Here is a 71787-nt window from a genome sequence, read left to right as displayed (position 1 = left end):
CTTATAGATCCAGTCACTGACATGAGAAGACCCACCTTAATTGTGGACGACGCTAGCCCCTGGGCTGCAGCCCTGTTCTGAAAAGAATTGGCGGGGGCAGGGAGCACCAGCATATTCCTAGCTCCCTGCAGATGTTGATGTGGTTGGTGGCCTTCTGCACCACGGTGGACAGCACCTTCAAACTGCCAGCTGGAACAAACCCCTCCTGAAGCTGCTTTTGTCAAGAATTTGGTCTGTGAATGGAGACCAACAAGGGCATTCCTACGGATCAGCAATGTCGGAATAGACAGTGAGATTACATGTGGGGAATATTGTCTGAGTGAAAAGCTGGCATCTACATGCATTGGCACATGCCTGTAATCCCTGCATTTAAGAGGTCATGATAGGAAAGCTGAGAGTTCAAGGCCAACCTGGACCATACAGTTTGTCTCTAAACAAACAACAGTAAAAGAGAAAAGATGGAAGCAGACAGGTTTAGAGGTAAATGATGACAACTACCCTTTATAGACACACATACTTGTATGTATACACATAAACACATGTGTATGAATGTATACAATGAGAACCCATGTATGCATACATGTAAGGTCTGTGAGGTTTGTATGATGATGGAAGAAAGAAAGTGTGAACAGAAATGCTCTAGGAGTATAGCACGGGTCACGTGGGAGTGAGACGAGATCACTGAGCGGCAGCAATAGAAGGAGAAATGGAGGATAAATGATATCATGAGTGTCAGTCCATTCATGAGAATCCCCATACATTCCTGCCCATGGATGTGAATGGTTCCTGTGAGCTATGCAGCCCATTCATAAGAATTTCCACCCAGGGAGCTGGAGAGATGGCTCAGTGGTTAAGAGTACTTGCTGTTCTTGCAAACGACCCAAGTTCAGTTTCCAGTGCCGACAAGATGGCTCACAGCTATTCAGGCAGGCACACGGTGTACACACCTACACGTAGGCAAACAACTCATTTACATAAAATAAAACAAATCTTAAAAAATTAAAAACCCCTCCATACATGCCTCCCTGAGATGAATCCCCCTGTGCCTGTCTGTGGCTGTGCTCCCTCCAGCAAAGGCTAGTCAGTATGCTAACGACGGCTGTCGGGGGTGGGGGAGCTCTAGCACTAGAGTTAATACTCAGAAATGGAGCCTTTCCCACTGCAAGCCGAGATGCTGCTTGGTGACTGTGTTAGGTCAGGTGCAGCATCCACAGCAGAGCAGAGAGGGCTCTGCGGCCCTGACCTCCTTTCTGTCCTGTCTCTCACAGTCCTGGACTGCATTGCTGATCCTTCCAGACCCCGGGCCTCTCCAACTCATGGCCACTGAGAGAAACTGAAAACCTCGCCTCTCACCTGCTGTGGTGTGCAAGCGCGCACTCCTCACACGTACAGGTGAAGGTGCACACTTACTCTGCCCTCCTGGGCACACACATCACGCATGTCTGCACCCTCACAGAGCGCACGTATAATTGTGCACGCAGATAGTGCTGCTTGTGACTGCCTTCCACCCTCTGCACCCTCTCCCCAAAGTCACCTCTGCAAAGTCCCCTCTGGCTTGCTTCTCTAGAAGGAGAAGGTCTACTTTCTGGTGACACCTGGTTCCCAGGTCATACCACTGTCACAGTTTCGGCCTGTGGCCATACGGGGGACAGGAGGGCTTCTGCAGAAAACCACGTTACTCTTACACCCGGAAGCTGGTGCCCCAGCGTCCACACTGTGGAGTTAATGGCTAAAGCAATGATGGAAAAAGGTAAAGGAAAGGTTGATTGCCCAATGTCCCTCAGAAAGGCTGGCCACTGTAAACAGCACCCACATCTTTGACTCCCTGGCTCTTGCTAGCCATCCCACCATGGTTATGTTTACTTCCTCTCACAAGATAGGAAGAGAAGCAAAGCAGACTCAGCCCTGAGACAAAGAATCCAGAATCTCTGAGGTCAGCTGCTTAAGCCCCAAGTTCAGAAAAACTCATCTGCAAAATGAATTTATAATAGAACCTACTGAATGCCAACATCCTCCATGGATGCTAGCTATCATCATCATCATCATTATTATCATCATCATCATTGGCAGCAGCAGCATTTTGGTTATAGCATGAGCATCATCATCCTCAGCAGCAGCAGCAGCAGCAGCAGCAGCAGCAGCAGCAGCAGCAGCAGCAGCAGCAGCATCTACATTATCACATCAGCAACATCCTCATTCTCTGATCATCATCACACCAACAGTACCCTCATATTCATCTTCATTGTCATCAATACAGCAGCAGCTGTGACATTATTGTATCACACCAGCAGCTCTAGCAGAAGCATTTTCATCATTATCATCTTCATTATGTCATCATCATCAGCAACACTAGTTCCTTCATCATCATAACATCATTATCATATCATCTCTATTATCATAATGTTGTATTACCATCATCACCACCATCATCACCATGGTAAACAGCAATAGCAGCATTCTTGCCCAGTAAGGAATCCTTGGTGCATGGGCCTGCCATCATTGGAAGGTGGAGTAAGGTTGATCTTATAAGAGGACCAATCTATGCATGTGGCTCCCTGTTTCCTCCATTGTGCTGTTCATTCATCTCCGAGCCCCCACTCCACTGCTGAGCCAAGGCTCTGTCCCTCTCTGGGCCTGTCTTGTCACTGTGGGATATTCCAACGGCCACGCCTATTCTATCCCACTTCCTGAACTTCTCTATGCAGTTTACTTAGTCAGGATGGTCCCCAGCCCAGAATCTTGCTGGTAGAGAGGGTTCTGGGTAAGTGATGTTGAGTCCTGCCCTCCCTCTTCAGGGCTGTCAGGAAAGTTAGAGGGGCTCACCCAGAAGCGGGAGTACTGGGCACCAGAGCTCACACAGAAGTGGGAATATTGGGCACCAGGGCTCCTACCCAGTGCCCAGCATGGGGTTCTTCAGAGAGCACCTGGCTCAGGAATATGTGGGGGCTCTACTAGCAGGTACTCAATTAAAAGTTCAGTATGGAAAGGGTCACTGGGGGTGGTCTTGTGAAGCCTTATGATGACAGATGGTGAGAGTGGGTACATAGACAGGGTCTGTCCCCTGGGGCACTCTAGGGGCTTAGCACAGAAAGAGGCAGAGTAACCAGAAGAGAACACCTGTGTGTCATCCTCAACACTGGCAGCACTGGAAAAGCCCAGTGCTTCCTTACTGGGGAGCGATACACAGTCCTCAGGGGCTGTATCTGAGGGCATGACAGGAACTCAGGTGTTGCCTGGATGTGAAGGTGCATGCTGGGAAAGGACATAAAGAAGGGTAGGTGTGGAGGCTGTTGCTGAGTACTGTTTGGGTCATGGTGGCTCCTGATTAGTAGGCCATCATTCTGCCTCTCAGAGTTCCAGCAAGGTCCTGCTGACGGTGGCACTACTGGGTCCCAGATTGCAGGATGGGGAAGGACATTTGTCTGCTGTGTAAGCCAGTCTGGCATGTTGTCATTGTAGCCCAGTTGACTAGTTGTAGCGAGGCTTTTAGTTTCTTTAAAAACACAGAAATGTTATATGAATGTGTTTTTGTGTTAATCCCAGACATAGGGATATGAGGCTGCTTCAGATTGTCAACAGCAGCTGACTATGATTTGCCTCGTACTCTAGCAGAGGTATGGTTTTGCCAGCTGAAGGTAGTTTACATTTGGAATTTTGGGGACTCTTGAGAGGGTATAAATGCTAGAGCCCTGGCAGGGTTTGGGACAGCTGCTGCTGCTGCTGATGTTTGCCATTTGTTGCTCTTTGCTGATTTGCTGGTTGCTGGTTGGAGATATCCTGACATCGAGGATCAAATTCTCCCTAAGGAACTCAACACCCCTAATCAGCAGGAAGTAGTCTAATGATATCAATGCCCCCCTTTCCCTCTGTCCTTCTATTTCTCCACCTAGTTTTGGGGGGGTGGTGGTTGGAAGGGCTAGGGGTGGTGTAGGGAGGTAGGAAAAAGAATTCAACAAAGCAACCAAAAGTCTGGCTACAACTAGTACAGGCTCTTCAAATTACTCCCTACCATTTGCAAATGTACTGGACAATTGTCCTCACGCTACCCTCCTACAGCTCTTGTCATAGGAAAGGGGTCTGTCCTGCAATCTCCTTCTGGGTGTGTCTTGGAGCCTTTTGCTCAACATAGAAGGAAGTGATGTCTGCGGAAGTGAACAGCTGCTCACACCTGCATGAGTGAGAGACTGCCTGAGTCCTTTCTGGGACTCCAGCCAATTCTAGTTTATGTGGGCCACCCAGAGGCCAGCCCTGGAGACAGGGAACCAATAAGCCAAATAGTCCTGTTACAAATCAGTCTGCTTCCTAGAGAGCAGAGGGTCAAGATGTACATGATGCTGGGGACCACCAATGACCAATCACTGCTCAGCAAGGATGGCATCTTCCCTTCTCTGACCTGCTCTGTGTGTGGGTGGAGGAGGAATGTCCACTTACTCCAAGGGCTGGTACTCTGCTCTTAGGTGGCCGAGTCAAAGTGTATAAATGTTGCTCTCGTGCACACACCAGCAGCAGAGCCCTGCCCACCACGGAGTGCAGAACCTGTCTTTGTGCTGGGTCCATTTGTTTTACGTTTGGTCCTAGTGAGTCAGTGTTGTTGAATAATCTACAACACAATGGCCTTGGTGAGAGGAATGCTAGCAAAAGCCAAGCTTTTGTTTCCTTAAGGGGCTGTAATTTCACCTTGAGCATGGCTGCCTGGTACAGTCTTCGCTCCTGGGAAAGGCTGTGTCTGCTGGCCCAGTTGGCGGCCCCTGAGCATGAGGTGAGAAGTTAGACACCTTATCCTCATTCCTGGTGCTCAGAGATGTAACCAACAAGCCTGGAGCCTGCCCTTTCCTCTCCTTCCACTCACTGCAGAAGATGGCAGCTGCAGCAGGCACAGGCTCCTCTCTTCCCCATGCCAGACCAACAGGTGCACCAACTTTCCAGCCTCTCTCACAGGTCTGGGCCCCAAGGACAGTAGTCTTCTCAGGCCATTTTATGAGGCATCACTAGGAATATGATGCTTCCTCCATTCTCATTTGGTACCCAAAGCTTTGTGCCCTCAACTCCTGAGCCCAAGAGGGGTTCCAAGGCTTTCACCTGCCCCAGGAGACTGAGGTCCATTTCTCTGCCTGTCTGCATTCAGCCTTGGTACTTCAGTCCCTAGAGAGTCCCTTTTCATCCTGTGCCAACCTGGCCGTGTCCTGACCCTTCCTGCACTCTACATCCTCATTCCCAGGCTCCCTACACCATCTGTATAGCTGAGGTTCTCATTTGCATGGATGTGCAGCTTTCACTCCTGGGTCTACACCCTGGGTGATCATTTGTAGACGTCCTAAGAAAGCAGGAGAGATGGTCTGGGAAGGCAGAGGAGCCCAGTGGAGGTGGCAAGAGGGAATGACACAGACATAGAGTGGTCAGCAGAATGCTCTCTTCCATCCATTCCATATCTGTGGTGTACTTTGCTGCTAGGCTACTCCAGACTGTTAGCAGGTCAGCAATCCTAAATGGTCATAAACCTCCCTGCCTTGCCTAATTTACATAAGAGGATTTTATACCTCACTTCTGTCTTTATTGTCACTTATGACATTGGAAATCGATATGGGAGGTGGCCCACAGTAAGCCTGGGGCAGACATCCCCTGTCCAACCTCAAAGGACCTCATCTCCTGTTCCTAGGGTATCGGCTTTGCTGTTTTCCATGCTCTCTCGGCACCATGAGGGTCCAATACACCTACTGATCACTACCTCAGCCTAAAAGGGATGGGAGAGAAAGCAGCTCAGATCTGAAGCAGACTCAGCTTTGCAGAAGAAAAGATCCTCACTGACTGCCAGCACCTTGTCTCCACAGGAACACTTGCAAAATAGGGAACACAAGGGGAGTCCTTGTCTGCTCCTTCAAGTGTCCTCCCTATGGGGTTGGTTTTCTGTTCACACTTTCTTCTACTTCGAAGAGTCTTGAGAGAGAGCCTCTGTGACCTTGGCACGGCCGTTTCAGCGGCGTTCAGCATCTTCCAAAGGCACGACAGGCATGGCAGCTCCACAGTAATTTCTTTTCTTGCTTTCTAACCACAAATGTTCCTAAAGGAACCTAGGCTGCTGGTGACTTCTGATGTACAGCTGAGAGCAGTGAGGGAAAGACTGCGGGGCTGTCCTAAGGCAGACGTACTGGACTGAGCTGTGCTGCCTTTCTGCTCTTCAAGGCTTTCACAGCATGAATCGGCCCAGATACCAGAGTGGCACCCCCCACCCCTGGGACCTCAGGAGAAGGCACTGGGTGAGGAATCTGCTCCCAATCTTCAAATGAAGCACAGATGCACTCCCCATTGCCTCTCCTTGGCTGTGCCCTCCAGCTGTGCCCCCTCAGGAGCAGAAGCACTGTTTCTTCTGCCAGTTTCCTTTGACAGTGAGGGGGCTGTGTGGCATCTACTAGGCCATCCTCGGGGACACAGGCAGGTATATGCCTTCAGGCCTTCATGCTGGCCTCCACATGTGATGGTCACAGTGTGCAGATCTGCCAGCTCACGGCTACTGTCTTTTCAGATTGGTCCCCACCACTGAGTAATCTGGTTCTGGGTCACCTGGAAATGGTACCCACTTTCTAAAACCTCTCATCGGTAAATGGAGCCCCTGGCTGGCAGTCCCCAGACCAGCCCTGAGTCACTGACGTGAAGATTCCTGTAGGCCCCTACATACCTCATACCTCACACTTGCCGCTGTTTCAGCCCACCCTGAGGGTGTTCGCTTCCTTCCTTTATCCTCACACCAAGACCAGCCCTGGGGAAAGCAGGTCACCCAGTCCCTCCTGCCCTTTATTCTCCGGAAGCACCAGCTTCTTGGCTATTTTGAGCCTCCGCACTCCAGTCGCTTGACCACCTCTCTCCTTTTCATTTCTGTTTTTTCCTTTGTCCCCTTCACCCTTTTCTTTTTGAGAGAAAAAAAATTACAGAAAATATACCGCCTTCCTCCCTACTGAAGTGGGAAGAAAAAAAGAACCCACACAAATAAGATGTTAGGAAGCTCAAGTGGGCAATTTGGGACCATTTAGTGTGAATGTTCCCATTTTTGGGCCCACACAGCCCACTCCGTTCCAGGGCTTCTTTATTTCAAGGTCCCTGCTGGGCCCCACGTGAAATGCAGATACAGGCTGAGTGACCCCAAGGCAGGATCAAACATCTTTTATTGATTCATCGCTTATTTCAGCCCACTGCTCACAATGACTAAAAAGAAAAGGAGCTTGAGAAGAGACATAAAGAAACAAGAAAGAAAATAAAGTACAGGGTGGGTCGTAGGTGGATATTTTTACCCGGGTCTTGTTTGTGTGGCTGGCTGGGGTTCTGCTTGTGGTTGAGAATTCTGGGTCTTCTATTTGGGCCCGGGGCTGGAAGGCTCCAACAGTCTTGTCTGGCCGTGAAGCCTTGGCACCCAGGGACGATTCAAACGTCACCTCACCTGGGTCCCCAAGAAGGGGTTCTCCAGCAGAAATATTGGGATTCATTTGTCTCAGGAGAGAACTGGCAATGCAGTCCTACAGCTGCCAGAGGCGGCCAGAGGCTGATGGCCACAAGGGGGCGGTGGCTGGCTTCTCAGATTTTCTCCCTTGGCGACTGTCTCTGGCTTCCTCCAGTTACAGTCGCCTTAACTTTCCACCTAACGCTTTCAGCAAAGCCTTACTGAATCTACCAATCATGTGAAAGACGCAGTAGAGCGTGTGCCTGAAGGATTCGACCAAGTGGGCGAAAGAACGATGAACCTGGGGCTTCTCAGCCTCAGACAAATCCTGCGTGTGCTGCAGACAGTAATGATTTGCCCTGGGTGAAGTGTGAGCTCCCAGGGTTCAGAACACCAGCACGGAGAGATAGGGGTCTTTTCTTCCTGGACTTTCAGTGTCAGTGTGTGTACAATCCAGAGCCAGGGTGAGAAGGCAGGGAGGCGTGGCGCCCCCAAACACAACACCGCCCCCCCAGGGATTGGGTACGTGTTCCCGCGATCATTTCCTTTACCGAGAACATTGATCTTTTTACACCCAAACTAGTTTTATTTTCTGTTCCCTTTTCTCCTGATAATTGCAAGAAGATGATGTTCCCAGGCAGGAGGAGAATAGGAACACAATAGGCAGATGAGTCAAGGCTCAGGAGCCTCTTTAGCGCGGAGTGGCAGGCTTGGGGCCATCAGCTGGACACTTGGCAAACATTTAATTACTTAGAGCAAACAAGATGGAGGAAAAGGCAATTATCAGAGAAAGATGCTCTTTAGGAGCTGGGAACTAACTCCCCAAAGAGCCAGCTGGTTTCCTAGTGAAATGCTGAGTGTGGGGTGCCTCAGACCAACTGGCAACATGGTTGTCCTGCTTGCTCTTCTCTCCCATCAACAAGTCACCCTGTTGCTGACGGGTTGACCATGCCTGTCTCTTCCGGGTCTGACGACTGGCCATGAGCTGTCCCAGAGGTTGCCTCCAGCACCCCACCTCTCCCACCATAGGCCTGCTTGGAGGATGGAGGTTCCTGGGTGCAGGTGGGAGGCTGGTGGAGCACTGAGAACTGACAGTGCTCTGGCCAGAGCGCATTCTGCACAGCTTAGAGCAGGGAAGGGAAGCCGGACGTAGATATGGGAACAAATTTCCCTGCCAACAACAGCAGCGCCTGGAGTGCTCTTGGGCTGAGGAAAGTGGAAAGGGAGGCTGTGTGAGGACTGAGGACGAGGCAGGTGTGGAAGCTAAGCAGACACAAGCCACTTGTTGCAATTTCACTTCTGTTGCTGTGAGAAAAGTCAACACAGGGAGGAAAGTGTTTATTTGCCTTCAATTCCAAGTTGCAGTCTGTTGTTGCAGGGAACTCAAGCAGCTAGTCACATCCCACCCACAACTGAGGACAAATGAGACCCAAAGAGGGAAAGAATGCATCCTCACTTGCTCTTAGCCAGATTTCTCTTCTATCTCTTATATTGATATAGAAGACTCAGTCCACTGTGGGCAGCACCCTTCCCTAAGTAGAGATCTAGGGAATGATGCTGCCCATAGTGGACTGAGTCTTCTATATCAATTAACAACCAAGACAGTTCCTCACAGACTAACCTGATCTAGATAATTCCTCTCAGCATGGGTGTCTACATCTGTTAATTCCCACCTTATTTTCTGAGGCAGGGTCTTTCCTTAAACCTGGAGGTCATCTTTTTGGTTGGACTGGCTGGTCAGCAAGCCTTCAGGGTCCCCCTCATTCCTCTACTCCAGAATTGAGTTTCGGGTGTACTGGCATAGCTGCTTATTTATGTAGGTGCTGGCTATCTGAACTCTTGTCCTTATACTATTGCAGCAGACGTTTTGCCTACTAAGCCACCTCCCCAGCCCCTAATATTTCTGGTTGCTTTAAAAAATTATTTTATTTTATTTTATTTTTTTAGAGGGGAGAGGTATGTTGAGGGTTCAACTCAGGACTTGTCTGTGCTAGGCAAAGTTTGTATTACTGAGCCATAAACCAATCCAGTTTCTGTTGTTTGAGATTACTCAGTGGTGTTTGCTACGGTGTCCTCAGAAAACTAGTGCAATACCAAAGGCACAGTGGTAACTAGGACAAGGGACTGTACAAGGATCCATATTTTCCCATTACTAATATTCATTTCCGGTAAGGCGGGTCCTTTGATAACCTCTGGTGGGTAGCACCCAGGGAACTGACATTATCTGATAAGATCCTGATGTGAGTGGCGCTTCAGAAGTAGTGAGTTTAAGTGGGGATTCCTCTGGGACAGAAGAAATTCTCTCCTCTTCCCTTCCTCTCCCCTCTCATTACCTTACCTCACCTCCCCTCCCCTTCCTTCCCTTCTCTCCTCTCCCCTGCCCTTTCTTTCTCCTTTTTTTCCTCCCTCTTCTCTCCTTCCCTTCCTCCCTTACTGAGGAAAGTGGCACTTTTCACTACATAAGGACTATGATAGCACATTAATACAGATTTTGTAGTTTAAAATAACGGAATTTGTTCCTTGTGTTCTCAGTGCCAGAAGTCTGAAGTTGGGATAGTGTTAGAGCCAGTCCCTCATGGATGTATCAAGGCAGTGGTCACTGACACATCTTTACCAGCCTCCAGTGGCTCATTCATCCTTGCAATCCTTGGCTTGTGGACCCATCTTTTCAGTGTCTTCTGGCTCCTAGAGCAATCTACTCTGTGTGTCCAGTTTTCAAGCCTCGCCCTAACTTTTTCTTGGAAAGACTCCAGTGGTCCAGCCTACGGTAAGCATAATCTCATCAAAAATAACTTGCTGTATCTGCGAAGGTGAATCAATTATTAGTTTACATGTTTTGGGAGTTAGGACTTGGCTATGTCTTCTATAGAACTTACATATTACACATATGACTATGTATGATACACTACACATGTGATCATGTATAACATATTGCACATGTAATTATGTATGATATATTATACATACAAATTTCCTTCATGTTTTAAGATCACACTTACCTTTTAGCTGCATCCTATGTATGTACTAAGATGGCATGACCAGAGTCAATAGGCCTCCATTTCTGCTCTCAGCTTTACACAGGACCATAGAGTCTGAATTTAACTATATGTGGTACACATGTCTCTGAAAGCAAGGCTTCAGCTTTACTTCCCTTGTCATAGAGCTTCCTTTCCCCAGTAGGAGATACTAGATTCAGCTTCTTTGAGAGTCTCCATGAGCCAGAATGGAGACGTGTATAAGCTGGCTGGGAGCTGAGAGCAGATGTAACAATCAGCGGCCAATGACCAGGTTCATCCCAAGTGGCCTCTGAGGCTCTTCCAAGTGCCTTCATTTAACACACAATTGGCAGGGAGATTAGAAGCCAAAGGCTTGCTTTGTTTCCTATGACAGAATGAATTTTGACAAACTCAGTATCTATTTCTGACATCTGGATATGGAGATGTCTGGTGTTTGGATGACAAATGCCCTGGGCTCAGGACACAAGTGGCAGAGGGCAGGAGATCCCCAGCAGGTGAGTTCCATGGTCCGCAGGAGACTCAATGCCACAGAAAAGGAGGATAAGGAACAGGAAGCAGCACAGGGAAGTGTGTGCTATGTTCTGTGGTATGTACAATGTTCTGTGGAAAAGCAACATTATATAACGCAGAAGCTAAAGCCAGAAGACAGCTTCTGGAATGGGGTAAGCCAGAGCAACAACATATGCGAATACACATTATTAAAAATGCCACACTGAACCCATCACGTTGTCTGATAACTGGAAATAGTAATGAAAACTGTATAAGCGACATGTGTACCATGTGTCACACAGAGTCTGGTCAGCGTAGGAACTACTTTGTGGCAAATTGCTGATCATTTGGAAGGGAGTATACCTTTGGAAAGTTAGCTTGACCCATCCCCTAAAGTCAGTGTCACATGTGGCTTTTGGATTGACACAACGTAATATTTTAGCGACAAGGGAAAGTAATTGACCATGTTTAAGTAAAATCAGATTAGAAAAATCAATTACACTTAATGTCTGCTCCTGTCTGTGAGGCTATGTGCTGCTGTGGCCACAGCTCCATCACTATGCAGTCTGCGGAGATGAAAAAAGATGGGTCCCAGGTAGGAGAAAATACTGGAAAAGAAAACAAAAAGAAATGCTCACACATGCTGTTTAGAATGCTTGAGCTTGCCACTCAGAATCATAGGAAATAATCACTCCAAAAGCCTTCTGTGAGTGACCAGAAACAGTTTTAAAAGTTATTTTTTACCCAGGAGCCCATGGCAGGAGGATTGTAGCAAGCTGAAGGCCAGTCTGGGCTACAGGCAGGCATCCACAGCCACACTTTCTGAGCCACAAGACTGAGGAGGCTTGTCTTAGAACAGTCACCACTTCGTGGCCTCAGCCCAGGCCATCATTGTATGTCACATACACAAGCTGCTTCCCCCCCCTCGACAAAGAAAGAGCCACACATTCTAACTCCATTTGGTGACCAGTCTGAGTGTAGATCCGCCTTGATCCTCCTATTTTTCCTGTTATTATTAAGATGTGGCATGCACTCTCATGTGGGTACAGGCTTCTTTTATACAGTTCATGAAGGGCTGTCAAGGAAGGGTCTAGAACATTTATATTATATCATTTCCTTACACCAACACAGGTACCAAATGTAGGTCCAGGGTCTTTTTTCTTGCCTCAAGAAAACGATGCCTCCAGATGGGGATGGCAGCTACCGCCTGCCAACTTTCAGATACAGCTGTGGCTGACTTGACTCTGAGGTGCGTGATATTGCAGGCTCAGGCTCTGCCCACCCCTCCACCCCTCGGGATCACTGCCAGCGCTTGCTGATCCGTGTCTCCCACCCCTCAGACACACTGCGCCAAGAAGAAAAGAGTAGCCTGGTTCTAACGGCCACCACAGGCACCCCCTTGTCTACACCAAGTCCATTTCATTGTGAAGTCACTGGAGTGACGTACCAGGCTGTGAGTATCCCACTTCCCACAGAGCACCTGTTTCATTACAATAGTCCTTAAGAAGAGACACTCGTGTCAAATTTTCAGTTTGGAAAGTGTGAACCTGAGCGTCAGGTTCCCCAGCATCTGTGCAGAGAGGTGAAGGGAAAGGAGGCTGTGAAACTCCCTAGAGCATGCCCTGCTGACCCTAAAGCCATGCTTTCAGAGCTTAAGAGGAAAAATACAAAAACCCCCAAATGCTCAGTATTAAAAAAACCTACTATGACTATTTCAAGGACTGAGAAACCCCTCCATTAAAGAGTTTAAAATAAAACCTGACTTGACTTACATACCAATGTCAAAAATTGAGGTGAAGTGCCTTTTAAATGAATTATGTGAAATATATTTTAAAACTGCCTCTTTCAGAATTGCTGCTCCCTCAGTCTTCTGAAACAGTGTCTGTGTACTTCAGTGCTGTTAGAGGCTGCGCTTGTGCTGAGAACGATATTTCAGTTACGCTGAGAAACTGTACCAAGCTCTTCAGCCAAAAAATAAAAAACAAAATAAAAAAAGAAAAACGTCTCCATATCTTTACAATCAGTGTTCGGTGGACCCAAAAACCTTCCACCCAACACGGATGTGTGATTAGGTTTGGTTCAGTTACATTTCATCAATTTGTAGGGACCCGTACATGCTTCAGCGTTTCCATTTAGCAAGCCATGAGGAAGTCAAAGCGCAGAAAACCCAAGGGCATGACAGCACAGAAAGCCGCCCCAGGGATTCCCAGAGGGTGACACCCAGGGAAACCCTGAGAAATCCCAGCCACTGCCAGGCAGAGAACCCCAGGGACCCAGCAGAAGTTTGTGGTGAAGACATCTCATTCACCGGCTTCAAAGCTTTGCTTTCCAAAAATCGTTATTTTCCCCACGAGGATGGGGGTAGCTTTGCAGGCTCATGCACTCGCCATTTCCCAGGGACAAACACTGCCTCCCTCTGCATTTAGGATTGCACGCAGTTTGTTTTTCTGAGGTCTAAGAAGACGTTTGAAAAAGTAATCACTGAAATGTCAGAGTGAGTTGTGGGGTTGGTTAGAAAGTTCACAGGAACTGGTGACATTTAGCCAGCGCCCCATCCCACCACTGTCACGAGGGCGACACTGTTTGTGAAGTAAAGTCACATCGTGTCCAACCAAGCAGCAGGGTGATGGCAGCTCTTTACTCAGCCAAGCTCATGTCATCACCAGCCATTGCCTAAGAGCTAGAGAAACAAACATGGCTGCATGTAGATCCGCCTTCTATCAAGCATGGCCACCCTACCTCTGCAGGGGAAGAGGCAGAGGGCTCTCCCTCTAACTGTATGTCCTCAGAGATCCAAGAGGACAACACTATGCTTGACATTATCCTATCCTAGTTAGGGTGTCTACTGCTGTGATGAAACACCATGACCAAAAAGCAAGTTGGAGAGGAAAGGGTTTATTTAGCTAACACTTCCACATTGCTGTTCATCACCAAAGGAAGTTAGGACAGGAACTCGAGCTGGGCAGGAACCAGGAGGCAGGAGCTGATGCAGAGGCCATGGAGGGGTCATGCTTCCTGGCTTGCTCCTCATGGCTTTCTCAGCCTGTTTTCTTATAGAACCCAGGACCCCCACTCCCACCCCCATGGCACCACCTGAAATGGACTTGACCTTCCCTTATCAATCACTAATTAGGAAAATGTCTTACAGGCTTTGTTCTGTACAGCCTGATCTTACAGAGACATTTAAAATTGAGGTTCCCTCCTCTCAGACGACTTTAGCTTGCCTCAAGTTGACATAAAACTACCCAGCACCCCTCAGACCATTCTGCTTTTGTCTGGATTGCTACAGTTTTTGCTACAATCTTGTTTCTTCTTGCATCTGCACTCTCTTTGAAGGGTCTGATTTCATCTGTTTTTACCAGCACAATAGCTCCCATGTTTGCTCAAGAAGCAAGCTGACCTCACTCACTGCTTTCCCAAATGTCATCACTTTTTGGCTTTTCTAGTTCATTGGACACATGCTGTGGGTCAGATGGAACCTAGGGTTTAATGATGCTTAACATTGTACGAACCAAAGGCTGTAGAAAACAGTAAGTGAGGTAAAAATGAGTAAGTAAGTAAATAAGGAAGAAAGGCAGGCAGGCAGGCAGGGAGGGAGAGAGGGAGGAGGGAAAGAAAGGGAAAGAAGGAAGGAAAGGAAAGAAGGGAGGAAAGGAGGGAAGGAAGAAAAGAAGGAAGGAAGGGAAAAAGGAAGGAAGGAAAGGAAGGAGGGTAAGAAGGAGGGAAGGAAGGCAGAAAAGAAGGAAGGAAGGAAAAAAAAAGGGAGGGAGGAAAGGAAGGAAGGACAGACTGTGGTTACAAGCCCATCACTGCATCTTCCTAAAGCTACAGTGATGGAAACTCTACCCATGTACCCTAGTGCTTCGGAGTGGAGCAGATTACCCTGGCATTTCCCAGACACCAGGGAGGAAAGGTGACTGTACTGGTGTACTGTCAGGAGAAAAGGATGTGCTTGTGTGTGCCCGTGTGAACTATCTAGTGGTCTCATGAGAAGCACTACGGAGTGGCAGAAAGCCACAGCAGGACGGCCTCAGCTTTGACCAGTTGACTTTGGCCAAGCCATTGATTCTCTGGCCTCGATGCCTTCTCTGTGGAGTGCATCAAGGAAATGAAATGACTGTATGCACAGATTTGGGACATGAGTTCTACTTCCCCACAAAGCTAATTCCACTGTAATTCTTCACACTGTCAGAAAGTCTCAGTTAAACTGCTGACATATAATTTCTATGCACAGGGCAGCTTCCCATGCCAGGCTGGACAGTTGGGTTGGGTTGTGTCCTCCCTCTGAGATGAGGTATGGTCAAAGTTCTTGAATATGAGAAGAGCAGGGAGCTATCAGCACTCAGCACCCAGCATGGGGGCAATAAGGATACGGTCCACAGTCTTGATTAACCTCACTGGCTCAGTGAACATCTCCTGTTGAGGAAGTGTCTGGCTTGGGCAAATTGCTGGAGCTTGTGTGATGTGATTTGTGCTGACTTTTCCTAGGAGTGACCCTCATTGTTATCCATCAAACTCCCGTTTCTCCTGTGTGAGAAGAGAACACCAATGCTATGAGGAGGTGCTGTAGCTGGCTGACTTAATGTACAGGACTGGCTGTAAATGAAGGAATGGGATTGCAGAACAGTTACAGTTTAATTACTATACACGTTAATCATGTTCTGTTTACAGCATGTTACTGCACTATAACTTACCAATGCAGTGAGATGAATCTGCCAAGCTCACACGCTGGTTTTGGGTCTCAAAAATGCTTTCCTTTCAACCACTGTGTCAGTGTGACATGAATCTAGTTAACAGATTGCATCTACGAAAACTCAGGTTTGGGGGCTGGAGAGATAGCTCAGGGGTTAAGAGCACTGACTGCTTTTCCAAAGATCTTGAGTTCAATTCCCAGTTACCACATGGTGGCTCACAACCATCTATAATAATAAGATCTGGTGCCCTCTTCTGGTGTGCAGGTGTACATGCAGGCAGAATACTTGATACATAATAAATAAATAAATCTTAAAAAAAAAAGAAAACTCAGACTCAGGCAGGCGAATGGACACACCAGAATTGTATGCATGCATATATGGGCGTTTTCTCTTGCAATCTAAGGTCTTTTTCACTGGTTTATAGACCTGTTTCTCTAAAAGCAGTGAGATACAGCTTTAAAAGATGGTGTGAACATAGAAACTGAGAAGTCGGGAGGTAAAGCTTGTATCATAAAATGAGGAATTTATGAATGTGACTCTCATGAGAGTATCATACATGTAGCCAAGGGGTATGGTGGGTGTAGTAACAGAGGGCTCATGTGGGGCTAGGATGCTGTGATTCTTCATCTTCTACCAAGTCATGTGGCAGAGTGTGTGGGGTTCCTGCGCTTGTCTGCGGGCTGTGGTCAGTACCCAGGATGTTCTGCTGGGAAGGAGGTCTGCACTGTGAGGAGGCTCACTTGGCTGTGTGTTTTGTTCTTGTGGCTTTGTGACCTCTGCCTTGATTTGACTTCTGGCTGGTAAGGGGAGATGGTCAGTGTCTTAGCCCACTCTCCAGTCATCTTCTTTTTGCCTGAAGGGAGATAGATCCTCTAGATTTGTGGAAGTAAGATCTCTGGAACAGGCTAGGCCTGGAATGAGCTTCCTTTTCACACTGAGCTCCAGAACAGGCATGGCCTTATGAGGGGAACAGTGAAGCCCAACCAGGACACAACAGTTGTGTTCAGCATGAAGTAGGTGCATCTACACTGGAAAGGTGGTTTCTGGTTGACAGAGTCATAGCAATATTTGTGCCTTAAATGATCTGCTTTTATAATTTGAAAATGCACCCATTTCAGTATTTTAAAATTTTTAATTAAAAACTTATTTATTTATTTATTTATTTTTGTTGTTGTTGTTGTTGTTGTGTGTCAAGTCCAGAGGCTGGTGTTTGGTGTCTGTCCTTGACTGACGTTCACCTTATTATTTTGGGGCAGGGTCTCTCAGTGAACCTAGCTCAGTGACCAATCAGGTGGACTGGCTGGCCCATGAGCTTTGCAGATCTGCCTGTCTCCCCCGCTCCCTCCTAGGCTGCAGTTATAGGGACACACTACCATGCATGGCTTTGGGCATTGATGAGGTCTTCCAGCTTGCAGAGCAGACAGAAGAGGGAACCATCTCCCTAGCTGAAAATTGCATTTCTTAAGGCAAATAATTGATTTTTCCCATAAATTCATACAAAATAATACAGATGCTATGAAAACAAACTCCAGGTGCTAAAAGGAATAAAATAGAGGGTCACACCTTCACACTTGGAGGTTGGTAGTCACAGGGCCAATGGGGCGATGCCAAGTCCCCTGGGTGTGCTTCTGATAGAGCCCACTGGGAATAATGAGAGGAGAACCCTTTATTCAGGCAGTGGACAAAATGCAGTGACTCAGCTCTGCAGGCGCATTTTTTTCTCCTGAAAGCACTGGTTGGAATAGGAGATTATCTAGAGGTTGGCTCCCTAGATATCCGAGGAACAATTTGTGTCCAGAGTCCTCACGGTCCACAGCTGAAGGGATGTTATAACAACCAGCAGCCCTAGGTACAAAAGGCCAGTCAGAATTCAGCATGGAGAATTCTGCATGCGTACTGCCATCTAGTTTCCATGGACCACAATTGCTTTGGGGGAGGGAACGCGACCAAGCAGATTCCTCCTAATATCTTGTCGTTTTAGCCCAGCAGCTGCTCTATGTATCTGGGGAGGGCAAAAGTGGAAGAAAGGATGGGGATGCAGCTGAGTGGGTGGAGTGCTTGCCTAGCAACCACGATGCTGTGCCCAAGTCCCAGTTAGGAATACAGCAGGCAAAGTGATACATGCATACAGTTCTAGCCCTTGGAAGCAGAGGCAGGAAGATTAGGAGTTAAAGGCTAGCCTCACCTATGTAATGAGGTTGAAGCCAGCAAAGAATCCACAAGACCCTGTCTCAAAAGAAAAAGCGATAAGAAGAAAAGTGACAATACTGGGTGTATTTGATTGGCCTCCGGACACACTGGGAAGAGCCAATCCCTCTCCCCTGAGATGAGTTTTTCAGGGTCCCTAAACATCTGAACAAGGAGAAGCCCATACTGCCCAAGTAACTGCATGGAATCAGGCAAAAGCTGGCTCTACCTTCATAGTTGGAAAACCAAAGTGGCAAAATTTGAGCATGGCCAGTCATGCAGCCATGCTTTCTGGTAGGTTCTAGTCAGCTTCCTGGAACCATTTTAGTCATCCATGTGTTTGCAAGAGTATGGCCTCCTAAGATGTGTTTTCTGCCTGTAAGATGCTGCTCCTGACACCGTGTTTTGATATCATCAGTGTCTGAAATATTAACACTTTAAATGAAGGTGAAATACTTCCACTGGGGCTGGAGAGTTGACTCTGTGGTTAATAGCACTGAATGCTCTTCCAGGGGGCCTGAGTTTGATTCTCAGCATCTACATGGTGGCTCATAACCACCGTTGAGTGTGGTTCCAGGGGATTCAATGCCCTCTAATGGTTTCTGAAGGCACTAGGCGTGCATGTGGTACACAGACATACACACAGGCAACACATCTGCATTCATTAGAAAGGGAAGAAATAAAGGCAGACAGGCAGTCAGACAGACAAGGAGAGAGGAAGAGACAGAGGAGTCCCAGCGGAAGGCTAGTCCACCGTGATTGATCCTCGAGGCTGGGTGGCAGGTATGCATGGTTTTATTTAAAATGTGTCCAATAAGATTTTCCACTTGGAATGAACATTTTACCTCTTTCTGCATGTTATCATAAACATTATCTCCTCATTTCATGGAGCATCTTAGAAATTTCTAACAGAAGAGCAAAATGAAAGTGTGGGGAGATTAGATAACAGGAAGTTCACACCACAGGGAGGGTGCTCTGGCCTCAACCTCAGGGACACACAAGGGACTAGTGGGTGAAGTAACAGACCGGGTCATGCAAGTTCTCCTGGTGTCACTTGGTGTCCTTTGGCAGTTCTGGTGTCTCCTGTCACTAGCACGGAAGACAGATGAGTCTAATGACCTCAGCAAATGGGAAATTGTCTTTTGGTGGCTGAGAGGAGATGGACACAGATGCACTGTTGGAGCATTCCCTCATGTCTGAAGAGAATGTTCCCTCTGGCCGTCTGCTGCTCTGAGCCCTGGGGAGGGGCACCTCATGTCCTGAACCCCCCTGGTGGCTGCAGCACCCTCTGCCTCTCATTAAATGGCACTGGTTTATCTGCGAAGGGCAGCACAGCACAAGATCAGCACGGGAACACGTTTTAATCAAGTGGGCAGTTTGTAGTTTTAAGTCAGCACTAGAACCCGGCAATGTTAGATGTGTGTTTTCATGAGCCAAAGGTCATAGCATGAATGAGGTCTAAATGTCATCACAGCAGACCACAGGCCACAGAAAGAAAGATAATGTCTTCAAGTTACGTTGACCTGCCAGGAAGAGAGACAGATACAGAGCACAGCAAACAGGGACCGGCAGAGCCCAGTGGTGTGCGGTGCCCCTGACTTGGGAACAGCGCCTTGCACGTGGAAATGGAGCGGGCAGGGCATTGAGTTCCTGCGGCTGCTCAGAGCTGCTGTCATGGAAAGAAGCTAAGGGCAATGTGACAGGGGGGCTGGGGGCCGGCATCATCTCAACATTGGTTCTAAAGTGACTTAGAGATGGTCATTTATTATGGAAACGTAATCCTGAACAGTTTGCTCTTTCTCTCCGTAAACACATCAGTTCATAAATAACTTAAGTGTGTCCTTTGCATTCAGGACACAGCTCTGGCTGGAGTAGAAAAGGGTAGAAGATGCGCAGCGGTGGGAGGAGATGGCAGGGTGGAGTGTGGACGGGCGGCTCAAGCGTCTGGGGTGCGTGCAGGCATCAGCCGTCAGACACGGGTGGGGTGACCCAGCCGTATTTCTCATGCGTCTTCACCAAACTCTTAAAGGTCGCTTCAGCTTCCTTGCGGCTGAAGGACTTTTTTGACTTGCCGGCTTTTCTGCAGATCCGTCCCTGTGTGAGATGGAAAGAGACACCAGGTTAGAGGCTCAGTGGAAGATCTGTCTCCTAATAGGCTTGCCAAGGGCACACGAGTTGGTGGGGGTATTTCTGATGCCAGTCAAGACGTGTTGTCCACAAGCAAGGGTGGGTGCTCTCATGGAACAGAGCTGGGGTGTTACAGCTTTGGTAGACAGCACATCAGGGAGCCAGTATCCCTTTGGCAGTGCAGGGTGCCCTCTGCTTCGTCTGAACTGGTTCGATTTGTGAAGCTGAAAAGCAGCCTCCCTGCACCCATGAGATACAGTGGAAGGATCCCTTCAGGAGGAGAGCATCAATTCAGACAGAAGAAACAGCTTACTCACGGAGGCACTTCCAGTGCAACTTCTGGGTTTTCTTTGAGAGTCATGGAGATAAATATTTGCATATTATATGTTCACAATGCAACTAAAAATGAAAATTTAAAAGACAAGTATGGTACTTATTTGGGAGCAATTACTGAATTCCTGCAATTTCATGCATTATTATAGCTTGGGAAGCAGGTGTGTGTGTGGGGGAGGGTTAGAGGTCAGGACCACCATCTCAAAAGGACTGTGTGTGTTCGAAAGACTGAAGACTGGGTCCTGCCATGGGCCATAGGACCATCTTAAGGTGCCTGAGACAACTCCAAGAAGACAGGTATGTCCAACCATTTGACAGTGACAAGATGTTCTCATCTACAAAGTTCACTCTTGACAACCACATAACTGAGTGAAACAAAGAATGGAAAATAAAAGCCCCTTATAATGTTCTCAGTAACTTTATGCTTTCGTGTTGGGCCAGATCTATAGCCATCCTGAGCCACGTGCAGCATGAGGGCTGAGCAGTGGACCTGCCTGCTAGACTGTGAGAGATGAAAAAAGAGGTGTCACAATCGAAATGAGCATATATCTAAGGGCCTGTGGCTTGTCACCAGAAGTGGGCGACAGTGGGCCCTTACTAGACAGCCTGCTGTGGTTCTTAGTCTTCTAGCCTCTTAAGCATCAGCTCACCTGAAGAGTACCTCAGGACATACTTGTTAACTCCTAACCAGGCTCCTGTGTTCTTGGGGTTCACTTTTCTCTTTGACCAACTGTGCACAGATAGGGTCCGAACACCCCCAAAGACATGGCTGCCTCCCGTCAGCCACCAGCACCTGCATCCAGCTGCCTGCTGCTTCTGTGGTTTCACGGTAGTTGAACAGGCTTGCTGCATTCCTGGGATGCTACACTGATAGCGCAGTGTGCCTGTACCGGGCCTTGAACTGGGGTCGGTTCCCATCCACATATGCACCAATGGTGGCATCTACCCAGGCTGTGGGACCAGAGGCTGGAGGCTTGCAGCCCCCCTAGCTTTCTTTGGTAAACCCAGTGAGAAGCCTAGGGCTGGCTTTTGAGTCTGTGGCCACTGGTGCTAGTCCCCGGGAGCCTGGGGTAGAACAGCAGCTTGCTGCTGTGAATTCAGAGCTTGTACTTCCTGTCCAATGGGAGTCTTCTCATTCACAAGGCAGAAACCCAGGGCAGAATGCTCTGCCCTTTTCTACTATCCCGGATCCTTGACACCCTTTATGAAGGCTTCCAGCCAGACCAAGTGAGCTTTCAAAGGAAAAAAGAGGGCTCAAGGGGAGGGAGGAAGCAGCTGCCTGGTGACTGTAGTAATGTCCCAGGTCTCGCCAGGGTATGAGCCTCATGCTTAGTTATATAGTTTCATACTTTTATGAAGGGTGGTTCTACTCAATAATGAGGGGCCACCAAGACTTACAACTCGCACAGTCATGGCTGAAGTCGAAGTCCAAAGCTTTGGCGTCAGACACAGCAGAAGGTGTTTGTGCAGGGAAGCAGGTTTGTGCATCCAGTGAGAGCAGACAGTTTTGGACCATGTGAATATTTTAACCACCTCTTTTAATTTCTTTGCACAGTACTGACAACTCATGGTCTGACTGAGAATTCTGAATTAAAGGAACCAGACAAACAGGCTTGCAGTAACTTTGTTCTGTGGCTTTTGTCAAGAACGTAAAATTTGCCTATTCTTTGTGAAAGTCCCAAGTGTTACAAGATACAACCAACAAAACCCAGAACAAGAGACCCTTTGTTGCTTTCTTTCTTCCCGGGAGGATCATGAACATAGAGTCCAGTGAGAAGTCAATTTGATGGCGGGAGAGAGGCTGCCAGGAGCTAGCAGCTCAGTGCCTTCTCAGCTTAAGCTAGCTAGTGAGCTAGCTTAAATCAGCAATTCCCAGGCGTGGGTCCCTGCAGTGAGCACACACTGCCAGCCCTCTCTGATTGGCTGTTTTGGTATCACACAGACAAACACTAGATTTTGAAAAGAGCATTTCCTTTTCCAGTTCTGCCAGGTGGCCGAGCTGTTTTCATTGTTGTGTCCGTCAGTGCCACGAGACAGGGAGCAGAGACCCTGCTCCCACTTGCCCCGTGGCCACTGCTGAGTCTGTACAGGACTGTCCAGATTGCATCAGCTCAGTGCTAAGACTCACCCTGAATGGGGCTGGCAACATTCCACAAACTGGGGCCCCAGACCCAGTTAGAGCAGAAAGTCAGCTGAGCACCCAGAATTCATCCCTGCTTCCTGACAGAGGACGGGCTGTCATGTACCTTGCGTTCTTTCCCTGCGGTTATGGACTGTACCCTGGGTCTGGGAGTGCGAATAAACCCATCTTTCCTTAAGCTACTTTTGAAGTAGCTGAGTACTTGTTACAGATTCACTTAGACAAGAACATGAATTGGAAATGTGCGGGTGGCGGGTGAAGGAGATAGATACAATTAAGGACTGGTTGTCTTAGTCTCAGAGCGCCCATCTTCCCTGACTATTTCCATTTAATAACCAGACTCTGGTCTCGGATATTTTTTTTTTTAAATAACTCTCATTTCTTCTCAACTATCTTTACCTGTATCTCCTGGGGAAAGACTTGGGTGTGACACTCTCCTTCACAAGAGTTTGGTGTCATCCCTCAGAGTCTGTGACAACATTCTTGATGCTCTTTCTCTCGGGAACTACAGGCTGCTAAAGCAGCACCACAGGGACACTTTGTTCACCTCCCCAACCTTTACGGGCTCCGACCAACAATGATGGAGAAGAATGTTAACAAGAACACAGGCGCTCGGTCCCCACCTGTGAAACAAAGTCACGTGTGTGGCTTTGGTTTGATCTGGTTTTGCTTCAGGCTTAAAAAAAAAAATACAGGTGTGTGTGTGTGTGTGTGTGTGTGTGTGTGTGTGTGTGTGTATGCACATGTGCCTGTGTGTAGGCCAGAGGTAAAACTCAGCTGTTATGCCTCAGATGTGATCCATCTCTCACTTTACCTGGAACTTTCCGATTAGGCTAAGCTATGTGACTGGAGAGCCCCAGGGATCCTCCTATGTTTGCCTCCCCAGTTCCAGGATTAGCAGCTCTCAGCACCATGCTTTCCTACCTGGGTTCTGGGAGTCTCACACAGCAAACACTTTACCTACAGAGCTGTGGCTTGGGGGCAGGGCAGCCATCATTAAACATGATGACATCCCCAAGTAGCCAGTAGACTAATAGCCGAATTAAAAGACTGGTCCTCTCTGACTTTCACATTGTATCCACCTGCACATGGACTTTCCGTTGTCAGGGTCGCTGTCAATTGCCCTGTGGCCTTGTTCATTTAGCGTGCTGGGCCGCTGGGTTAAACATGATGCTGCCTTTGGGCACTCTGGGACTATCGTATGGACACGTGAGGGTACAAGCGTGTTGTGGTTTTGTTGGTGTTAGTGATGCTTGAGTGTGATAAAGTCTGCCATAGGTTATTGTGCACGGAGTAGGTGTAAGCATATCTAGGTGCTAGGCATGACAGGGTACTTGTCCTGGGAGGACAGTCACTCCCAGCTGGCATATGGCTTAGGGTCCACAGAGGGGCCTTGACCCATTCCTACTGCTCAGCAGATACATGTGGCTGTGTCCCTAGAGTGGACCAGTGCTGGCTGCTAGGCTGGACAGGTCCTGAACACCTTCCAGTCCAGCTTAGGAGAGGCGGGAAGGGAAGGGAAGGGAAAGGAAGGGAAGGGAAGGGAAGGGAAGGAAAAGGAAGGGAAGGGAAGGGAAGGGAAGGGAAGGGAAGGGAAGGGAAGGGAAGGGAAGGGAAGGGAAGGGAAGGAAGGTGGGTGCAGAAGAGGTGTCAAGGTACCCGTGTCCCCATGGATTTTTCTTGACAGTGCCGGAGTTAGCTTTGAAATGTAGTCCCAAGTAAAGGCTCGAAATAGACTGCTGTACTCTGGGAGGCATGACCAGGTGCTCTGTGGGCTTAGATATGGGATTTTTAGCCTGTGTGGTGCACACAGGCACACATGTGTTTTTGCTTACGCATGCCTGCATGCCCGAGTGGGGGAGGAGCTGCAGAGGTCAGCTGATTCTCCTTTAGAGCCTCATCCAGTGCTCCCTCCATACGTGATATTGGGTAAGTTACTTGCTCTCATTTTCACTGTCTGTAAAATAAGCATCATGGTCCCATTACAAAATGCCCAGCTTCCGAAAAGATTCAATATGCAAAGCATTAAATGGGGTCTTCCTCTCAAGTTACCATGAGGCCCGTATCTTTTAAGGTTATATCAGTTTGTCTTCTTTTTTTAAGAAGTCACAAGAATTGCGTCTTTTAAAGTGCATATTATGACTTAGGTTTTGTTACTGTTTGTTATAAAACTTCCTTCAGGCAGCCTGGATGCATTTCATTACCTAATTTCTCAGCCTTTGTCCATTGTAACTGTTTGGCATTAACAGGTCAGTTCTGTATTGCTTACTTCCATAGGTTTTTTTTTTTTTTAATAAATAACTCTTTTTGGTATTTGTGTTCCATTTGTCTTTAAGTCGTGAGTGTATATTAGTGTCTGCAGAGTCCTCTGGGACTCTTGAACTCTGGGCTTAGGAACATTTTGCTGAGCCCCAATTCCAGAGCTGAGCTTAACTTTCAAAACCTCGGCTGGTGTACAGGAGCTTGGAACCGTGTACACCAGGACAGGCTCCAAACCCAGGCAGCCCTTGTCCAGCCTTCCTTTCCGTCACGCTGCTCCCTGGGGAGACACATAAAGCTCACAGTCTCCTAGCTTGAAGAAAACTGACACCAGGTGCCTGGAAACTTGAGGCCCACCTGGCGTAGACTTTCTTTTAAGGTTGGAAATTCAAAGCAAATCCCAAGCAAAGTCCATTTGTAAGTTTCCAAAGGTAAGACACAACACAAAGAAGATGGCTTCAAGCTGCAGCAAAGGGTACTTAATCCATAGGAAAGAGACATTAATGGGTGGGGTAAAGTGAGGTGTCAGACGGAAGGGCTGGGGCACTCACAGCCCTTAGCAAGACCTGAGTATGTGTGTGAGTGCATGTATACAATTCACATAAGTATATCTGTGTATGAGTAAATGCGCGTGTGTCAGTGCACGCGAGCACACACACCTTGTCACATGTGAGCCTGTGTTGGTGTGTGTGTGTGCAAGCATAACACCATAGAGGTGGCATTCAAACTGTGGGGACAGGAGTAAGTTCCCTGAAGGAATATAACTACTGACTGGAGCCCAGCAGCGACCTTGAGGGCAGCTTCCCCAGGCAGCCTGGAGGGTCACTCAGTTCTGTGTCCTCGCCTAGTCACTGTTTCTACTTGCAATCAATGCTGAAGGCCAGGAGGACAGAGACTGAAGGGCCCAAGACGGTGTGTGAGCATAGCCTTGGAGCAGATGGTCTCCTTTGGAATGCCAGGCGGGTTGTCTGAAGGGAAAAGCCCAGAGTGCTAAATTCCCTCACGCCTTTCGAGGAGATGGTCACAGTGATGGCTGAACAGCTGCTATTGGCCTGTTTTCACACAAGCCATCTCAGCAAGTTCACTCAGGCCTCAGGACTTGTGCGGAATCAGATATTCTATGTTGTAGCTTGCCAAAGATCAGAAGAGCTGAGGCTTCTGAGACAGAGGCCCTGTACCCTGTGAGACTTTGGCAAGACCCAGGAAAGAAATCATGGTCAGACCCTGGAGAGGTCCAGGATGTGTCAGGGAAAAGCGATTCTTAGGAACGCTGGAGGAGGATTTACTGAGCATGGTGGGCCACCTTCAGGGACCCGGGGCATTTCAGTGACCACCAATCCCAGTCAGCCTGCCTGCTCAGTCCAGGTATCACTTGGGCTTTCAGGTTTCTCTCTTCTCAAATGAGATTTCATTAAAAGTTTCCTGCCCAGCATGGCTCAGGATTCCCTTTGTGGTTTAGACACCCTGTAACAGATTCACTTAAAGCCCTCTGGCATGATGCTCCAGACGTTTTGAAACCTGAAGCAGTTCATGTCCCAAGCATTCTGGGTAAGAATAGTCACTAATGTTTTTCAGAGGAATAGTGTGACATCTCTCCAAGCCCAGAGGCTCAGAGGGCACATCGCACAGGCCAGGAAGGGCACAGGTTAAACAGCACTGGGGTAGTGGTTCGCGGGCTTGCGGTTTGATCAGCTCAGCTACTGTCCCAGTGCAGAGAACGGTGAAGCCCGGCAGGGGCAGTACTGTGTTAGTCCAAGAAGGTCCATGTGGGCAGGGCTTTGGGGAGGGATCACTGAGGACAGGAGACCAGAGTGGCTAAAGGAGGAAACAGATTTCCAGGGGCAAGGTGCTAAGTCTGTGCTGGCTGGGCTTGGGAGGTACGTCAGAACTTCAGGCTGAAGGGGTGGGGATGGCTGGCTGGCCTGGAGCTCACAGCAAGGACTCCAAACAATCACTGTGAAGAGGGTCCACGGGGCAAACATGAGAGAGGGAAGACTCTTCCTTCACTCTGTAGAGGGCCATAGACCCTGTGGAAATCACTCACCCAGTATTCTCCCGGTATCATGTGTGTGGGGGTGAGCTCTTCCCTATCAGTACAATGAGCACCTGCTGTGGTCCATGGGAAGAGGAAGTGAGGTCCCACAAGTCAGACGACCCAAGTGTCCCACAGGGAGAGCTCTTGAGGAGCCTTCGGTGCGGGAAGGGGTGGTTTGAGTGTGAAGTGTCTCCTACAAGCTCATGTGTTTGAGCACATCTCCACCTGGTGGTGCCCTTTGAAGAAAGAGGTGGTGGAATAGTCAGGAAGCTGGGGTTAGGGGGAGGAAGTACATCACTGGGGACAAAGCCTTTGATAACTTGGCCCTTGTTCTGGACCACGGTCTGTCTGCTTCCCAGTGCTGCTGAGGAGCTCCCTCCACTATGCCATGTGTTCCTGCCATGGTGGACTTCACCCTTCAACCAGGAGCCAGAGTAAATCCCCACCCTCCTAAGTGGCTTCTTGTGTCAGGTATCTGTCCACAGAGACAAGGAAAGTTTAACCAATGCACATGGCTTCTTGAGCCACAAAGCGTCAAAAATCGAGAACTCTCCTGCCTTTATTGTTTTAATGACTGCTGCATTTGGGGAAAAATATTTCTTTAACAGAAAGTGCAGGTTATTCATGCCCTCTAAGGTGGCAGCCTGGAGTCCCCAAGGACTGTTAAAGTATTTGTCATTTGAAGCGTCTCCAGTAGCTGCTGGACACATTGGGAAAACAAGATGTTCAGGGATTTCTGTCTCTTATCCTAGTGAAGAAGGCCCCCAGCTAAATGAGTTAGTATAGGAAATAATGAATGAATGAATGAATGAATGAATGAATGCAATAGGCAGATTAAAATCCCCCTGATGGGAGGATGATGGACCATTTTTGAAAGAACTGACTCTCTTTGGTTCAAGGAAAGAGAACAGTAAAACAGTAACTTTTTTATGCGCATTGGTGTTTTGCCTGCATTCATGTTGTTATGAGGGTGTCAGATCCCCTGGATCTAGAGTTACAGGCAGCTGTGAGCTGCCATGAGGGTGCTGGGAATTGAATCTGGGTCTTCTAGAAGAGCTGTCAGTGCTCTTAACTGCTGAGCCATCTCTCCAGCCCATCTACTCAACAGAACTGTTTCCTTATTAGAACCTCAAAGAGAAATCTTGTGTGATCAGAGATTGTCTAATGCAGACCCAACTATTCTCCAAATTCTTAAGCATTTATGGTTTCAGGTATACTCTTAATTTTGTGAAAACACCACTGGTTTTGTGTTCATTTTGATGGTGTTGAGAATCTTTTAAAGTAAAGGCATTTTATTTAACATTGCCATAAAAATTCCCCAGCCACTGGCAATGCCAAATGCACACTTCACAGATTCTCACAAACACAGAACATCACCTTCCTCTATAGCCTAAAGAAAGTTCTAGCAATTGTTGAGTCTGCATTGAAACAGATGGTATTTTGTTGGAGGAATCGAGCACAGAAAAAGCAACATTTCTGCTAAAAATGTGCATGATATCAGATGATCATTTTAAAATTTCTGTTTTGGGACTCACTAGCACACTCCTGTGTGAGCAGTTAAGTTCCTTGGGTTGGGTCATCTAGAGTGTATCTTAACGTGGTGGACAGACAGCAAGGCTTCAGTGAAGGTAGACATGGCCTACCATGTACAGGTTACTTCTCTCTGGCTGGCACAGTCCTCACACCAGACACGTCAGACACCCTAGCAACCCTTCCCCACACATGAAGAAACCAAGACACAGATGAGTGAGGTGCTTCATGCCACAAGCTCAGAACACCCAAGCCAGGTTCTAACAAAGGAATGTTTGGCTGTGAAACATTCTCCGAAGCCCAAGGCCAGCCCAGCTCGAAGCAGCCCAGAGAGAAGGGCGATCCACAGGACAGGTACTCCTCTTCCTGCCTTGGCTTCTTAGTGACACAGGGTACTCCCTCCTCAGGGAGCTCTCTCATGGCATAGGCAACCCCCTATTTGGTCTGGAGCACCAAGCCTCACCCTCATAATTACCACTATGTATAAACTTCAAGTCTGTCAAGGCATTGGCTCTGCTTTATTGCCATTTCTGACCTTCCTCATCTTCCCTAAGACTTGATCTGTTCACATCGCCAGAGGGAATAGTTTGTTTGGCTTACACTTACAGGTCACTGAGGGAAATCAGGGCAGGAACTTGAAGCAGAAATCAGGAGGAACACTGCTTGCTGGCATGCTCCCTGGCTCATGTTTGACCACTTGCCCAAGGAATGATGATGTCACGGTGGATGGACCCTACTGCATAAATTTATAATAGAGATAGTCCTCCCCAGACATGCCCACGACCAGCCTGGTAGAGACATGCACTCCGCTGAGCCTTCAGGTGAGTCTAGGCTGCAGCAAGATGACACAGTACTAGGACAGTCTTGTTTCAAGATAAGGAGTAATCGGCGCTGGTTTGGATATTTTTGTGTTGTTCTAGGAATTGAACCTAGGGCTTCACACATGCTGGGCGAGCACTCTACAACTGAGCTATATTCGTATGTGAGGTTTGCTTGATTGAGCTCCATGTATCTCAGGCTGGCCCCAAACTCAGTAGAAAGTAAGGAATGACCCTGCTTCCTGCCTCCACTTCTCAAGTGCTGGGACTATAGGCATGCCACCACACCTGGCTTACGCATTCTGGAGGTCAGACCCAGGGCCTTGTGTGTAACAGGCAAGCTTTCTACCCACTGAGCCACATTCCCAAGCTCTTGCTCTTTTTTAGATACTACTTTACATGAGCCAAGCTGGGACACACAGCCACTCTGCTGTTTTCTCTTTGATGCTTCTACAGTCTATACGGGCAGTTCTGGAAATATCCTTATAGGCCCACCTCGTTGTCATAAGACCTGCAGATTATGCTTCACTGGTATTTGTGCATTTACTTAAACATCCAAGGTCTTAGCTCTATGAGCATGTGTCAGCAATATTTCCGGCCCCTAGTTGAAGAGGACTCTGTATTGGCCCTCCTTTCCCTACCTGCAGATTTCCCCTAGATGCCACTGTTTTCCTTCTCCTTGGGGCACATTTAGAAAACAGAATTAAGCTTCCATCCTTCGGCACCACAGAGGTTCATACTCACCCATCCTCACATCTGTTCTCCTGCTGGGGCTGGGGGCAACTTTGCTCACTCCAGTCTGTGGCCACCCAGTGGCTGCAAGCCCATGATATCATCATCTGTTCATGCAGTCCTTGTCCCACCAGGGGCTTTCCCATAATGCCGCACATGAAAATGGATGGACCCATGCCTGGCCACACTGTGAGAGAGGCTACACCTTCTTTGTCCCCAGAAAGGACACACTCCTGAGTGATCCACACAGCAGAGCAGATGGTTTCCAGGGAGACGAGATGTGACAAAAGTTACTCACCCTTCCCACTTCCTGCCTTCTTCCCCTTTCCTACAGAAAGCTTGACACTGAGCAGTCCTTCTCTCCCACAGTGACGATAGACTCTTCCCTGTCGGCTGCCATTGATCTGATCACTCCTCACTATCAAGAAACATTTCTTTTCTTTTCTTTTTTTTTTCACAGCTCCCATTATTCGGTTCCCTTAGCACAGGTAACAGGCAATGCCTTTGAAGAGGAAGTCCTCCCAAATGAGAGGACCAAGAAGGTACTAGATAGTGTGACAGCAGAGACTGCCAGAGGATTAGGGTGCCAGAAGAAAGGGCAGCCATGCTCTGATGTCTACCCCTGCTAGCAGAACGTAATGAGTTGGAGAAAAATTGTTTGTTCTGAAAAATCCGCATTACGAAGGCAAGCAGGATGTCACAGGCAGCCAGAAAAGGCAGGCCTGGAGTTCTCTCTGCCGATGTTTTCTTTCTAAGCTGGAAGCACAGGTCTGCCTTTGCACTTGCTGCGACATTTCACGGCTGTCGTCTGTTCCTTAAGCAACAGGACTCATAATGACAGAGAAAGTTCACATTGCATATCACAGCACTGGCATTTGCAGATGGGGAAAGCGCTATGGCATTAAACAAATAAAACTAACTTGAAATATGTTTTCTAAAAAGTTCAAGTGGGAAAATATTGTGATTTGGGCACGTAAAATATATATTGCTCTTTAGAGTAGTTTGTTCTTGGTATAAAAACACAGCAACAAGATTATATGGACAGTTACTTCATCTATTTTACTGAACATGTTTCTGAGGACAGGAAGTTGAATTTCATCCAATATACATTTCCGCACACTTGCTAGACAGAAGCCCACGCGGCTCAGGGCACAGTGTCCCAGGTGGGGCTGTTTCACACACTATCAGGTGAGCACGGAACTCCTGTGCTGTGGGGAAGGTGGTGCCTCTCTTGAGGGACCTGGGTGGCTTGCTGGGTGTGACTTGTGAGGTGGACCCTTCTTGATGCGCTTGGTGCCCCAGAAGAGCCTAAATTATCAAGGATCTAGAAACTTCAGTGTCACTGCTGGCTTAGATAGGAGGCCATTTTAGGGAGACTCTGGGATTCTTGGAGTTAAGGAGGTGTCACTGGCTTATTTATTGATGGCAGGTGGTGTCTAACAAAGACAGTGAAGGGACTATTAAAAAGCTCAATTATGCTTTCCTGCTGAGGAAACAATGTCATTAGCAAGTGGATTGTAGGCAAACACCGTGCTCTAAAAAGACTGAAGAGCGTTGCCACAAACACGTTGCATGTTCACAGGTACTTCTTTTTCCGGCAGCCCTTTCTCCAAAACTGGCTGACCTCAGGAGCACGTTTGTCCGAAGCCTCTGCCCTTGGCCTTGAACCACCACATCCCCAGGCTGTTATGTTCACCAGCACATTTCCCTAATGAGCAAGTGCAACAGTGTTCTATCTGAGGCAGCAAGAATTCAGCCACTCTGTGACCCAGCAGGTGGGCAAACCCCAAACACCGTCTTAAAATGTGCTGCCGTCCCTGGGGGAAAATTGGACCTTTAGACCCTGAAAACTTTTAATGACCAAACTCCCTATAAGGAGCTGTAGGCACTGGATACATTTACCCTGAGAACACCCTTTGAATTGTTTTCTGCAGTGTCTGCTTAATGAGGCGCTAATGAGGTGCCAGGATGTAGGTGCAGAAGCAAACATCCACTCAGCAAGAATGAAGGCTCCTCCCCTCCCTGCTAGGGCTGTGAGGAGGAGGGGGCAGCCCACAGCCTCAGAACCCTGGGATCCCAGATGACTCAGCAGGTTACTTACCACCCTGGTTTCAAAGGTCCCAACGTGCTTGTTTTTAGGTGCCCTTAACACAAGTCATCTTAACACCCTTCACCAAATCACTCTATTTCCAAGAGCCCGCAGGCCTGGCTGTGAAATCTAGCAGCCACCAGCAGAGGCTAGCCCTTGAAGCCAGTCTCCCTGCGGGTACCTCAGCAGTTGTAGATTATTCTGCCTGCTCTGTCACTCCTTCAGGGCATGCACCTCTTGTAAGACTGGGGATTCCAAGTCCTAACCAGCAATGAGCAGAACATTCTATTCTATGGCCTGAGTGTAACGCTCTCTTCACCCCAACCCAGACTCCTCCACTCTACCCTGCCGCCACCCACACGTTCTTCCTCCTCCCCACGGTCTACTAACATGGCGTCTTGTGCAATTCAGAGCCACAAGTACAAAGCACACACCTACCACACAGTGTGCTGCTGCCAGCTGGAGAAGAATGCCACGTGACTGCAGGACGGCACTATGTCTGCGTTCTGGCTTTCCGATCTGCTGGTATCATATGGGTGCTGTGAGCACACGGGGCCACCCCAGATTAAATGAGACCCAACACACACGTTTTTATGTTGCCAGTGAAACAGGGCAGAGATAGGGCATGAAACAGCTTAGTGAGTGTTGCCAAACAAGTTGGGGACCTGAGTTAAAAACATATTGTTCTATTACCATGAATAGACTGAAAATTGCAATTAAGCAGGGAAGCTGATTCTAAATTCCAGTTTCTAGTCTCTTTTGAAAAGCTTAGAAAACAGAGGAACTGATTTTTGTCTGACCTAATAAAATTAAAAAGACATTTTCCATAAGTGACTGGGATTGCTGTTAGCACCTCCAAGCCATTTTCTGAGGGTCTATTCTAACAGTTCCTTAATTTGTATGGGCATATGGCAATATAGCTTTGCTTTTTGAGTAAGAATTATATAAGTAGAGAAAAGAATTCCATCTGATTTTATGAGCATCCCTGGAAATCTTCAAACAATGTCTACTTTATACTCTGGTACAGGTAAGTTTGTACCACTTCCTGCTCTAGGACATGTATAAACGCTCCAATTGTCATCCAGGTGAGAATTCTACAATCTCTCCCGGCAATGAGGAAACTGAGGCAAGGTTTAGTATACAAGGCCACATAGCGGGCTATGGATTGTGCAGTGCAGACCCTGACTGCACTCGAGGCTCACGTACTGAACTCTGCACTGTAAGCCCCGCACAGCTCTATACCCAGCATCCAGCGGGGCTTAGGCAAGTTCGAGGAGCAGTGCACAATGGCGGCTGTCCAACTGCCCTCTGTTACCGGAAGTGCAGCCCCCACACGAGCCTCAGAAGTAGGATGCACATACTGCATTTCTCAACGTGTCCCACGTGGCGTTCCACAGATTAGAGCGGGGCTAGTTTAAACACAGTTGTACTTTCACGAGGGGGTGATTGAAGAACTGGGGGCAGGTAATTTCTCTGTGATAGCAGGGCAGCACCCTAAACCTCTGTCTAGTTCTAGAATCAGGGCTGGACCCCATAATGCTTGAATGTTAACAGAAATGTCAGCCCCTCGTGGACTTCTAAACATGCCAGCCTTGATGAGTGCCACGGAACTGCCAGTGTCCAACATACCGCACGTGTTGTCATCACTGTTGACATCCTGAGGGCAAAGGATCTGTAGTGGCCAGGTAATCAACACAGACTCCATGACTATCACTTCACAGCCTCATGCATGCCATTTCAACCCTGCAGAATCAGACCTTCAGCCACACTCAGGTTCTATCACAGCTTCCCCGGGAATAGTCCTTACAGCAATGTCAACAATGTCAGAACGCTTGAGGGCCACAGTAAAAATCTAGTAACTTGGCTGAAAGTGGGAAGTGCCATGGCTGTTTGCTGGTGACGCCGCGTTGGCGGAGCTACTGTGCAGAGCTTCAGGGGGCCTTGAAAGGAGTTAAAGAGTAACCCAAGCTGCCCTTTTCCTCGTAACGGGAAAGTTCATCAGGTGTGGTTTGTACACAGCAAAAGACATTAATTCCCCTCAACTCTGTTTTTGTGGTACTGACTTTGGCTCGCTTTATGATTGAAAGGCTAACAAAACCCTGCTCTAGTCCATCTTCGTATTTGAAGTGATCCAGTTAGTCTCTGGCTTCGTTTTACTTCCTATTGTGATTTTTTGAGGGCGTTCTTATCACTGAGACACACTACTAGACGAGCTTTACCATTTGTGGAAGGCAGAATCAAGTACGCCGAAGTGGCAAGGGACAGGCTGTTGTTGAGGAACGTGACATGATGGGGAACACTGGCGCACCTCACCTTCAACAGCTGTGTGAGTCTTATATTCCTGTCTCCTTTACAGCTGGACTGACTGCATGAGAAGAAAGCAAGAGGGAGGCCAAGTGATGAGTCCCCTGTGTGTACATGTAGGAAGAGACTGTAGAGTCCTCCCAGTCCACATGCTGTGGACTTGATGTTTGTGAACTTCAGGCTAGGGGTGGGAACCTGATGTAGGAACCACACCTGTATCAGACTTGGCTCTGTTTACATGTGGGGACCAGAGCTTTCTGCTATGAGAAAAATTCCTGAGAATAATTGAAATGTTTTCATTAGTCACAAAAACTTGGACAAGAAAGCCATCCACTGTGTGTGAAAAAGTGAAGCTGATCTTAGCCTACATGGTACAGAGAGAGACTCCAAGTGGAGGGAAACAGAAGGCCATTGGGTCATTGGTGCAGACAGAGTACGTTCAATGAGAGCTTGGAGAGGGATCATCTATGCACAGCCCTACCACCAAAGATAGATGGATGCAACTACTTCCAACCTAGAGTTTGTTTTTCCATTAAAAAACTAGAGGAGGAGAACAGAGAAAACGTAGGAAATACTGGTAACATCTAAATCCCACAGGGAAATGAAGAACCAGCAATGGAGAGATTCTAAGAAACTGGTAACAAAAGCCATGCAGCCAGGAAAGTCGATGCACGATGCAAAGTCCCAATAGTATAGGGGAATCCACTAAAAATTGAGCCATGTTTACCAATGAGAGTACTTGGGACTATGCTTGTAGGGTGAAGAGACCAGGGACTCCAGCCTCTGGCTCATAATGGGATGCTCTTGGCAACTTCTCCAGAGGGAAATTTGCTGATGCACAACTGACTGGTAAGCAGTGTGGCACCATCTTTTGACTCAGCACCTCACTTCTGAAGTTTCTTTTACAGTATTGAAAACGCAAGAGGAAACCTGATGTGTAGGACAGACTATGCTATGCACACTCCTGATGTCAGGGAAGGGCTGCAGGACCCTGGCACAGGCCATCCACGGTACTCTTATTCTTTCAGTGGGGAGGGGATCGGGTGTGAGGGCTAACCGTCTTTAATGGAGTGGAAAGAAGGCTGGTGAATATGTGCAGACATGTGTGAGCTTCAGGCCACTGTGCAGGGCTGGCCCTGTGTTCCTGTGTGAGCACAAGGGAATGCCAAGAAAGCCTACGACCTCTGGCAAGTGGGATCTCAGAATGTCCACTTTCTCCTTTCCAGCTGTGCTGCTGCATAGTCTTCATACAGTTATCCAGGGTGTTCTCTAGTAAGAGAATCACCCTACGAACTACAGACGATAGACAGCCAACATGGCACCACAGTCTCACACACTTGTCCTGCTGGGTCCTCCTGGACCTTTCAGGAAGAAACAAACCTCTGAAAGTCACAGAAAGAAGTACAGAGTAATACTGACCACTGTACCAGACTCGAGTTGGCTTGTTGGTGCCAACGGAGGTGGACAGAGGCGGTTTCTTAGAGATCATCCCTGGATAACAATGAAGCCCCCTACCACCTGCTTCCTCAAACTCTGACTTCTTTTCCTCTTCTTTCTCTTCTTCTTCTTCCTCCTCCTACACTTCCTTCTCCTTCTTTCCCTGGCTGGCCTAGAACTCACAGAAATCTGACTGTGTCTGTCTCCCAAATTGTGAAGATTATAGGCATGTGCCACCATGTCTGGTTTGCTTAGACCGAGACAGGGTCCCCTCCAGCTAAATTATAAAACATCATAGAAGGATGGAACTGGTGAGCCTCCTGCCTCTCTATTAAACAGTTACCACCATGAGGGAAAATGGCCAAAGTTAGCAGCAACAGAAAAAACCTATTTATGCCATTTGTGATTTAATTGCCTCTAAGGGTAAGGTACATTTAGATGAAGAAAATCTAAAGATCATTTTAATTGTCATATTGCAAACATTAGGGAGAGCATCCTGAAGTTAAATTGTTAATGTCTACACGTATTTCTATTTTGAATATAAACTTATATAAGTATTTTAAATACTTATTCATTTAAATACTTATTCATTTTAACTTTACAAATTTCTTAGATACATATATACATGCACCTATATTTATACACACTCACATACACACATATGTATATGCACACACAGAGAATCAGCCCTTAGCTATCTTGATAGGTTATGACTCATGCGGTTTATGGAAAATCTCCTAAATGTCTGCATCTGGCCAGCCTTGGCAACCAAGAATGCAAACATGTTTAGGACTCTCTGGGTGGCTGAGCAGCTGGATCCAGGAGATGCATCCAGGCCTCTGGCAGCGTCGCTACCTTCTGCGGACGTAAGTGGCTAAAACCAAGCCTGCCTCATGTTTGCAGAGTTCAAAGCTGCAAGGAGGCAGGAGGCAGGGGCCTTGTCAAATGAAGAATGCAGATGAAAGTGTGGGGTGGCTGGAGGCATGAACTCTGTGTCTGCTCGGAATCGGAAGGAGGGGTGATCCTAGCATGCCCTTGGGCCTTGGTGGCAGACTGGTGGTGGTATTTGGGGATATTCTAACACATCTCTACTTTCCAGTAAAGTGACAACAGATACAAAGTGCAGACTAATAAACAAAGATGTTCTCCCTGGCATGCATCGCAGTGGACTGGGCTCTTCTCACAGTTGTCAGTGTCTGTGGCAACCAGTTTGAGAAAACTACCACTTACTAATTGTTCTCCTCTGTGACTATTAACCAGGCAAGTAAAATAATATAATTCAAAGAAAAAATAAGAAGCGAGTACAGAGATTGTCAAACATTACTAAATTTCACACTGAATTTCTCCATAAAATAAATAACATATTGAACATGCTGCCTGGCAGGCTCAGGGCACTGAGCAATTCTTTCACTCCTCCAGTGTCCGTCTGCTGATTTCCAGGCAAACAGCAAAACAACACTTCAAAGGCTACTGGCCACAAACAAAACTACACAGAGCCAATTTACATTCACTGAAACCCCATTGCTGGTAAATGTGATGCTGAGAGAAAAGCAGAAACTTCAGATCGCATGGAATGCTCATGGTGCTGGGAGTGAAATTGCTCTGTCCTTGGTGTCAACCAGAGTGTCCTTGCGCAGAGTGTGGCTTTGTTGCTAAAAATGTCCGCTCTTCCGACACTGCAATTACCAGGCTCTCAGCAACCCTCCAGCTTTCCCTAATGAATCATAATCTTGCTATACCCCAAGGGCACCTGTTATGCTTCATTTGGCAATATCTACTGAATGTCCTCTAGGTGCAAGGCCTGGGCTGGTCCAAGGAGTCCCATGATCCCTCCAGCCTTTCTTCTGGAGGATGTTTTCATGAATTTCTCTACTTTTGAGGACTAGGAATAGAACCCAAAACACAGATGGCTGGGCAAATTTCATAGGCACACCTTGCAATAGCTTGTAGGTACCAGCAACCAGACCTGTTATGGGCTTATTTCACCCACAGAGTGGGGACACATGGCTTGGCTGTTCAAGGAAACTGCAAGACAGAGCTCTGGGGATGGAAGGACAGTACTTACTCAGTGGGAGCCTGGAAAGAAGGGGACAGGCTTCGTGGAGAGTAGGACAGTGAAGTAGCCTGGGCACATGAGTGGGACAACAGAGGGCTTTGACTTTAGGATGCTCACAGAGGACGGTAACCTTCAAATACACTTAGTAACAAGCAAAATGCTTCCCACTGCAGACCACTGGGCCCTAATGGAGACTGCAGGTAGAATCTTGCTCTGAGGTTTGGACATGGAAATGTGAAGGTGAGCTAAGACTGTGAGATGTGCCTCCTTAACATCAAGCCAGCTGTGTGTGTTGTGCACACTGGAGTCTTCTGAAGCAACCTCAGGGTAGGCAGGCAAGCCAAAAAGTGGCATGCTGGCAAGGTGTCTGTCCTAGCGTGGTTCAGACATCCCGAGGGACCAGAAGGTGCTAACCAAACTTGAGAAACATAGGAACCTGGCACAAATGACTCAGTGACAACCAACTTTCCCTCCCTTCCTGACTTCTTCCTATGAAGTTAAAATAGTTTCTCTCGTGGAGACACCAGCTCATTACTACTGGATTCCCCTCAGCTCTGAAATTTGGAGAGTCTATGAAAGAAACATTGGTAGCTACATTTTAGAAGCATCCTGATTCTTGTGATGAGGCTTCACAGGTCCCTCAAACTGTAGCTTCTCTCCGGGCAGCAAAACCATTGGTCCTTAAGAGTTATAAATATCCATCTATGAAGAGGTTAAAACACCAGGATGGAAAAAAGATCTGCCCCTTGAATCAGAATGAATCCATTCTCAAAAGGTCATTAATGCGTTTAGCTTTGCACTGGGGTTCTGTGGGACACTTCAGGTGCAACCAGGCAAGTTCCCAGGGCTACACTAGTCTCTCCTGTCATAGCTTCCAGATTCGAATCATCTGCTGCCAGTGGTCAATAGCTTTGAGGTCCAGGAGGAGCACTGAAAATGCAAAAGCTATCTTATCCTCTTGGTGACCTCCATGTGCTGTCTAAGGCCTTCTCTAGCTGGGAAATGCAGCCAGGAATGAGCTACCATCTTCCATCACACCAGCGAAGCAGCCACTTCTGATGAGGTCTTAAACGGGCAAGTGGAGAAACACCCAGGAGGTGTGTGGTCGTCTGAGGGAAGCACGTGCTTTTTTCCTCAGTTCTCTTTTGCCTAGATACTGCATCTCATCACCTTGCATTTGAAATTGTCCAAGACGGAATTTGTTGTTCATATGCAAAACTTACTACTGCATAAAGAAAAAAATCTTCACAGAACAGGGAGATGGTGCTAGACCCGCCTCAGCTTATCCCAAGCCACTGAGGTCTTGGCTTGCACTAAGAAGTCTTAGTGCGATGGAAATAGTGAACTTGTCTTGCAAGTCTTGGAGACTACACCTCCTTTTATAACTTTGCTTAGTGTGAGATTGAGGCATTTGTTTTTAAAAGTCCTAAGAATATTCTGGTATAAAATCCCATCACAAATCTGCAGCACCAAACCATGAGCCAATGAAAAGGAATGGAGGGTGTCATGTGTCACATGCCCCGGCCCCACATCTGTTCTGAGAACACATTACACACCTCTGTATCTACCCATGTGGCTCTTTTTCTTCCAGTAATTTCTGTTCCCCAAACTCACCTACATACACGCCACATTTCAAATGTAGTTTGCAAAGGTATAAAGGATTTACTCACCCAATTTCAAAATAAAACATTCTTGAATATTTTGCAGTGTTTTTCTAAAACATTATCTATCCCTAAATGTTATGACTTACTCAATTAAAAGAACAGCAGGAGACAGAAAAAAATAAAAGAGACTGAAGGAAAGAGAAGAAAATTAAGATTGGGTACAAAATTAAGATTGTACCAATTTTAATTATGATTATGTGGAAAAGAATGACCTGAAAAGGAAAAGCTGGATGGTCAATACCATCTAGGCACATGCTTATGTGTCCTTCTTTGCACCATTCCATTGGGCTTGGCTTACAGGACCAGTTGATACCACGGTCTTCTCTTTACTGAGACCCAATTTTTACAAAACAGTCTCTCACAGCCCATCCCATAGCCTTCCCCCACACAACGACTCTAACATTTCCCTCAGCCCCTCCGGGAGTCTTAACTTAATGGTGAAGTATGGGCATTCCAATCAGATTCAGATCCACTGTCCTGTGACTATGGAGGGTTGGTCCTCCCCTGGGTGAGATGAGTGAGGGTGAGGTGGTCTAGCACTTTCTGAATCCCCGGACGGGCTCACTTGTTCTGTCTGCATGCTGAGTAGATTTTTCTCTAATTAGAGGTCTGTCAGTCTTGGACCCTTGGCAAGTCATATATGATGATGTTCTTATATGATGACGTTATCAGGATTTGTGGTACATCAGGTTCAGTCATGTCACCCTTAGGAGCCCATGAAAGCAGTGAGCTTGTCATCGCTGCTGGCCTCTTGTTTTTATACCAAAATCCCTTCTAGTTTCCAGCTTTCAGAAACTCCCATGTGCTCTGTTTATTCTAAATATGAACACAAATTAGAGGCTTGGTCTTCAGCACCTCAACTATAGACTCCAGCACCTGTAGGTCAAGCCCCCACTCTTTTCCTGGCACCTATGCTGGAGGCTTGTTAGGTATCCTTCAGGCAATTCCTCCCACATTCGGGTCAGAGGGCATTGGGCTGCAGGAGTGATTTGTAGTTGGGTATTGATAGTCTTAGTTACTGTTATATTGCTGTGAAGAGACTCTATGACCAAGGCAACTTACAAAAGAAAGCATTTAATTGGGGGCTTGCTTGCAATTTTAAAGGGTGAGTCCATGATTATCATGGGAGTGAGCATGGCAGCAGGCAGGCTGAGAGCTTACATCTTATCCTCAAGTTGGAGGCAGAGGGGAAACAACGACAGAGAGAAAATGCACAAGCTGACTGGAATACCTTGGGCTTTTGAAACCTCCAAGCCCACACTCAGCGACAGCCCTTCTCCAATAAGGCCACCCCTCTGAATCCTTCCCAAAACAGTTCTACAAAGTAAGCGCCAAACATTTAAATACACGAGCCTATGGAGGTCATTCTCATTCAAACTACTATACTGCTAAACAGGTAGTTCTGAAGGCTCATTTCTTCTGCTCACAGAGATGGCGTGGAGCCATTCAACAGTCCTGAGATGGTCAACTCAAAGTCAGCCTTCCTTATGTCTATCAAGCTACTCTCCTATCAGGGACCTGAACATTATCACTGACTAAAAGCTACGGAATATCCTGCCAGGTTTGTGCTTCCAACCAAGAGTGGCTCCCTAGTGCTAGGGAGGGATCTGGCTGATTTCAGGGACATGTGATGATGTTGGGAATGGCCAGCATGATGCTAAGACTTGTGCATGTTCTGGAGCTGCAGATATGACCGGAGCAAAGGTGGTCAGGAGACTCTCAAGATTTCAGGTAGGAGAAGCCAGCTGGAAAGCTTCGTAGTGAAATTCTTCAATGGAAGAAGTGCTAAACACAAATTTAAAAAAAGTGAAAAAAAAAAAAAAACTATAAGGAAGCAATGTGAGCTGCTGGGTAGAACTGTTTCTATTTGTTGACCATGATGTTCAAAACCACATGATGCCTACAATGGTGGTTATGGCAACACACCCAGACCCATTCTGGCTCAGGTATCCCTGTAGACTCTACTACCATGGAGAGGTGAAATCCTTTCCTGAGCTAGTCTGGAGGCCAGCACATCACAGCGATCCTGCATTCTCTGTGCTGGCCTCCCCACGGCACAGTAGCACTGACACTGCAGCACAGCCCTGCAGCAGGCCACAGGGCTTTGTACACGGGTCCGAACTCAGGTCCTCATGCTTGTTCAGCAAGAGATCTCGGCCACTGGGCCATCTTCCAGCCACAGGATGGGGCTTCTTAAGGAGACCAGAGCTGACTAGAGTATAAAGGTACAAACTCCCAACTCTTTAGCAGAAAGCAAAATTTAATTAGTATAGTGCAAGGGGAGGCAGCTGGGCAATAGCTAGAGAGCCACGTGCATCAGCTGTCAGTCTTGGGTAGGTCACCGTCAGAAGCCAGTGTGTCATGATGCAAAATGTTTGATGAGGTAAAGCCCACCAAGCCCATGACAAGGGCCCATCCAGAGAGGCTGCAGTGGTTAGAGGACAAAGTGGGGTTATCCTGCGCTTCTTCAGATTGAGTTGGGGCTGAGTATGGGACCTTTGAGCCAACCCAATGCTAGTGTGACCTGGAGACACTGATTACAACAGCAGATCACTGCATAGTGAGTGTTGTGTGCAAATGCATGGCTGGGCTTGTGGCTATAGTTTTACCGTGAGTATTTTAGTAAGTTCTAGACCATCAAAGAAGAACCATCTATTCATCACTTCCTCTCTAGGAGTCACCATGTTCATCATTACCAGTGAGTGTGGGATTCCCCTGTGCGGTGGGGTGAGTGGTTTTGATCTTTCCGGGAGGCACCTTAAGCCCAGTGGTAAAGTGTGGTCAGGAGAAACAATGCGATTGGAGCCTGTGCCTGCCACCCAATCCAGGGTTTCATCTTAATCCCACCCAAGAGTAACACCACAGAGCCATGTGTGGCTCCTAAGTCTCTCACCCGCAGTTCTGCCACGCCCTGTAGAACAGAATAAGCTTTAAGAGCATTCCCAAGGCTGCCACCATCTTGCTGTAGATGCCACCTGAAGCTTCTGAACCAAGTGTTCTCAGGGGCTGCTGCTTGGGATGTGGAGAGCTTCTTTACCTTCACTAACTTGTTTGAATTAAACCACAATAACAGCACCATGACTTTGTCATTAGTAGAAAGACTTGGCAGGCTGAGGCAGGAGGATTGATTGCCTCAAGCTTCATGCCAGCCTGTGGCACAGAATGAGTTCCAGGCTAGCTTGGACTAAGAGGGAGACCCCAATGCAGACAATAGCACAAACAAAAAGGGGAATCCCACATTTTATACAAGTCACATCATAGTTGTCCACATCTGTGAGTATCGCAGAGTCCATGACTGCAGCTGCTGGGACCTGCTGGCTGTGACTCTCAGCTCCGAGAGTGTGTGAGTAGGGGGTTGCCCTACTTCATAGTTCAGCCTATCATATGACAAAATGTAGTAACTGTAGTCAGCCATGACAGCTTTCTCATGCATTTTATTCTGTGCTTCTAAAGGCATTATTCTGTGGAGGTGACCTTGCAGGTCCGTGTGCTGTGGGGAGCCATTCCAGGGATCTCTCTCTCCTTGCCTGATCCTCAGGAATAACCAGAAACTTCATCTTCACTGTTAATGAAAAGGCAGATGCCAGGATCCTTTTTGAACAAAATTACTAATAAAATCATCACCCTAATTCAATTCAGTAGAGTTCAAGCTCGCTTTTTATCAGGTTAGTTTTATTTATGAATTAAGATAATGTCCTTAAAGCTTTATGTAATTTTATGGGTTGGGACAGTCAGAAAAAAAAATCTTCTCTGAGCTCTCTCAGATTGCTGTGCTTTATAATGCCCACCACAAAGATGGCCAAAAGGCTCTGAGCGCAAGGATGGGCTCAGAAGCCCTCCACGTCCTGCTTGCCTGCCTGTACATGGAACGCAGGTGCTGTCCCTGGAGAACACGGCCTTGATACTGTGGGCTAGAAACCTCCTTTTTGCCTTCTCTCTCCTCCAGGCCAACCTTGAGGGAAAAAAGAGACAAGAAGACAGGGGAGGAGATGGCAGGCACTCCCTCCAAATCCTCAGACACCGCAGGTGGGAGCTGTAGGAAGGGTTGAGGAGGCAGCTTGCCTTGCAATTGGAGCCCTAGACCCTAGCACTGGCAAGGGAGAGAAAGGCAGGTCCCCAGGGCTCATTTGCCTGCCAGGCTAGCCTATTTGGTGAGCTCCAGAGTGGTGAAGAGAGACTGTTTTGGTTTGTTTGTTTTAATTTGTTTGTTTTTTTAATGGACAGTGAAAGATGACATCTAAGATTGTCTTCTGTCTCCCTTCAATGCATGCATCCCTTTATACACAAAAACCTTTAAACCAAACCAAACCAAAACAAACAAAAACCCAAGCTATGATTCATATACTACTCTGTGTATCTTCCAAAGAAGGGGAAATAGGATATAGTACACTACTTTATAATATTGATGTTCTGAGGACTCTTAAAAAGCTATGTTTCATAGTGTTATAATGTCCAGTCGCCTACAATTTGTGTAACTTATAACAAACTCCATTCTTGATAGGTTTCTTCTGTAAAATCTCCATTTCCCCTTGCCAGGAAGGCACAATAATAAGGTGTGCCATTAATCTCCCAGGACCCCAGACAAATGACTGCTAGCAGCAATCAGTATGTATTTGATACGATTCCACTGGATTCCCAGCTAACTCCTCCCAGGAAGTCACAGTGCACTGTTCCTAACTCTCAGAAGTCGTAATGGTCATCAGAAGGGTAGAAGCAGGGTTCTAACAGCTGTGTTTCCAAGAGGTCCAAAGACTGCAATCCCCCCTTCAAACCTCCCACAAAGCTGTTATTTAGCACTGCCATGATAACGAAAGAGTTGTAACTTCGTATTTTGAATTTTGGAGAAGTCTGATTTCCAAGATTAAAAACAGGAAGTACCCCTAATGACATTTATCCAGAGATTTTCCTCTGCTATTCCTAAATGGGCTGAGCACATTTTAATGTGAAGTGTGATCTTATCAAATAGTCATAGCATTTCCTTATCTCCCTCATCAAAAATCTAACAACTTTTCTGGGGGTGAAGGGGAATGCTTGCTAAATATTGTGACGGAAAATTGGTATTTATTTTACGGAAATTATATTTAAAGTAGTAATTTCTTCAATCTTACTGATTTTACCAATGTGGTAATTATCTTTAAAAGGCACTCCATTCTTGAGTTATTTTCAGAATCTTTAAAATGCTTTTCTCTTTTGTATAGAGAAGAAATAAAATGGTGATAATTATCTTTCTTTTACAGTTTCAAAGAATTAAAGCATGCTTACCGTTCTCACAATAGATGCAACAAGCTCTATGGACTTTGGGTTTGCTTATACTTCAGAACTGTAGCTACACTTTGCTGGACACACTGCCTTTCCCTCATGACCCAGTCCTGAGAGCTGAGGCAACAGGGAGTGTGAAGATCACCATACCATCCACAGTCACTGTGCTGAACAAACCAGGTTTGTATGCCACTTTTTAGGCGGCTCTTGCTGCCAACCAGGTAGATGCTAGAAGTGATGGATGGCTCTGGCTCTGGAGCATCTGATGGTGGCTAAGCCCTGTCCCTTTCTCCCCTTCTGTCTCTGGCGCGTGAGTCCTCACCTGAGATCCCTCCGTGTCCTCCTCTGTGAAGAAAGAATAAAACCAGCACCCACCTCATAGCGTGCTGCCAGGACTTAATGAAATCATCCATGGAACTGCTGTGAAAGCAGCTGGCTCCTAGGAAGCAGTACCAATTAGAGGGGCCCCACTCTCTCTGGGGTAAGTGTAGGCATTAGGCACTGTCAGAGCACCATTAAACACTCTCCAACCACTGTTAATGTTAATGAGACGTCTTTGCTGTAAGCAACTCCTCCTAATGTTTATTTTTTCTTAAAATAAATTAAAATGCTGGGACAGTTTAACTCCCCTAGAGGTGTTAGACACTTATCTTGTGTCTCAAATGTAGATGCCTTAAGCCAATCAACTGCCATGAGCAGCCAGCTGGGCTGTCCTCATGCCAGCACTGGCTGCTTTGAGCATCCCATGATGCCTTGGGGAAGCTACATGGCAATCACAGCTGCTTGCTGCCAGAGACGGTCTCAGAAGAGCTTGCACCAGACCTCTTGCTATCACAAGCCCTGAGGAGCTCTAGATGTCCCTGCAGTCCACTTTGGTTAGGTTAGAGGTGAAACACTTCCGCCGGTGGTCACTTGTTTCCATGAGGGACCTCAGTGACCGGTAAAAATGTAATCTTTCATTTGCATCCAGGACTATGGTCACTGGCCCTTACCAAATTCTCTTTCTGGCTGTTAACACATGCTGCTTCCTCACTCTGGAGTCAGTGAGGAGAAGCCTCCTCTACCGTCCTCAGGTGTTGTCATATCTGGACAGTTAACATCTGGACATGAAAGGCATTTGTCAGCACCCTTCTCTTGCCTGTCTTCATCATTAGCTCAGTGGGCTGAGCTGGTCACATGAAGAAAGGGAGGCGGTGGCAGCGCTGGCCACAGGGGGAAGTGCTCCACCTCTAACCTAAGCAAAAGGGGACTTGCAGGGACATCTAGAGCTCCCCACGGCTTGTGATAGCAAGAGGTCTGGTGCCAGCTGTTCTGAGACCGTCTCTGGCTGTAGTAACGAGAGAACGGCTGACGCACCTGAGTGCTTCCCTGGGGCAGAAACGACAGAGGGCTGCTGGTGAGAAGCTGCGGGACATGGCTTCTGGGAGATGCCAAAGGGCCAATGGTCTCAGTCACCTTAGGTCTGCAAGCTGCAATACTAGTCCCTGTTAAGGGCTGAGCATTGGGGCACTCTAGAGCTTGGAGTATCACACTTGTCACCATAACACTGAGGGCTCAACATCTGAGGCCAGCGCTGAGCTAGAACACCAGAAAGAATCCCCTGCTGCTGCCTGCCACTGTCTGCTGCCACTGCTCACTGCTGCCAGAGGCTGCAGTTCATGCAGCTGCCAGTACCAGGGAACAGGGAGTTAAAGTCCAAAGAGAGCCTCTAATTTGAGAGGTGAAAGCCATTAAGTCTCTGGCTTCTAAGGCTTAGAGCAATAGGCCATCAGCTCTCAGGGATTGGTCCTACAAAGCAACAAAGGCCCACGATTGCCAATGTCGAAGGGGTTTCTTTTGCCTACCCACAATCCTCCTCCACTGACAACAGAGGCGCCTGATGCATGGTCTCATTATTAGGTTATACAGTAGGAGTGGGTAGTGAAGGGGAGGGGCATCTGCTCAGCCAGATGGACACTGTGAAGAGAAGGAAAATACAATCATCAGCCCATAGCTGGACACACAGAAAAGGAGTGTCTCATAGTCAGTGTGGATGGAGGAAGCCATTGCTGTGACTGGCAGGGCTGTGGCATGTGGGCAGAGTTCTGAAGGATGGACAGGGGCACTTCTGGTGAGCAAAGCCAGAAGGTACTCTAGGAGAAAGGGCTGGTCGGATCCCAGTGCGGGCCATGGGAAACAGAGGGTTGCCACTGTGGTGACAGCACTGGCAGGCTCTGGATGTGTTCTAGACAGCTCATAATGAACAGTCTGAACAAAAGAGGTCTGCGCCTGATGGGGGAGGGTGCAGGGAGATTGGAGTCATGATGATCCCTGCCACATATGTGTCTCCTGAACACAGTTGTCCTGTTGCTTGGGGAAGGGCACCCCCCCAGCTCCTTCCTTGCTTTCATTGCCATGCCCACCCTCACCTGCCAGCCTTTCCTCCTGGAGTTCCCAGTTCTGCTTCTCTTAGTGCTCCTGTTCATAGGATTTCCTCCGAAATTCACTGGATTAAAGAGCCAGGAAAAGAACCATGGGCAGCTCACAGAGTAGAGAAAAGATACACAGCAAAGGCAAGAGTGATGTTGCCACAAATCATGGTAGGATCTCAGCAAGTGGGTGCTGACTAACCAATGTGGGGGACAAGGAGCAAATAGCTGATCAACTAAACGGTAGAAATAGCCGGTCGTCTGAGCCACACACCCAGCAAGAAAGCATGGCCCCTGCCGGAAATACAGCTGCCATTACAGCAAGTTCTTGGTGGGTTGCTGTAAAAATCCACCTTTCAGATTCTCAACAACAAAACATACCAGAGGAACAAGCAAGCGCCACATCAAGGTATGGCTACCTTATGTTGGAAGTTATCCTTGAAAACGTCACTCTGAGCAGTGAGAGATTTCACATCCCTCTAAACTGGAGTTCAGGAGAGTCACCCCTGGGCATAAAAGGGGAGAAAGGGAGGAGGTGCTTAAGTCTTAGGGCCACGGTACTGCCAGAACGTCAACTTGGTACTCCATTATACAGCTGTAACTACTTGCTGTCTCTTTAGTCAGAAAAACCCCTCCCTTCAGTTAAACCAGAGAGGTAAGCAAACACTTACTAGCATCCTGCTCTAGCAAACTCCGATTCTCTGGACTCCCAAGGCAGGAGAGGTGGCTCCTATTATTAACTGTGCTAGGTGCCGGGGGGGGGGGGGGGTAGAGCGCTCGACGCAGCACTGGCGTTGGTATGGGGCTATTTTTAGGACGCAAAGTCCTGTCTGTGTCGTCCTGCCTGCCCTACTTCATAGGAGAACAAGGAGCTATTTTTTTTTCTCCAAATAGTCAGGCATATCGATACTTCAAGCTGCAGAGCCATCGTCATTGGTAATTATGTCTGTCCCTTCCAAGCAGCACAGGACAAAACGACACACTGACTCATAAGCTTAAAAGCCCTGGTCTCTTGGGGTGAATCAGACATACTTGCCACCCCAACCTTAGATGACACGATTCAGGATGTAGGCTCCCTGGCTTTCCCTGGAGTGTGCTGGCATTTCTCTGCTTGGCACTGCAGGCAAGATTCACCATCCTGCGCCTCCAACAGCCTGGCTCCACTCATGATGCTACTCAGACCAGAAGCAAGGCCTAAGGTGTTGAACAAGTTAATAAATCCTCATGTGGGTTGACTTTGGGTATGTTTCCTTCATCCCAGTTTAAATATGGAAGCCACAAACCTCAGAACCTGGAAACATGGCCTTATCTGCAGACAGGGTCTGTAAGAGGTTGTCAGGTTACAGTGTGGTCCTCAGGATAGGCCGGAATCCAGTAGGACTAATATCATCGTAAGAGGTCAGAACAGAGGCACCCACAGAGGAACAATGGTGTGAGAACCAAGAGGGAAGACGCTGTCTACAAGCCAAGCAGAGGCCTCAGGGGAAGCGGGCCATATCTCACTTGTGATCTTTGATGTCTAGCTTTCAGTGCTGTGAGAAAATGAAGGTCTGTCTGGGCTCCACCAGGCCGCACTACCTCCAGACGACAGGTCTTGCTAATTAACAGAACTCTGGATGTCCAATGTCTGCTGCAGCAGGTTAGAAGCCATAGGTTTGAGTGGATGATGGCCTGGGTTGCTATTTAAATGATGTGCAATTGCAAAGCCATAAGCAAATGCTGATCCTTGGTCTGTGTGCAACTTGACTCTGTATGCAACTTATAGCTGGTCAAAGTGCAGAGTGACTACAGAGTGCTCAGCTATAAACGGGGCACCTGTATGCCCCTCCTTCCCCCAGTGCTCAGGGACCATCACAGAAGGAGTATGTGTATGTTCCCGTGTGTGTGTGTGTGTGTGTGTGTGTGTGTGTGTGTGTGTAAGAACCAGAGGTCAGGGAGGACAGGATCAAATTCATGTCTTTTGGACACAATAGGACTTCTGCACTTATAACTCACAGCAGCTATGGTTGTCTTTGCAATACCCATACCAGATCAAGCCAGTGAACATTCCAGCAAATGGGCTGGGGGAGTCCTGAGCTCCCACACCTAGCTGAGAAGCTACAGGCAGCTTATAGGTTCTGCAAGAAGGAGAGTCAATTTTCTTTAAGGTTTGGTCTCCGGTAAGTCATCCCGGTGTCAGTTGATGGGCCCACACCCCTGAGCACACACACACCACAAACTGGACAGTAGGTTATTAGACATGGAGTTGGGAGAGACGGGGGTGTGGGGAGTTAGGGAGAGAAGTGAAAGGTAATGTGATCAAAATACAGTGCCAGCATGTACAAAATTCTCAAAGAATTAATAAAATACTGAAATATACATTTATTTTTTAAGATTTATTTATTTTATGTATATGAGTGTTCTATCTACACTTACACCTGCCAGAAGAGGGAATCAGTTCACATTATAGATGGTTGTGAGCTACCATGTGGTTGCTGGGATTTGAACTCGTGACCTTTGGAAGAGCAGACAGTGCTCTTAACCACTGAGCCATCTCTCCAGCCCTGAAATATACATTTTTAAAAAGGCTGCATAGGTCTGGCTGCAGACTGCAAGCTCTAATGTGGCTCCTGGGCTCTGCCACCTTACTGGACCCAGATGGGCTGCACAGCCCTCACTTTGGCATCACACTCAGACAAGTGGTGACTCCTATCAGGTTCCCTCATCAATAAAAGTCTTAGAAATGTGGCCCTCTTGCAGTTGCTGACCAACTGGTATCCGAGGACTCAAGGCTGGTTTGGTCCTGAGGGCCTGTGAACCCTGTGCAGGAAGGTTGGCTCCTGCTGCTTCTGTGGGTGACAGTGATGATCACGGAGGTGCCAACGGATGTCCACCTGGAAGCAGCAGGGTACTCAGATGGTCATGTGAGACTCTGCCCTTTCTCACACCTTTGACCCATGAGTCTGGCCTCTCAGGAAGCATCTGTATGGTGGTCATAGAAAGAATCCATTGCAGGAAGGCTTGGCATTTTGTGTGTGCATGCGTGTGTGTACGTGTGTGTGTGTGTGTGTGTGTGTGTGTGTGTGCTCAGCTAGACCAGACTGCAGCATTGAAGACAGAAAAATGTGAGCTGTTGCTGTCTCTCCTGTTAGTAGTGTGGACATGCAGTTCTGAGGGAACAGGGGAAGGGAGAAAAACTGTCATTCAGGGGCCATCTGGTTGTCTGATGACGATCATAGCTAATTAATTAAATGGGGACACCCAGGAGGTGTGCAAGTGTCTGAGGAGAGCCCCGAGTCAGGACACAATCAAGTGCCTTTTATCTGCAGCAGTGGGAGGGCGGTCTGCCATTCCTGCAACCATGGAGTACACCCAGCTTGGTGAGCCTGGAGGCATCTGCAGCCAGGCTCTCCTCTCCACTCTAGGAGCCAGTGGCCTCGGCTTACAGGCCTTGTTCTCAGAATGCGGAGTTTCACTGTTTGTGATACAAGCTCTGCGCTGCCACTGCAGGGTCCTTCAGTTCCACGACAAAACTCTGAAAGCATTTCAATGCCCACACTGTCATCCTGGAGCTCCGGATTGTGTTGGTAAGGCTGTTTGCATGCTACTCTCAGAGCTCTTAAATGAGCACTGGCTTATTTCAAAGGCCCAGAAATGGCTCGTCCAATTGTAGAGAACTAAACGTTACCTAAAACCTCTCTTGCTGAGTGTGAAGGGTCATACCTGTAACCCCAACACTCAGGAGGCTGAGGCGAGAGGACCACCTTGAGTTCCATGTCAGCATGATTTTGAAAAAAAGTCTCTATTCAGAATCCTTTGATTTAGTCATAAACAGGTAGGAGGCTTAGGTCTCTTTATACATAGAGTATAGCATTATGAGACAAATGTATTCATTTCATTTAGAATAATCCACAGTGCATCATGAAAGTTGCCTTAGTTACCTGAGGGCACACATTCAGCCTAGTAAAAGCTTCATGAAATCCCTCAATTCTTCACACAGAGGACAAACCTGAGCTTTTGGCTTTGCAGACCTCATGATTAGACCTCTGTGTGATGTTACAAGTTAAACTCTTAAAGTCATCTTGAGATTTTTCTGAAGACACTGGTAGGGCGTTTTCTCAATTCAGGAAGCTAAGTGAGTGCTTTCCTATATGAAAGGGACAAACAAGCTTTTTAAACTACATCTTAAGAAGAGGAACCCTACAAAGAAATGCAAACAGAGGATGGTCACTAGAGTACAGCAGCCCTTTAAAGTAATTACAAATTGAGCAGCAGCCCTGCTTCCTTTGAATGGCTAATTAGTATTTGGACTGGACCAAAGTACATTACTTGTAACTATGAAAATAATTTGGTAACTACCACATGTGCAGTGAGCAGCCCTTGGGCCATGGATCTACAAAGGGACAAAGGGCATCAAGTCCTCAGGTTACCAGGGGTGTGCCATTCTGTCATACCAGGTCCCTAAAATTTTAATGACTATTCATCTCTTCAATTCTTTCATTGCACTTGAATATTTCATGTGGAGACTGCATGTTGAAACCAGCCAATGGGAAATACAGAGAAAGTCAATTCCTGTTTTAAAATATATTGTGTTTTGACCATCATTTAAAAAGTACCACATCTCATCAGACAATGCAATGCAACCTGGCAGGTGGAAGGAACAGGACCTACTTGTTTATCAATTAATGAAGAAAATGGGTACAGAGAAAGAGAACTTATACACCCAGACCTGGAGGTAGAATGACATGAAGGGAGCTGTTGGTATTCACAGCATTTATCAAGACATTTATCAAGACTATTTATCAAGACATTTCTCTTCACAAATCCCACTTCCTCATTCAAAATCCTTGTTTCCCCGAATGCAGGCTGAAGGCTAAAATATGTCCAGTCCACAATGCTACAGACTATGGGACAAAATGAGTCTATGGGACAAAATTACATTTCTCTTCCCCAAACCTTCAAATCCTTTTCCCTTTGAAGAACTGATGGAGAAGTAAATGACCATGGCATTTCAGAGGACCATCCCTCATTGCATTCACATAAGCCCCAACGGAAAATAAACGAAGCCCCTCTGTCTCAGCAGCAGGCACTCATCACATGCATTGTTTTCCAGCCAGTGCTTCACTGTAGGACAGAGGAAGCCGGCTGTCAAAGCATCAGCCTTCAGTGCCATAGCACTTGCTCTAGAGCCCTCAAGCCCAGTCGACTCCTTTGGGAGTCTCAGGATGCAGTGACCTTTGTGCTGGAGTTGGGATGCTTTTCTTTTCTTTCTTTCTTTCTTTCTTTCTCTCTTTCTTTCTTTCTTTCTTTTTCTTTTTCTTTCTTTCTTTCTTTCTTTTTTTTTTTTTTTTAATTCAGAGTGCAGCCTTGAAAGAAAGGGGCAGAATGAGCTGTGTTTGATTAGTGCGGTGTGCCCTGCAGTGAAAGGGGCAGGACAGAGGCTGGCTTAGGGGAAGAAATGATTGATTCTGATAAGCTGGCTAGCGAAAGAGCACGTGGAGGTCATTGGGGAGTCTTTTAAAGAAAACGCGAACTCGTTGTAAATATTCAAGATGCCCATGACAGATAGAAATGGGGTTTGATAAAAACGATGTTAGGATCAACTTAGGAAATGTCCACCAGAGATTTGGCCAAGAACATATAGCATGGGAAAATAAAACCACCTTGTTCTCCCTTGCAGCTGGGTGGGAGGCATGTCTCAGAGAATCCATTTATTCGTGGTAAGTTTTGGGATGTTTCTGTGTAAAGCAGCCTTGTGGTGCAATAGGCTAGAAGGCTCCGGTGACCTGCCTAGCATTACTCTCTGCGCTTAGTTGAATCTTTACCTTTGAAAATCATTCCTCCCCCAATGGAAAGCAAGGTCCGAAAGAGACTCAGGTCCAGCATCTATCCCAGAGATATTCTTTGAAGGGGCAAATACCAGGCAGAGAGGTGGGCTGGCCAGAACAGCTTTCCCTGGATGGAGTCTGGCCTGACCTAACAGCTAGGAAGGACTCAACCCATTCTTCTTCCTGGATAGAGCCTTCCCCGAGAACTTTCACCTTTATAAGGGTGGCTGCCCGAAGGAGGGAACAGGCAGCAGCAGGCAGCTAGCCTGGTTTGAACAGAGCCCACCTGAGAGATTTGAAGAAGAAAGCGATCTCTCTCTCTCTCTCTCTCTCTCTCTCTCTCTCTCTCTCTCTCTGTGTGTGTGTGTGTGTGTGTGTGTGATGTGCTGGGCTGGACACTTTGACACTGGGCTTCAGGAAAAGTTTGCACCTTCATGGTAATTACACAGACTGGAGACCACCTAAACAGACAGCGGAGAGGAGAGATGGGGTAGGGCAGGAGAATATGGGAGACTCAGAAAGGTGGAAAAGTGGAAAGGGCGTGGTGGGAGAGGGGCGGGGAGGGAAGAAGGACCATCAGAGGGGAAAGAGACAGAGGGAGTGAAGGTGGTTCTGGTAGGACAAAAGCCCAGGGGGCTGGGATGCCGACACAGAGGAAGAAATGCTTTGGGGAGAAGAAGCGGAGGGTGTGGGATGAAGCCTCTCCAGCAGGCCTGCTCAGGATGAGCTGGACCAGCTCTCACTTGTCCCTAGAGAGATCAGACATCGCTTCCCATCTCAGGCCTAGCCTTGAACCCCCCGCCCCCCAACCCCGGCCAGCCGCTTCCCCTCCCCTGCTCCCACCCTGGCTCCTGGTCCCGCTGCCTTACCTGGCCCTTGACCAGGCTGGCAGCGAACTGGCGCATGACGGCCTCCACCGTGTAGGCGCTGGACCAGCCGCGCGGCGTGAGCAGCTCCATGCAGATGGCGCCTCCGTCCAGCACGTAGCCATTCTCCAGCCGCGGGCTGAGCACCCGCATGAAGGGCGGAGAGAAGGGGAAGTTATCTGGGAAGGTGAGATTGAGCAGGATGAACTCCGTGTTGGTCTCCTTCATGTCCTGCCACAGCACCGAGTCCTTGTCCACCTGGTGCAGCTTCACGTTCCAGTCGAAGAGGCTCTCGTTGACCAGCTCCACGGAGATGAAGCGGTCGCTGAGGCGCGCGATGTCCTGGAGCTCCTTCATGAGCCGCCGGCTGCGCACCTGTGTGCAGTGCTGCTGGCGCGCCGCGGGCACCAGGCTGCCGCCCGCCGCCGCCGCGGCCACCGCGGGGCCCGGCCCCGCCCTGGCGCCCGCCGCCCGCTCCCGGGGGCCCCCGGCGCCCGCCGCCCCCGCCGCCCCCGCGGCCGGCTGCGGCTGCTTGTCGCGAGCGGCCAGCTCCGCCGCGCGCTTGCTCTTGCCCTTGCCGGGCCCCGGGCTGGCGTCGCCCGCGCCCCCGGGGTGCTGCTGCTGCTGTTGCTGCTGCTGCTGCTGCTTGTGGCCGCCGCTCTTGCCGCCGCCTTTGCCGCGAAGCGACGCGCTCTGCTGGCCGCCGCCTCCGCCGCGGTGGTTGTGGTGGTGCTTGGGGTCCTCCGTGTCCCGGTTGTGCAGGCGAATGAGCCCGATTTTACGGAGCAGCGTGGCCATCTTAGGCTCGGCTCTGGAGGGGTCTCCCCGAGGCTCCTGGTCCCGGAGCCGGAGAGCTGGGACGCTCGGGGGTCCGGGCGGCGGCGGGCGACCGCTCAGCGGGGCGCGACGAGGGCCACCTCAGGAGCGGGCGGCCGTGGCGCAGCGGAGAGGGCAGCACCGGCGCTCGCTGGCCACCGTGGCGCCGCTGTCATATGATGGGTCCGCTCGGGCGAGGGCTCCGGCAGCCCAGGGAGGGGAGGCGTGGAGACGCGGCGCGGCTGCCGTCCCCGGCCGGTCCCTGGGCGCAGTCCCCGGACGCCCGGTGTCCGTGGTCCTTTGTGCGCGGCCGCGGACCGGCTGGCCCGGAGTCTGAGAGCCGCGCCGTGGAGCGCCCCTTCGCCCGCGGCGCCCCGAGGCAGCGAGGTGGCCGCAGAGTCGCGCTGCGCGCCTGCCGGGCCGTGCGGCGCTGGCGGCTACCGCGGGGCCCGGGCCACTGCCGCTCTCGTCGCCGCCGCCGCTGCGGCTGCTGACATTGCAGAGGCGGTTGCTCCGTCTGAGCCGAGCGCGGCGCGGAGGGGGCGGCACTGCCGGCCGGGAACGGGGGTGGGGGTGGGGGGGCGCGGGGCGGAGCCGCGGGCTTGACTGCGCCGTGCCACCCCCGCCGCCGGGTTCCTGCGGCGACACGCGCACGGCCGCTGGGGGGAGACATCGGTGCGCGCCCGCACCCTTGACTGGGGCTGAGAGCTGGGGAGCCAGGGAAGGGTGGCCTGAGCGCGCAAAGAGGGTCTCGGAATCCCTGCATTTTTCGGTCCCCAATCCTGGATGCTATGGCTGGCGTCCGGGCCTTGTGTGGCGTTTAACCTCCTTAGGACAACGTAGAGGGCGAGGGTGGGAATCAGCTCTTTATTAATCCTTCCAATCAGACAGATGAGCCCAATGTTTCTACGCCACAGTTCTGGGCGGCTGGGAGCCGAGGGTGGCAGGAGGGACACTTTCTTGAGGACAGATCAAAGATTTAGGCCGGAGAGCGGGGTGAGAGGGCAGGCCTGCCGCACACTTGAAGAACAGCCCCTTCAAAGTCACGACTTGAGTAAAAGCAAACCTCTAGGCAACCTAGCCAGCCCTCCCCGACTGGCTCACAGGCAGCAGTCTCCACTTTCTACGGCCAGGCTGTGCACGGTGGCTGCTTTCCAAAACGCTGCGGAGATGCCTTTTCTAGAGCCTACCGGTGCTGAGGGCGGGAGAGGACCTTCCGGAGCAGCCTCCCCCCCCCCCCCCCCCCGCCCTGTGCGCGCCCAGGATGCTCCCCTCAGCGAGCGACCTTCCCAGTTAGGGGCGGGATCCGCCTTCCACCTGAAGATCCCCAGCCCGCACTGCCCTTTCCTCCTTCAGCCTGTGGAAACTCACATTTAAAATCCAGCGAAAATTCCAACTAAAAGCTATTTCAGATTAGTTCGAACTGGGAAGGTTCCGGTGTGCTGCGTGTGGCCCAATTGCGTAGGCGAAACCAATCCCTCAAGAACAGCGAATATCCCGCGGCCACCCTAACTGGCGTCAGATTCTCCTGCCGCTGCCGCTGGCGTGTGGATGCGGAGGAGAGGGAGCCTCTCGGTTCTGCAGGACAGGCGTTCCTTCTGGATGTCAACCGCTTGCCTTTCTGCTCCAAACATTTTTTTTTTTAACCAAATTTTGAGTTTTCACTATGGAAAATAACTGGTGAAGTCATTGTGAAGACACAGACCTGAAGGGTTTGGGGGTTCAGATTTGGCTATAGAGTGTTCCGGCGGAGCTAGCCTCGCTGGTATAAAGAGACAGAAGGTTGATGCCCACCCAGCATTGCACCTGGGAGAGGGTGGTTCTCCAGGGGGCCTGGCAGTCTTTTGGCTTTCAGCAGGGCCCACACAGTATTTTGGACTAAGAACAAGCCAGACAGTGAAATCTGAGGGAAGCTATCACAAGGTCCGTTTGACCTGATCTCCTGATTGTTCTGTTTTATGACTTTAATCTACACCAGTCTCTTATTTTCATCATCATCATCATCACCGCCATCACGATCATCATGGTCACTAAAGAAGAACAAGAGGGTAGATCTGCCTGGTGTTTTCTCACTGCTGTGACGAAATGCCCGTCAAAGGCAGCTGAAGGAAGGCGTGCTGGTAGTTCTATGTCACACACGCCAGAGTCATCAGAGGGGAGGGAGCCTCAGCTGAGTAAACGTGTCTCAGTAAGCTGGGGCTGCAGGCAAGCCCCAGGGCATTTTTGTCGTGTGTGTGTGTGTGTGTGTGTGTGTGTCTGTGTGTCTGTGTGTGACTGATGGGGGAGAGCCCTGCCCATCGTGGGTGGGGCCACTCCTGTCCTGGTGGCCCTAGGTTCTATAAGAAAGCAGGCTGAGCCAAGCCAAGGGGAGCAAGCCAGTAAGCAGCATCCCTCCACGGCCTCTGCATCAGCTCCTGCCTCCAGGTTTCTGCCTTGCATGAATTCCTGCCCTCGCTGCTTTATTTATTTATTTTTTTATGGTGGACTGTTGTATGGAAATGTGATTGAAATAAACAATCTCCTTCACAACTTGCTTTTGGCCATGGTGTTTTCATTGCAGCAATGGTAACCCAACCTGAGACCGAAGAAAAAGTTTGTTTCAGCAATAGTTTGAGGGCACAGTCAGTCATGGTGGGGAGGAGCCTGAGGCAGGTGGTCACATGTCATGCACAGGCAGGAAGCAGGGATGGATGCTGGTATCCAGCTTGCTGTCTGCTGCTCCCCATCTTTATTCAGTCAGGAACCCAGGTCAATGCACACACATTCAGGGGAGTCTTCCCTGCTTAGGTAAACCATTCTGGAAATGCCCTTATTGACATTTGGAGAAGTGTGTTTCCATGGTGATTTTTAAATCACATCAAGCTGATAACCAATATCACAGTGTATGCCTTATGACTAAACGTCTGTGGAAGCCCTCCCGAGTTTTAATAGACATATTGTATTGGCAAAGAAACTGAGTTCCAAAGAGACCTAGCTGCTGTCTCTACACTGCCATATGCTAAGAGAGATGGTTTAGCTGGACTCATACCACAGGGAGCCTCCACTCCCAGGCCCCCAGGCCCTCAGACCCCCAGTTCCCCAGGCCCTCAAGCCCCCATGCTTTCTGTTGACCAGCTGCCCTGAGACTGATTTGATGTGCCTTAGTCCCAGCAGAGGAGATGAGAAAGCCTGGTTGAATGAGATGGCCATGACCTCTAAACCAAAGAACTTGAGCAGTGATGGTCCACCCCCCCCAACAGGATTGCCGTTGGAAATGCCAGACAGCTGTTGATTTGCATCTGTTTCTGTGTGCACTTATGGATAGGGTCATTGCTTCACGTGGATATGGTAACGTGGTAAGGAACCTTTGTTAAGTTAGGAGCCATGGGTCTTTTAAGAGATGGGCTTAGCGGGACATTATCATTGGTGCTTTCCGGTCTTCGGCTCCCTCTGCAAACACCCCCACTGGAAAGCCATCCACCTTGATGTGACACAGTCAGTTAGGGCCCTTGAAAGAGCTGGTGCCGTGTCTTTTGGATTTTTAGCCTGCGCAATGGTGTGCCAAACCAATTTCTTTTGTTTACATATGAGCCAAGAGGTTCATTGTAGCAGCAGAAGAGAGAGTGATACAGCATTTATATAACTTGCTGTTTGTATACACTGTTAGAGAATGAAATGATATCGACTCATACTGATGCTGAGACAAGAGGACCAATCAGGACTGGCTGACCCCCAGACACTAGGGTTAATTCATGTGTCATCTACCTCACTTATAGAATCTTGGACCAATTCAATAAAGGTCTAAAGCCAGCAGCTGGAGAGATGGCTTAGTACATACTGCTCTTCCAGAGGACCTGAGCTTGATTTCTGGGACTCAGGTCAGGTGGCTCACAACCGCCTGTAACTACAGCTCCAGAGTATCTGGGTATCCAGAGTATCTCTTCTAGCATCCACAGGCCCTTACACTGACATCACTGATGTATGCATACATGAGCCCACACATATAATTAAAAATAAAATGAAATCTTTAAAAATTGTCTAAAGCCAAAAATCATTTAAAATGTTAGTTAAAATAAAACAATAAAAAAATCTCAAAATTTGCGTACTGGCTGGTTTTGAGTGTCAACTTAACACAAGCTACAGTCATCAGTGAGGAAGCAACCTCAGTGGAGGAAATGCCTTCATGAGATCTAGCTGTAAGGCATTTTCTCAATTAGTGATAATGGGGAAGGGCCCAGCCCCCTCTTGGTGGGGCCATCCTGGGGCTGGTGGTCCTGGGTCCTATAAGAAAGCAGGCCAAGCAAACCCATGGGGAGTAAGCCAGTAAGCAGCACCCCTCCATGGCCACTGCATCAGCTCCTGCCTCCAGGTTACTGCCCTGTTTGAGTACCTGTCCCGACAGTTACCTGGAAGTGTAAGTGGAATAATTCTTTCCACCCCAACTTACTCTTTGGTCATGGTGTTTCATCACAGCAATAGAAACCCTAAGTAAGACTGTTTGTAAGTGGAGAACTTTAAGAGGGTCGTACTCAGTCTATTTGGGGACCTGCCACGTAGCAGTGGTATGCTAGTTGCACAGATAATGTGGAGGGTGGGAGTGTTTACAGTCCACAGGTTTTATCTATATGCTCATTTTGAGTTCAAAGCAGAAGTTTTATCTTCTTATTTCAATTGTACATTATGTGTTCAAAGTAAGGTTATTATGTCAAGGTTTTTCTAAAAAACAGGAGTCTGTATTGTCTTCTAAAGCTAACCATTTAAACCAAGTTTAAAGTGAGCAAGCAGAGTGAAGAGTTGTGTCTAAGAACTCAGTGTTGGCTCTTGAATCATCTCCCACTGGTGGGGAAGGGGCAGTCTTGCCAGGTCTCAGAGGAAGACAATGCAGCCAGGCCTGATGAGATCTGATAGGCTAGGGTCAGAGGGAAGTGAAGGAGTGTCTCCCCTATCAGTGGACTTGGGGAGGGTCTTGGGAGGAGAAGAGAGAGGGAAGGTGGGATTGGGAGGGAATGAGGGAGAGGACGACAGTTGGGATACAAAGCTAATAAACTGTAATAAATAAATACAAAGGAAAAAAGGAGACATAAAAAAAGAGTTGTGTCTATAGTTACATCGTAACTATGACACATTGAGAAAAACTGACCAGAAAGAGTGTTTTGAGGCATAGTTACTGTGTTAGAGCAGGTGAATTTTGTTGGCTGTTTTTGTTCTCTCCCACCCATGAAAACAAGTTGCAAGATGCTGATCATGGAAAGCAAAAGAGGGTCTGTGGGAGATCATCACTGTCTCACTGCCAACCTGGTAGGTTCCAGCAGGTTCCACCTCACAGGAGGAATGAAGAGGGGACATGCTTTGTTACAATTGTTCCCTCTTTCCTTGATCCTCAAACATTCAGAAAGGGTGTTCCAGACTCACAGTGAAAATGAATTCTTGCTAGAGACCAGCTCCAGCACACGGGATGCACGAAGGTGGGCTGTAGCTTCCACGATGATGACCAGCTGATGGCTAGTGTTTCTCTCTATACTTTAACTCTTCATCTTCCAGGCTAGTGGCCTTGCTATTTGGGGTTCTCTCTACATACAGTTTAATTCTATATATATAGTTTAACTCCCACAGGTAACTGGTCATGAGAGCCTCTAAAGGACAAGACAGCAGAGGGTCTTAATCAGTCAAACCAGATGTCTCCTTTAACTCAGAGTACAAGTGGCTGCAGCCCTGGCAGTTTCTTGCTGTAAATACAAGGGGTTGTAAAAAAAAAAAAACAACAAAACAAAAAACAAAACAACAACAACAACAAAAACACACACACAAAAAAACCCCTTAGTTCCTTTTAACTTAATGGCTCAGGAGTGAACAGCAGCTTGCTGGAAGCTAGAGTTCTAATTAAGAAGGCCGATAAAACACTCTGAACTGCTTATCACCTTCTAACTTAATAACTGAGAAACATGCATACACATTTGGCAGACAAAGCAAGCAGATCTTTACAAACCTCATTCACATATGCAATCAATAGACAAAAGAAGGGAGCTCCCAAGGACATCATTCATCCACATATATGTAAATATACAGATATAAATATATACATATACATATAAACAATATATACATACAATTACACAGAAACATTTTTGGATGAAGCAGGTGGCCTCAACAACTATTTAATTTTGTCTTGAGTTTTTACTATTTAATACAAAGGTTCTCTATGTATAGAAAAAATTATATCATCCAAAAATAGATACAACCATTACATAAAAGGGGAGTTACAATAAGACTATTGATTCTAATATCTAACTAGACACTTTGTTTATTATAAGGTTAAAGCAGTGGTTTTATCTATATGCTCATTTTGAGTTCAAAGCAGAAGTTTTTATCTTCTTATTTCAATTGTACATTATGTGTTCAAAGCAAGGTTCTTATGTCAAGGTTTTTCTAAGAAACAGGTGTCTGTATTGTCTTCTAAAGCTAACCATTTATTCTTTGTTTCTGTATTCATACGGTCTTTCTTATCGTGCTGTACACCTGGGCCTTATCCTTGAACTAAATCTAGACTGAATGTATTTCCTTGATTATTAATTTGTTTCGGTCTTGTTTTCCCTTTTGGTACAAATCAAGTGTTTGACATATGGAGGTTCATAGAGCTCCTAGCAATTTTTGTTACATGGCAGAAGGATTTTAAAATTACTTGAATCAAGTCAGAAATTCTTTAAAAATCATCATCAGGGATTATGAAAGAATCAATTTATTTAGACAGCACTCTGTCATGAAGGTACATCATCAAAACAATCTGCAGGAAATCTGCCCAACAGAATGAAGCAATAAGCAGTGAGGGTTCCTGCCATGCCAGATATATGAGACAAGCATGGAAAGGCAGTATAGCAACAATAAGAAGTCTTAAGGCAAAATCCTTGGGGCCTTGCCTACACCAGGAACACACCCATTTGTCAGTTGTGCAAAAATGAGTGGGCTGCCTCCAGGAAGCTTGTTTGCTTCTGCCAAATCCAGCATGCAATTGCTCCCAGGAAATTATCATAGAAGTTTTAAAAAACCAATTGTCTTAGGGTTTTATTGCTGTAAGGAGACACATGACCACAGCAACTTTTATAAAGGAAAGCATTTAATTGGGGCTGACTTACAGTTCAGAGGTTCAGTCCATTGTCATCATGGCAGGAAGCATGGAGGTATACAAGCAGACATGGTGCTGGAGAAGGAGCTTAGAGTTCTACATCTGGATCCATAGGCAGCAGGAAGAGACAGTAAGCCACTAGGCCTGGCTTGAGCTTCTGAGACTTTACCGTCTGCCCCCAGTGACACACTTCCTCCAACAAAGCCACCTCCTAATAGTGCCACTCCCTATGGGCTTACGGGAGGCAATTTTTATTCAAACCATCAAACCATCCTATTAATGATTAAAGTTTATAACTTTGGATTAGCTAAGCAGCAGAATGCATCTAGCTGAACATGCAAACATTGAAGGACATCTATGGGTCTCATCTAGTGACAGCTAGAGAAATGGTGGCTAAGGGCTTCACAGCTAGGGGCTCCACAGCTAGGGCCTTAGTGTACCGAACAGTCAAAACTGAAAACATGGTGAGTGGGAACCATACAGGCAGAGCATCTGGGAATTGAGTTGCACTTGCCAATGGCTTCTCTCATGAGCACTTAATCAATGACCCCATGTGCCATCACCCCTGCTGAGACAGAATGAGGGTCTGTGCTTATGCTTTGCCCTCAAGGACAGTCTCTAAGAGCTGGGTGTGGTGACACATGTCTGTAATTGTGGACCTTGAGAGGCTGAGGCAGGTGGATTGTGAGTTTCTGATCAGCCCAAGCTATACAGTAAGACCATCTCAGTGAGTGAGCAGCTGAATAAATAATAAAAGGACTGCTTCCCCATATTTTGGGTTATTTCCTCATGAACTCAAATCTCAAGGACAGAGAGACAGCAACAATAGTCTTGTTAAACACGTGCCCTAAATTTGCCCATATTGTTTATTCCCATGGACATGTATCAAGGTCACAGTGAGCATTGACATCAATGCCTCCAAGTATGGTCCTGTGATATTACAAGGTCACAGCACTATTTCCCCATCACAACTTTGTCAGCAAAATCTACACCCAGTTGGCATGCACTGTAGCTTAGGTACCACCCCAAGCATGCTGTGTATAGATCCTTCTTAATTCCACAGCATTGCTCCTGGTTAGACACTGCACCCACCCAGACTCTTTAGTCAGGTGAACTAAAACACAGAGAAGCCAAGATGTCCCAGTAGAGCCAGGATTTAAGGCCTCAGCTTTGGTTCTGGGTGGCATTTGCACCCACAGCTCTGTGAGCCCCGGCAAGTCATCTCTGTGGAGCTGGTGGGAGGAAAGCCTGCTTTCTGGAGCTAGTTTTCCACAGAGTACATCTCCATCATCTTCTAGCTGCATCAAAGACCCTGGAGATGTGAGGGAATGTGATATAGTCACATTGCATGGGCACAAAACTGGGTGAACACGTACTCATTCATTGGCATTGTTGAATTAAAATCCCAATCTTTCACTCCCCAGTACAGTTGTCTGAGAGTTCCGTGTCTTGCCGGGGATACATACACATCATGGGTAAGGGAGCTGGGTTCCTAGACCTGTCTCGTGGCATCACATCCCACAGGCTTCTGAGCCTCTATCAACGTAATGGTGCAAAGAAAGGAAGAGAGGAAGGAGGGGGCACAAGAGACAAATACTTCAACTTGAACTAGACAGAAAAGATTTTTGTGTCCATTGAACCCTCAGAAACACCATCAGTAATCCTTTCTACCTTTAGAGTTGGGAGAATCCATACCCACACCAGGCTGACTCAGACCTAATTAACTATAAGGATTCTAGAAGAAAACATGGTTAAAGTAAGTGATACAGATTTAAGGTGACACAAAGCTCTGAAGAAGAATTTATGCTTTACAATAATTTGTCTCATACTCATGAGAGCATCAGCTAGGTTCTTTAACAAGAGTCAATCATAAAGTTTATAACTCTCCATGTAATAGGAGAGGGTATTTTCCCACAGTGACTCCAGCCACTGCCTTGTCCCAGAAAACTCTGCAATTAACTATCCTGGCCATTTTACAGCACTTGTGGTGGACCCCATTTCCACTTACCTACAGAGTCTCTTCGGGAAGGGAAGCATGAGTCCAGAAAATAAGCATGAGTTATTAGAAATAAACAGGCACCAACAATGGGCTGGAGAGATGGCTCAGTGCTTAGGAGCACTGTCTGCTCTTCTAGAGGTCCTGAGTTCAATTCCCAGAAACCACATGGTGGCTCACAGACATATCTATACTGGAATCTGATGCCCTCTTCTGGCATGCAGGTATACATGCAGATAGCATATTCATATATGTAAAATAAAGAAATAAATCTTAAAAAGAGCATTTTCCTTAAAACAAACAAACAAACAACCAAAACAAAGGAACCAATGAATGTAGGATACCAGTAAGAGTCCTTACTATGACTGTCCTAATTAGACTTCGGCTTTTTTTGAGATTACAATTACATCATTTACCCAGTCCCTTTCCTGCCTCCTAACCCCTCCATATTCCTCTCCTCACTCTCTCTCAAATTGGATTCCTTTTCATTAATTGTTTTTACATACATATATGGATACAAATATGTATTCTTAAATGCACAAATACAGTCAGCTTAGACTCTATACTGTTACTTGTTTTCAGGGTTGACCATTTAGTGCTAGATAACTAGTTGTTATGTTCTTCCCTTTTATAGCTCAGTTCCAGAGAGAAAAAAGAAAGCTGTTCTCTTTGTTGGCCTTTCCTATTACCTACGCTGTAACAATTCTCCCCCTGCTCCTGGTTGGGACACCAGTTCCTGCAGGGATTTGTTGACGTAAGATGTGATTGCTTGGGGATGATAGCTACTGTTTCTTCAGGTACACACAGCATTGGTGCCCTGGTGGCTTGCTGGCTCTGGTTTGACAATAGAGAACAGGTAACCTTTGTGGGGATACAGTCAGCACTGGCTGTTGTATCTCTTTCACTGGGGCATCTGCCCCTATTTACATAAGATAGAAAAGGCACTGGCAGGCCAAAGGAATGATTCTATCGAAGTCTAGCTTGATGAGCCAATAAGTTTAATTACATTACTTATGGGAGCATGAGTGAATTGAGCAGTAGCATTACCAAAAGCCTGACCCCAACATGGGTGGCCGGCCATTCATGAGTGCTGCCTCACTGGAGCCTCTGTGCAGCTCACGGGCAGCACAGAGAGTGCCTTCTCTCCTCAGCAGCTACTCGTACTTCTGTAACTCCAGGAGGGCTTGAAAAGTCCTGTGAGCTTCATGAGCCTCTCCCATCCATCTCTGTCCCTCCAGGAGGGTATGTTTCAGTCTGGAGGAAACAGCTGCACAGCCATGGGCTATCAGACAGGAGGCCTTTCCAGGCAGGTCAGAAAGAGTGACTTGTGTGTCAATGGAGGTGAAGAGCGTGAGGCTGTAGGTTTTTAAAGTCTAAGCCATTCGAAGTGCCTTCCTTATTCCCAGGTCACGATCTGACTCTCAGACGACAGGTTTGGCAAGGTTGCAACCTCAAGGTACTTTATAAAGTCTGAGACTTCAAGACTCAAATCTTTGAGGCTGATTTTCAACAAGGTCAGCACTGTAGCTCTTCAAGGTATGGTCGCTTCATAGGGGCATTCTAGGATGTCCCTCTGCCCTCTCTCTCTTTCTTCCTCCCATCTTCCCTCCATTCCTTCCTTCTTCCCTCCTCCTCCTTCCCCTCTTTCTGTCCCTTTCCATCTGTCTCTGTCCTTGTCCCTGTCTCTCTCCTCTCTGCCTATATAACCCCTCTTCCTGCCTCACAAGCTCTGCATCCTCCACTTTCCCACACTCATCACCCCTTCCACAGTGGTCAAGGGCTGCAGCTACTTGCTCTCAGAGCTTTCCTTTGCTTTGCCCTTCACCTGGGGCTGCCATAGTCAGTGCTAATTATAGGATTCTTGAGGCAGCTGCTTTTTGCTAACTACTGTGCTTTCCTGATGGTGCTGACATGGTGACCAGTCTCGGGTTTAAAGTCACTTACATAGCTCTCGTGTTTGAATACATTCCTTATGCTACCCTGAGTTGGGTAAACTCTAACCAGGGACAGAGGGTACACAGAGTATTCCGATAGAAGAGTTTAATCTAGATAATTGGTCACAAAATGCTGAAAATTCAATGACCAAAGGAAGAAAGAAAATATTGAAGAAGCAGGTAGAAGGGGCTATAATTGTCCTGAGAATTCTGCTTTCACCCTTCCATAGCACAAGCCCAATCCTAGGTCATGGCTGTGGAGTTGCCATGGAGCACTGTCTGCATGGCTGGTGGGCTCCTTTTATGGTGACTGTGGCACTTTAGAAACATCATGGCCCCACTGTTCTCTGTGACCTCCAGATGTCCTACGGTCAGATGCTAGCACAGGTGGGTTGGCAGGATCCTGGAGGACCCAGTATCTGTATGGCTTCCTCAGCTGTTTCCCGTGCATTGTGCTTAGCTTTTGAGCAGGGAAGCAGTGGTTCAAGAAGATTTTGTCATTATGGAACGTAGGTTTTCTCTGGCAGATGAGTGATGAGGTGAGTCACACACTCTTTTCTGAGGAAGAAATGGTTTAATCCTAAAGAGACTTCCAGAAGAATAGTCTCATCCCTCCTGTCCTTTTCATCTTTGCTTCAGGCAAAGACAGTCGCTCTCTAGCTGTGTGGAAGTACGAGATGACAGCTGACATTGTGTCAGGATAGTGTCTCTATCCCATGTCACCTTCAACACTAGAGCTAAATATAGCCCTAACGTAGTATTCTGAGAAAAGAAAGTTGATTCTGCTTCCTGGTTGCTGAGGGTGGTGAGTGAAATCCCATAATTAGCTGAAACAAGGAATGTGCATCATAGTTTTATTAGATACTCTCAGAGCATTAGACTGGAATAGAATTTTACTGTTTGTTTTGCTGTCATGTCTATAGCTACAATGTCAGCCTTGAAAAATACAATCAAAGATAGTCTCTGCAACACAGCTAGGAATCTGATTTTAAAATTGTTTAGAATAGAATATTCATTTACTTGCACTGGAAGGCACAGAGTTTAACTGCATAACTCTGGGTATGTAAAAACGTGTGCATACGCAATTTAGGAATTCTCAAAGTCAAGGCATGGAGGATTTCTGTCATTCTAGAAAGTCCATATCACTTTCCAGTCAACCCCGTACCATCCCTTCACCAGACAGGAACCGGTTTTGGTTCCTATCACCATAATTTTGTTTTGTACACTCTCTCTGTCTCTGTTTCTCTGTTGTCTCTATCTCTCTGTCTCTGTCTATTTCTCTGTGACTCTTTCTCTCTCCCCTCTCTCTGTGCAAGTGACATCTGAATGGAAAAATACAAGTTGTACTTTCACATATCAAGATATCTAGCATCTATCAATCAATTTATATTCTGAGACTGGCCCATCTTGTGTGTGGGATAGTTTGCTTTTTATGGCTGGAAATATTCTTTGGATTTAGACACCAGAGTCTGTTTACTGATATACTGTTGGTGGACGTTTGGCTTGCTTCTCATGAAGGATGCTGTGCATGTGGCTTCTGGAATGATCCTGCTGAAGTCTTTTAGGATGCACTTTTACTTTTCTTCATAGATGGCAAAGCATGGTCTGGCTATGCCAAGGGGTAGGTATATTATTAACTTCATATGAAAATTTCAGACTCTTCCGAGGTGACTGTGGTGTTTTACATTCTCATCAGCATAACTGCTAGAGACCAGGAAAAAAGCTTATTGGTGCACATGGCTCTCAGGAACCTCTGGAAGAGTACAGCAAGGGAAATGGGTAATCAGAGAAACCATATCCCTGCAAGTTCACAGCAGTAGATCTCTGCCACAGATGCTGTGGTAGTTTGGAAGAGAATAGTCCCCATAGGCTTATCTGCTTGGATACTTAGCCTCCACCTGGTGGAACTGTTTGGGAAGGATTAGGAGGCAAGGCCTTGTTAGAGGAGGTGTGTCACTGAGTTGGGCTTTGAGGTTTCAAACATTCCCAGCATGCTGTCTGCCTCTAGCTTGGGGTTTTAGATGTGAACTCTCAGCTGTTCTACCACCAAGCCTTTGCTCCACCACCATGGACTCTAACCTTTTGGGTCATAAACAAAAGTAAATGCTTTATTTTATTAGTTGCCTTGGTCATGGTGTTTTTATCACAGCAAACAGAGACACAACTAAGACACAACTAAGATGATGACGTGAATAGAGTGAAAACAAACAAAAACAGGATAAAAGGTTTCCTGTCCTCTGACTCTCAGGCATTCATATTTAGGAAAAAACATGGGTCTAGCTACGTGCCCCAGGATGAACTGAAAATTGGTCACCTACAGGAAAACAAAAATAAAACCAAAACCAAAGAAACAAACAAACAAAAAAACAACTTTACTCCTTCTGGAAGTATACCAGTTCTCAATCAGAACCATCTCCCAGAGACAGTGAATGGACTTCCCGAACAGTCAATATCTTAGGGATAAAACCACTGCCACATATTTGAGAATGAGGAACCACAGCACAAGTTTGAACACTTGTTGAGGAACAGCACTAAGTAAAGGGAGAGGTGTGAAAAAGGGAGAATGGAGAGAGAGTCAATTTTCATACTGCAAGGAATATCTTTGAGGGGGAATGAGCAGCCCCACCTCTGGCCGAGGAGCTTTGGCAGCTGAAGGTTACTGGGAGAGGAAGTCAGTTTTCTTCAGGGCTGTGACCCAGGTAGGTTGTCCTCCATGGATGACCTTATACCATGCACACAAGGACAAAGTTGATTGTACTCAGTGGGCGATGAAAAGAAGATATGAAATTGGCAGGGGAACATGGCAGGAGGAGTCGGAGGGGAATTGGTTGGATGTTCCTGCTTAAAATACATCGTATACAGTACAAAATTCTCAAAGAAGGAATGGAGAAGAGAGATGTGAGATAAAGCTCCGTCTGTTATCTTTGGATGCGCTGTTGCCTGAATCGCTGAGTGGCTTGGATTGAAATGGACTAATTCAAGAACAAATATTCCAGTGGAAAGCCCGTGTCCTGGTCATACCCCAGCTTGTGACGCTCTCTCTAGACACATGTCCCTGTAGCTTTCCTCTTGCAGTTCCAGGCCAGGAGACAGGCAGCTCAGCAGCTGTCGCCGAGCCCTTACCTGATTGAGTTTTTGGGTTATAAGGTCGCATTTTGTATGCAGCCTTCCTTGAGGTTCTCAGTATGTTTCAGCTCAGAAGGTCTGCTCCTGGGAGTCCCTCACTGTTGTAGAAGACATGAGCCCACGATCAGCTGGCCACGTAGGTAGAGAATATTATGACTGAAAAAAATCAAGTTTGGGGGGAAAGGTTTAATTGGCTTATCCTTCCATATTGCTTTTCATTATAAAAAACAACAACAACAAAATGAGGACAGGAACTCGAACAGGAACCTGGAGGCAGGAGCTGATGCAGAGGCCATGGAGGTGCTGCTTACTGGCTTGCTCCTATGGCTTGCTTAGTCTGCTTTCTTATAGAACCCAGGACCATCAACTCAGGCACTTCTCTACTCACAATGGACCTGAGCCCTCAGCCCCCATCAATTGTTAATTAAGAAAATGTCTTACAGTAGATCTTATGGAGCCATTTTCTCAATGGAAGTTCCCTTCTTTCAGGTAACTCTAGTTTGCGGGTCAATTGACCTAAGACTAGCCAGCACAACAGGTCATTGAAAATTCTCTGCTGTGAACTGGGCAATAACTGCTTATTTGACAGCAGAGATCATAACAATGGCATGGCTTTTCCTGGAGTGCCTATATTTCCTAGAATTCCTGACACAGGACTGAGAGAAGGATTTCAGGCACCTGCGGGATAAGAGCCTCTTGGATGAACACATCAGCAGTGGGAGAGCTTAAGATAGAAACCTTTCAAATGTATGGGAAAGGTGGAGAGAAAAATAAACTAAATTTTGACTCAACTTAGAGTAGCTGTTAATGAGAAATAAAAGACAGGACAATCTTAGTTTGTTAAACACAGTGATTTCAATAAACACAACACAACAGATGGACATTGTGGAACATGCTGTCTATCCCATGATGACTTTGGAGTTTAACCGTTACCACAGCTCAAGAATACTTAAAGGAAGCTGGTTGGGAAGTATAGTGTGGGAAGGCCTCAAGGAAATGATCTCTTGGATTTCCTGGGCTGAAGCTGACCCACCTCTGTTCTCCATACCCATATTTGGGCTTTGTTTTTGTCAAAATTCAAAGTTTTACTGTAAACCTTTTAGCGAAAATGTCTTTCGTGCATGTGAGACACAGGGTGGCGTGTAAGATACACGGACATCATGAGTATAGAAATCTGTAGCATGTCATTATAAGTAAAAGGACTCAGAAAACGGCCACAGGATCTATACCTGCCTTTGCAAAGGCAGACATTTTAGTACACAGGGCATGTTGAGGCCACAGCATCCTTTCCTCTTTGCCTTACACTTGTGCCCCAATGACACCAGCAGCAGACATAAAGCTGGCGGCTTGGTTCTTGTCTCCCAGGCAGAGAGCCTGAGACAGGTTTTGAGCCTGAGCCTCGCGCTTCTGCAGAATCTCACGGCCCGTGCTGCCGCGTGACCCGTGCTTCTTCGAGCAGCACTCCAGGTGTTCTCAGTGCATTTTGTATTAGCAGAACATGGCACCCAGAAGTATAAGCCCTTTGACAGGTGAAGTGTGGGGGAACATCAGAGTAAAGTGCTGTTTGACCCTGGAAACATCCTGGTTATCACCTTCCTGTCAGGAAGCAGCTGACATGTTCTCTTTTGTCTTACCACATCCAGACTATTGTGGCAATTAAGCTGCCTGGTCAGTTTGGATTTGGAATCACTTAGAGGACTGTATCTGTGCAAGCCAGTATATCGAGAAAGTTTTAATGGAGGCTGAGGAAAGACCCATCCTGAAGGCAGATGGAAGCTTCTCATGGCCTTGGATCCCAGGTGAAACAGGAAGAAATCCACCTCAACAGCATCGTGTGTTTTCCAGCACATCTGAATGACACATGCAATGTGACAGGTACCTCACTCCCATGGCAATTTTTTCCTGTCATGATGGACAACTGTCAAACCATGAACTGAACTAAATTCCTTCTTCTTTAGGTTGTTTTTTGTTAGTATTTGGTCACAGTGATAAGAAAATTAATCAACACATTCGATTTTTTTTTAAAGAAATGCTACATTAATTTCACTCCTGGCCAACAGTCTTTAATGTACTACGTGGTAGTTTTTATCACTAAGTAAACTTTTCCTCACACACTCACAAAATACTTGTTTTTTTAATGAAATGTTTTATAGATAGGGGCCCTACTGGAACAGGTCTGCTTAGAGGTTGACAGGTGACGAAGACAGGCTCTAAGAAACTCTTGACTTTCCCTGCTTGGCATCTCCTTTGGGGATATCACTGTGAGCTCTGCAGACAAAATGGGATTGCCTTACTTGTGTCAAAGTGAGAAGGCAACGCCATTGGGTTGGGGCTTGAAACAGCATTAAATGTAGGGAGGCAAAAACAAACAAATAAACAAAAAACACCCAAACAAGACTCAGAACCTGGACATTCAATGCCCTCAGGGTTCTCCCTTACACCTCCATCCCAAGGTACATGACCCTACTCTTCCACTCAGTTACCTTATGCTTGCTACAGACACCTTTTCAGGATGAGACTGAAATTGGTTTTGTAAGTCAGCTAGCTGTGTAGCCACAATCAGTAAGCCTGACTCAGAGGAGAGATGGTCTCACTGTGTGCATAGAAGTGTTTAGAATGTTCACATATCTGAAGCTTTGGTGCAGTGTTTCTGAGCTCTTTCTTTTCGGTTTTCATTTTATGCAGATATGTTGAAAGTAACCAGTCAGCACTATTATATCTCTGCAGCTCCCTGGAGAGTCCCTGGTGTTGGATACACATTGAAAGGCTGAAGAAACCAGAGCCTGGTCTCCATGGAAAATGGCAGCAGCAGTGATGGACACACTTGCTCAGGAAGAGGCTGGGAAGGCAAGCATGTAACAGCTTTCCCCTCACATGCTTCATGAAATCGTGCAATTCCTTTTGAGGACGGATCTTCTCTCTGGAAATGTACCTGCACACACATCCAGAGGTGTGTTTTGTAGGTAATTCTAAAAGCCATCAGGTTGACAAGAGGAGCCATCACACCAGGGAAGGGTGACAGCTACATTACTTGATCTGAGTTCAAGTTTCAAAGAACTTGAATGGCTCTGGTAAAACCCCAGGAACAATCACACACAATCATTTCTTCATAATGCATACAAAACTGCTTCATTTT

General features: G+C 47.5%; 1 protein-coding gene across 1 annotated transcript; it reads right to left on the bottom strand.

The window, feature by feature from the left end:
• Positions 1-18593: 18593 nt before the first annotated feature.
• Ube2ql1 (ubiquitin conjugating enzyme E2 Q family like 1) lies at positions 18594-55032 on the bottom strand. The gene is made up of 2 exons (XM_021640243.2): positions 53684-55032; positions 18594-19910 (listed from the first exon to the last, which is right to left on the bottom strand). The coding sequence occupies exons 1-2, from the start codon at positions 54476-54478 to the stop codon at positions 19779-19781; spliced, it is 927 nt and encodes a 308-aa protein (XP_021495918.1). The 5' UTR covers positions 54479-55032; the 3' UTR covers positions 18594-19778.
• Between the last annotated feature and the right edge of the window lie 16755 nt (positions 55033-71787).

The sequence above is a fragment of the Meriones unguiculatus genome, chromosome 3 (genome assembly GCF_030254825.1).
Source record: "Meriones unguiculatus strain TT.TT164.6M chromosome 3, Bangor_MerUng_6.1, whole genome shotgun sequence".
NCBI lineage: Eukaryota > Metazoa > Chordata > Mammalia > Rodentia > Muridae > Meriones > Meriones unguiculatus.
The sequence above is the reverse complement of the archived record's forward strand: the minus strand, read 5'-3'. Positions and strand labels throughout refer to the sequence as shown.

Bases quoted from the DNA above. Each gene is read 5' to 3' on its own strand.
- Ube2ql1 (XM_021640243.2), bottom strand. From the start codon at position 54,478: ATGGCCACGCTGCTCCGTAAAATCGGGCTCATTCGCCTGCACAACCGG. The intron at 19,911-53,683 runs GTAAGGCAGCGG...CATCTCACACAG, and splicing joins CCAGCCTGGTCAAGGGCCAG to GGACGGATCTGCAGAAAAGC.